Source organism: Sus scrofa, unplaced genomic scaffold (assembly GCF_000003025.6).
Source record: "Sus scrofa isolate TJ Tabasco breed Duroc unplaced genomic scaffold, Sscrofa11.1 Contig1660, whole genome shotgun sequence".
NCBI lineage: Eukaryota > Metazoa > Chordata > Mammalia > Artiodactyla > Suidae > Sus > Sus scrofa.
This window is the reverse complement of record NW_018084929.1, coordinates 86-61,450: the sequence shown is the minus strand read 5'-3', so window position 1 is coordinate 61,450 and position 61,365 is coordinate 86. Positions and strand designations below refer to the sequence as shown.

Here is a 61,365-nt window from a genome sequence, read left to right as displayed (position 1 = left end):
GTGTGACCTGAGTGAGTGACCGAGACCTCTTGGCCTCGGTTTTTATTTTTTTGATTTTAATTTTTTTTTTTTCTTTTGGCTGCACCGTGGCATGGTGGACGTTCCCGGGCCGGGGATCGAATCTGAGCCGCAGCTGTGATCTATACCACAGCTGCAGCAATGGCAGGTCCGAATCCCCTGCGCTGGCCGGGAACGAACTGACGCCTCCACAGAGACAAGCCAGAGCCTTCCTGAACCCAGTGCACTACAGTGGGGACCCCTGAGCCTCGGTTTTTTAATACCCTGGAAGAGAGGTAATAATACCTGCCTCCCAGAGGCTGGGACGCAGGTCCAATGAAGGGACAAAGTATGAGAAGCTCTCAGCCAGGCCTGGCCCCCAAAGCGCTCAGTGAACAAAAGGGGTGCAATCAGCCACTCTGAGTTGGGGGCTGGCCTGCCGAGGACCCCTGAACCCCAGAAGAAGTCCCCCGAGTCTGCCCGGGCTGTCTAGGCTGCATTCGCTGTTTGCAGAAGGGGAACGGCGGCAGCTCTCTCTCTCTCCCTGGCTGTAACCCCCGGCTCCATTTGGAAAGTTCTGGAGGATTTATGCTCCTCTCTGGCAGCCACGCCAGCCATTCATCAAGCCGCTGTTTCCCTGACAGTGGACTGAGCGGGGCCGCTGTTCCCCGGCTTACCCCCGATAGGTGTCCTCGGGAGATTTATTGTAGTTCCAGAAGCGCAGGCCTGCGATGCTTTCGGCTCTGTCGAAGCGGATGGTGACCACGTGGTCCAGCCCCGGCGAGAAGGGGATCAGCCACATGTGCTCGTCCTCCATGGTGATGTTGGCTCCGTCGATTAACCTGGGATGGGGGTGGGGGTGGTATGAGGAGCGGAGAGGTGAGGACAGCCCCGCTGCTGGGAGAACCACCTCGTGGGGTCTACACCCACTCCTCTCCCCACGGTGGCTCCTGCCTGGCAACGAGCGTGGCTGGATCAGGCTCATTACGGGGCGGCAAGACTAATTAAAGCAACGGAGGGAGTCATCTCTCGTTTGTGAAGTTAGACAAAGAGGAAAACGGCAGGGGCAGGGGGAAATAATAGTCCATGCTGCTAAAGATGCCCCGAAGCCATCATCAAGGTTTTTTTGGTGGTGTTTTTTGGGTTTTTTTTTTTTTTTTTTTTTTTTTTTTTTGCTTTTTAGGGCTGCACCTGCAGCACATGGAAGTTCTCAGACTAGGGGTCGAATCAGAGCTACAGCTGCCAGCCTACACCAGAGCCACAGCAAGCAGGAATCTGAGCCTTGTCTGTGACCTACACCACAGCTCACGGCAGCGCCGGATCCTTAACCCACTGAGCGGCGGCCAGGGATCGAACCTGCAACCTCATGGTTCCTAGTTGGATTCATTTCTTGCTGCGCCACAACGGGAATTCCCATCATCAAGGTTTTAAAACAGGGGGTGTGTGGGGGAATATGATTTTCCAGGATGCTTTAACCCATGGATCCCATTTCTAGAATTCTCTTCCTCCTAAGGAAAATTTATTCTCCAAACTGGAAAGCTGTCTACACCAAGATCTTACTTTTTTTTTTTTTTTAAATAAAGCATTTTTCTTTATTTGTTTGGTTTTTAGGGCTGCACCTGCAGCATAGGGAAGTTCCCGGGGTAGGGGTCGAATTGGAGCTGCAGCTGCCAGCCTACGCCATGGTCACAGCAACGCCAGATCCTTAACCCACTGAGCGAGGCCAGGGATGGAACCCACATCCTCACAGAGACAACGTCAGGTCCTTAACCCGTGGAGCCACAACTGGAACTCCCAAGATGTGGACTTATATTGGCAACAAACAAACCGTAAAAGGTCTCAAAATAGGGAACCATTCAGTAAATCTGTAGAGTAATTAAATGAAAATCACCCAGGATGATGTAAGAACAGGGAAAAGGCGGCCGCAGGATGGCAGGCGCTGATTTCAGTGGTGCAATATGAGGACAAGGACCGGGAGAGATGGATGCACAAGTTGAAAATACATTTCTGTCAGAGGGCATGGGAAGTGACTATTTCTATTTTCCTAACTTTCTCTAAAATGCTGAACTGAATGTACATTCTGAAGAAGTCTATTCCTTCTTTCTTATGCTGGGGGGAAAAGATACTAAGATTCAAGGATGAACTGGGCAGCTCCTGGTTGTGGGGCAAGGATGCAGGTGCCTCTGTGGGGAGCTGGTCTGGCCTGTGGTCACGTGGCCTGGGTGTTTCAGAGCAGCAACCCCCCTCTGCCCCCCAACTGAGAGGGAGCACCCTCATGCGCTTCTCAGCTAGTGTTTTTGTTTTTTTTGTTTTTGTTTTTTTGCTTTTTGCTTTTCAGGGCTGCACCGCTGCATGTGGAAGTTCCCAGGCTAGGGGTCAAATCAGAGCTGCAGCTGCCAGCCTACACCACAGCCAACAGCCAAGTGGAATCCGAGCTGCGTCTGTGACCTACATCGAAGCTCACGGTGTCACAGCTCATGGCAATCCTTAACCCACTGAGCGAGGCCAGGGATCAAACCTGCGTCCTCATGGATACTAATCAGTTTGGTACCACGGACCCGCAATGGGAACACCTCAGGCAGTGTTCTGAGAAGAACTCGCCCCGGACCACACTGCACTCCCATCCCAGAACAGTCTCTGGTTCTCCTGCCTCATCCTTCCCAAGGCTGCCCAGCACACCTCAGCCCCAGGCACCTGCTCTGATCTCACTACCACTGAGAGGCCTGGCCCCGGAGATAAGGGCTCAGCTCTCCGCCTTCCGGGCAACCCCCTCCTCTCACGCTCACATTTTCCTGGTGACTTTGAATCTGCTGTGCTAGGAGGGACACAGGCGGTTGCCACGTTCCTAGGTTTTAAAATAAACTTTATGTTTTCCTTTTACATTTTAAAGTTTTGGACTTGGAATAAATCTCACAATCGAAGCGTTCCTCCAAGGAGGTAATGCTTCTTTTTTCCTCTAAAAGGCCGTTATTAAATTGATGGATGATGTGTCTTACAATGGCTGGCATCTTAAAACTGAGGAAATTCAGCAATTTAACCCTGGGGTGTTTGTGGAATTAAGCTGACTGAGTCTACCACTAAGACAGAACCTTCTATTTCCTTCCAAAAGCAATTACCTCCCGTCCTACAGACACTGCCTCAAGTGAAAATTTACTTTCTTCAAGGAACAAACCTATTCCTTTTAGCTCGGTCCACAGAAAAACCTAGAATCAAGGACTAACCCAATAGCAATGAGCATCCCAGTGGTTAGATTATGGTTTCTAATACACTTCTCACCAGACGGAACCTGGCTTCTTGAGAAATGGCGAATCATACCTGGGACAATAACTAGACGAGAGGAACAGAATATCCGTCACATTAAAAGCAAGCACTTAAGAGACTAGTCTACAAAAGGATCCAGGAGCTCCCAGTGTCCACAAAGGGATCAATTTGAGCATCAATGGGATTACAACTATGGATTGAAACCCTTCAGACACAGTAGGTTTAAATCCATGAGTTTATGACAGTCCAAGCAAACAAGTGCCTTAAAGAATGCTAGAGAGGAGTTCCCATCATGGCTCAGTGTTAACGAATCCAACGGAACCATGAGGGGCAGGTTCGGTCCCTGGCTCCCTCAGTGGTTAAGGATCCGACGTTGCCGTGAGCTGTGGTGTAGGTTGCAGATGTGGCTCGGATCCCTGGTTGCTGTGCCTCTGGTGTAGGCTGGCAGCTACAGCTCTGATGAGACCCCTAGTCTAGGAACTTCCATGTACGCGGGTGCGGTCCTAGAAAAGACAAAAAAAAAAAAAGAGTGCTAGAGACACATTTGCAGTTTTGAAAAACTGCAAAATGAAGGGGAAACGAATTAAACTGTTAGATTATTGTTGAATTTTCCTACTCGAAGTATATCTAAACGTCACCAAATAATTGAGGGAAATTTTCTCTTTTACTGACCAAAAAAAAAGTGATAGGCTCCGTGTAATACCATTTCACCAACAAGCAATAGATCTAACCACTGGACAGTTGGCTGCCAACATCACAAGATGCCTGACAACTAGACATTCCGTGTGTCCTAAAAGCACCCACAGTGACACCCATCCCTGATGGGTGTGTCTTGCCCTAACGGTCAAACCTCAATCTGCTCGGGCCTCCAATCTAAGGAACAATTTTTAGGAAATAACAGGGGCCTGAAGAGCAGGTTAAACAATACTGCAGAGAGGCGAGTAGTAAAATCCAGACTCAGCAGGGCAAACAAAACAAAAACAAAACCCTGGTTTCTTGAACAGATAATTTATAAGAAAAAAAGGAAAAAGAAAGGAAAAAAGATGGGAGGGAGTTCCCATTGTGGCTCAGTGGTAACAAATCCAACTAGTATCCATGAGGACTCGAGTTCGATCCCTGGCCTCGCTCAGTGGCTTAAGGATCTGGTGTTGCCATGAGCTGTGGTGTAGGTCACAGATGCGGCTCAGATCCCAAGTGGCTGTGGCTGTGGTGTAGGCTGGCAGCTACAGCTCCAATCTGACCCCTTGCTTGGGAACTTCCATATGCCTCGGGTGCACCCTAAAAAGAAAAAAAAAAAAAATTGATGGAAGGGAACCTAGAATTACAAAAGCTTAAGAGACATATAAATCTGCAAATGAACTTATTGACAAATAAGTAGTCACAGAAAACAAGGACCTCCCGTACAGCACAGGGAACTCTGCTCAATGTTCTGTAATGACCTTGAGTAGATGGGAATATATTGGGAATATGTAGGAAAATAATCTGAAAAAGAACCCATATGTGTAGGAGTTCCTGTCGTGGCTCAGCGGAAACGAATCAGACGAGCATCCATGAGGACGTAGGTTCGATCCCTGGCCTCGCTCAGTGGGTTCAGGACCCGGCATTGCCGTGAGCTGTGGTGTAGGTTGCAGACGTGGCCCGTACGTATCTGGTGTGGCTGTGGCTGTGGCTGTGGCGTAGGCTGGCGGCTACAGCTCCGATGGATCCCTAGCCTGGGAACCTCCATATGCCTTGGGTTCAGCCTAAAAAGACAAAAAAAAAAAAAAAAAAGAATGGCTATGTGTATATGAGACTGAATCGCTTTGCAGTAACCTAAACGAACACAACCTTAAATCAATTATATTCCATAAAAAATTTCAAAATAAAAAATTATTTAAAAAGACATCAAATAATTACAATGTATGGCTTTATCTGGATGTCTATCAAGGAACAAACTGTTAGAAATAACAGGGAAAAAGTCAAAGAGATAGAAACATGCTGGTATCTAGTAATCTGAGGAATAATGATTAATTATTTAGGTGTAATCATGGAAATCAGATTATGTTACGTCTTATTCATTTATTTTTTTTTTTTAGGCCACACCTGCGCATATGGAAGTTCCCAGGCTAGAAAGTGCAGCTGCTGGTCCATGCCTCAGCCACAGCCACGCCAGATCCGTCCCACGCCAAGCACCGTGGAGAATCCACAAAGCACCCCTGGATCTGGAGACGGGAGAACCTGACTTCTGGTGCCCTGTGTCCCTTTCCTGGGCCTCCATGTCCCTTGACTGTAAATGGGCAGACCCTGAACCTCAAGGGGTGGCCGCAGAGAAGCTGGGATGCAGCTGATGTTTGAAATCTACAACGCGGATCAGGCCCTGAGCCGCCGCTGCTGTCAGGTGCCTCGCGCTTCTTACACTCACTTGTCCAGGGTCCGGGAGTCGTCCGTGTACTCCGGGAGCTCATTTAAGTCTCTGGGGCAGGCAGAGATCTGGTGCAGGTGGATGGGCAGTGCCTGGCCGTCCCTGCCCACCACTTCCAGGCCCGTGAGCCCCAGGTAATGCAGGTCTCCCCAGGAGGCGGTGAAATTCAGCTGCAGGCCTGCAACAGGAAGAAAAGTGACCCGTGAATGCTGTGGGTTCCAGAGGGGGCAGCCGACATGGAGCAAAGGCGTGGTCTTCAGTCTTTGCATTCGACCAACTGGAAACCCAGGCTGCAACGAAAGAGCCTTCCAAGAGGGCTTTGCACCCTTCCTCCTGGTGGCTCTTGGGCCTGGGACACTGCTGATGCTCAGAAATGTCTGTAGGATGAATGGGCCGGTGTGGTTTAAACCTACAACGCAGCCCTGGGTTCTTTCTCCCCGTATCAATCCCTTGTAAACACCCTGGTGTGGCTTCTCTTGCTGCTTGGCCAGCAGGCTTTTCCATCTGGCTTCTGCCTACCTTTCTAACCTCATCTTGGACCCAGGATTCCTGGCTCCAGCGAGACTGCCTTCCAGTCCCTCGTATTCACATGCCTCACTCTCACCACAGGGCCTTTGCACGTGCTGTCCCGGCCCTGGAGAACTCACATGGCCTAGGCTAGCTTGTGCTTAGATCCCAGCTTACTTCCTCAGGGAAGCCGTCCCAACGTCTTTAACCACATCAAACCTGTATTCACAGCCCACCACGTCACCATGAATGTCCCAGAGTGTCTCAGTCTGGTCAACACTGAGAGCTTGTGATCGATTGGTACATATCCCTCGGCCCTGCCAGTTAACTCACTGAGGGTAGAAATCCCATCTGTTTTGCTAGATCCCTGTGTCCCCCTGAGCCTGGCACGGCACCTGCCACACAGTAGGAGCTCAGTACAGACGGAACAATTAAGCAAGCAATCAAGTGGAGGCCACCGCATCACTAAGTCACAAGGTGGGAAAGGGACATTTTATGCAAATTGGCCGTGAGCGTGAGGACCCACGTGGGTTCAAGGAAAAGGAAGTGACCTACGGTGGCCCCTGTCCATCAGGGGGCATCAGGAGTGTACTGTGGTCCTGGGGAGACACTGCCCACTTTATGTCCCAGAAAGCTCAGGGCCAATGACTCTCTCTCTGGACATCTGGCTGGAGTTTCTCTTCTTTCCTCCTTGGTCTACCACTCCAGCCATGACCTCACCAAGCCCGGTGAGCTCTTGGAACCTGGGAGAATCGGGGGCCTGTGTCAGCTCTCTTTTGGGTAGATGTGCTACAAAGATCCACGCTTGATGCCACATCCACAGAACGCCAGCACCGTAGCACTGCAAGAAGGAAGCCTGGATTCATGTGGTCCCACCCATTTCAGCTCAGACGAGGAAGCAGAAACTCAGGGAGGTCACAGGACATCCATGGGGCTAGCAATGGAGGCCAAGCCACGCGACCTCCCTGGAGGGTGGCTTCCCTCTCCTATCGCCCTGTTATTTCTAACATACCTTTCATAATCTCTGTTCTCCATGGTGTCAAGGGAACTCTGAGCATCTTGGGGGTGGGGGGGTGGGCAGATGAAACAGATGGGTGACCAGCGTGGCCCCAGGGTGCATCATAGCCTGTCACGGCACCAGCAGCCTGCCAAACGGCCACAGGTTCCTCCTACGGAGTCCTTGCCTCTTTGCAGCGGCAGGGACTCCCATCCAGAAGTGGAGTCGGTTTCTCCACTCCTGAATCTGGGCCCCGTGCTTTGCTTTGGCCCATGGGACAGAAGCAAAAGTGAAGCAGGCAGAGGCTGTAAGGCGCATGTGCACAGGAGTTTGTCTTTTTCTGTTCTTGGAGTCTTGCCATGTGAGGAGCCAGACTAGCCCGGTGGCCCCATCACTCTGACCAACAGCCTCTCAATTGCCAGGTGAGTAGGTGCAGATGCCTAGGCCATTCAGCTGCCAGCCTGTCTGCCAGCTGACCAGACCCATGAGCTGGCCCGGCAGAGGCCAGCCAGGCTCAGATGAGAAGGAATGCCTAGCTAAGCCACTGCATTATGAAAAATTACAATTAATGTAATTGAGGTCCCTCAATCTAGGGCTGGTTTGTTCAGCAGCAGAAGCTCACGGATGCATTCCTTTTCATGATGAGTCTAGGTTCAATGGTCCTGTCCTCAGAGAGGCCCTGCCTATACCACCTGAGCTCAAGTAGCCCTCTCCCCCATCACTCCCTAAGCACTCACTCTGCTTTATCTGTTGTCACCTGCATTTATTTGCTTATTCTTTTTTTTTTTTTTGGTCTTTTGTCTTTTGTCTTTTTAGAGCCATACCTGCGGCATATGGAGGTTCCCAGGCTAGGGGTCTAATCGAAGCTGTAGCTGCCAGCCACAGCCACAGCATTGCCAGATCCAAGCTGCATCTGCGACCTACACCAAAGCTCACGGCAACGCCAGATCCTTAACCCGCTGAGCGAGGCCAGGGATTGAACCCATAACCTCATGGTTCCTAGTCGGATTCATTTCCACTGAGCCACGACGGGAACTCCTGCTTATTAGTTCTTATCAATCTTTTGCACGAAGATGGCAGCTCTCTGAAGGCAGAGGGTCTGTTAGCTGTGTTTATTGTTATATTCTCAGAGCCTAGAACAGTGCCTGAAAAACAGATGGTCAATTGAGGCTTAAAAAAAAAAAGATGGGTTTTGAGATCCCGTTGTGGTTCAGTGGGTTAAGAAGCCAGCGTAGTCTCAGGGAGGATGTGGGTTTGATCCCTGGCCTTGTTCAGTGGGTTAAGGATCTGGCGTTGCTGTGAGCTGCACAGTTCGAGGATGCAGCTTGGATCTGGTGTGGCTGTGGCTGTGGCGTAGGCTGGCAGCTGCAACTCCGATTTGACCCCTAGCCAGGAACTTCCAGATGCCACAGGTGTGGCAGTAAAAAGAAAAAAAAAAGATTGAAGAATACCTGTTTAGTAGATACCTGCAGTGAATGAATCGAAATGCCATCCTTTGAATATCACCAAAATCATAGTCAATGGTAACAGTGACAACGCTGCGTAGTTATGCTGTAGGCCACCCAGGAAGTCCCATGGTCAATGGTAGACAAATAATTTACCTGCTACTATATACCAAGTCCTGTTCTTGGCACTGGAGATTCGGGGTGAATACACAGCAAACTCTCTCTAGGAGCTTCCATTGCAGTGAATTCAGGCAATGAACACATAACAAACAAATAAATCGATGGTTCCATAGAATGATGTGTGGTTTGTTTGTTTGTTTGTTTTTGTCTTTTGTCTTTTTAGGGCTGCACCTGCAGCATATGGAGGTTCCCAGGCTAGGAGTCCAATCGGAGCTGTAGCTGCCGGCCTCCACCACAGCCACAGCAATGCCAGATCCAAGCCATGTCTGCGACCTTACACCACAGCTCACGGCAATGCCGGATCCTTAACCCACTGAGCAAGGCCAGGGATTGAACCCACAACCTCATGGTTCCTAGTTGGATTCATTTCTGCTGCGCCAAGACAGGAACTTCCATGAAAAAAATGAAAGAGATAGGATAGGGCTGGTCAGGGAGGGCCTCTCGGAGGAGGTGACATTTGAGCTGAGACCTGGATGATGAGGAGACCACCATTCGGTGGCATTTCCGGAAGGAAAACTTAGGCTGAGAAGACAGGAGGGGCAAAGACCCTGGGCTGGGAACACACCTGACAAGTGACGGGGGGGTGGGGGAATGGAGGAGGTGAGACAGGAGCTAGATCTGGACTTTCTTCTCTGCCGTGGGGTGCCAGGTGCCTTAGATTTGGAGGCAGGAGAGTGACATGATCTGACCAGGGTCTTGGGACCTGCACTTGCGTCGGACTCCCTAAAGAGGCCAGGGAGGAGGCTTCTGTGACACCCATGCCCTGGACGAGGGTAGGGGTGATGAAAACGGAGGCAGTGTGGACAGATTCAGGGTCTGATTGCAGACAGCACGGCCAGGACCCTTAGTGATCCGAATGGGACGGAGAGAAAGAGAAGTTTCTGACCCAAGGGACAGAGGGGCTGTGGGTACCACTCCGAGATGGAGAAGGCCTGGAGGTGGAGGAGGGAGCAGATTTAGATGGGGGCGAGGGGGACAAAAAAATAAAAAATAAAAAAATAAGAAAGGAGTTCCCCTCGTGGCGCAGTGGAAACAAACCCAACTAGGAACCATGAGGTTGCAGGTTTGATCCCTGGCCTCGCTCAGTGGGTTAAGGATCCGGTGTTGCCGTGAGCTGTGGTGTAGGTTGCCGATGCGGCTCAGATCTGGTGTTGCTGTGGCTGTGGTGTAGGCCGGTGGCTACAGCTCCGATTCGACCCCTAGCCTGGGAACCTCTATATGCCGCGGGTGCGGCCCTAAAAAGACAAAAAGACCAAAAAAAAAAAAAAAAATAGATGGGGGAGGGTCCCTGGGAGGGAGAAATGCCACTGCCCCCTCGAAACAAGAGGCAGCACCCCAGATTCTCCCAAGCCTGTCACCCCTTTGTGTGCCTGGCAAGATGCGCTGCGATGCCATCTCATCTAGTATGGCTCCGAAAGCAATTATTCTCCTTTCTGAGCTAATATCCGTGTTCCATATTCATTTTTCTCTGGTGTATCAATTAGTATTTATATAAATGGAAATTAATTTTGTTATTCCTCTCCCGTGTTTCAGCTCTCCCAGCTCCTTTCCTATTCATCACTGCTGATATTTGCAAAACTTCCAAAATTAGTGTCAACTGCAAATTGGCACGTCATAGATTCCCCTTTCAAAACAGTCGTAGGATTGGCCGTATTGACAAAAATCAGCTCCAACACGCCCCCCCAACACAACCCCCCTCCCCCGGCCCTTGGGTCCCTTTCTCCACGCTCTCTCCACTGGCACAGGCTGGGGAAGCGGGTTCAAGGATCTGGGATATCATGAGGAAAAAGCCAAAGAGTCAGAGAAGAGAGAGATTCAGAAACCACAGAGGGGTCCTTTGGTCAGGAGGTTCATCTGCCTTCTTGCTGCGTAGAGAAGCAGAGACATGATACTTGCATTGCAGCCAAAAGGGCTGTGCGCTCTACGCCAGGGCCAAACTCCCCAAGGTGTTGAAAGAACACTTCTGAGAAAGGTCAGAAGCCGGTTTGGCGGGAGCCATTTACAGAGAGCATCGTTTGGGGAAATTGTCAGGGGACAGGGGCTGCTTCTGGCCAGCCTGCCTTCCTCTTCCTGGGGACAGCGCTCTGGCCAGCTCTGAAGCCCTGTCTGGGTGGCTGACTCCTCAGCCTTGGCTCCAAAGACCGTCTCTGACCCAGGCTGGGCCAATCTGTGTTTTCCATCACAATCTCCCTCCCTCCCCGTCAGGGTGAACCACAGAGATTGGTGAAGGATGGACTCCTGACCCGGGCCACGTGGAGAGACTTAATTCCGGGACCCCTGTTGGTGGTATCAGGGAATGGAGGATTCTGGGCTTGCTGGGCAGAGCTTCCAGAGCGCCCCCGTGGACAGGGTCTGAATGGGAGACAGACGAGGAACGAGAAATGGGGCAGAGAGATGGAGGGAGACGCCAAGGCTTGACGGTGGCCTTTGTACGCCTGGATCTGGCACTGCAGGAAACTAGCAGTCCCTCCGCGTGAGGGCAGAAATTTCCTTTTTTGCTTAACTCAGTTTGAACTTCATTTCCGTCGTCTCCCCTCCCACCCCCTGCCCTGAATCCTGACCAGCCTAGGGGAGGTCACACTGAACGAGACACGACTGCTGTCCCCCGGGCTGGACACTCACTTCTCACTTTTTGGCCTTGTGGGAGCTGTGTGACCTTGGGTGGCTTACTCAACCTCTCGGAGCCTTGGTTCCCTAATCTGATCCGGGACATGGGGAGAATGAGAGCTGTGAGCCTGAACGGGAGACGCAACCAAGACTCAAACCAGGCTCCTGCCTATAGTAGGATGGCTTTTACATGTCTCTGTTGTCCCAAAGTAATTGAGAGTTCTGGCCACGAGGGGCTGTAATGGGAGTTCCCGCTGTGGCTAAGTAGTAATGAACCCGACTAATGTTCATGAGGACGCAGGTTGGATCCCTGGCCCCGCTTGGTGGGTTAAGGGTCTGGCGTTGTTGTGTGCTGTGGTGTAGGCTGCAGATGTGACTTGATCCGGCATGGCTGTGGCCGTGGTGCACAGAGGCTACAGCTCTGATTCGATCCCTTGCCTGGGAAATTCCATATGTGCAGCCCTAAAAAAAAAAGGTGGGGGTGGGGGGAAACGCTGCGAAGGTTTAAAGGCTTCTTCCTCTTTTCCATCCTTGTGGAGGGAGGTGGGGAGAGCTGAATTCTTACCGGGTGCCACGGAAGCCTTGCTGGGGAGGGTGTGGGGGTGCAGCAGGGCCTTAGGAAGGGCTTATGGGGGATGCTGTCGGGCACTGCCCAGATCCCATCTCCCTTCGCCAGGACTGAATGGCTCAGCCCTCCCGTGGCTGGAGTGCTGACAGCCGTCAGCTCATAGCTGAGCTCCCCAAACATGACTGCCCTTGGCCTTGACCCCTTCCCAGCCTGTATCCAGTGACATGTTAATACAGACATGTCAAGGCCCAGCCCCCTACTCGACTCAGGACAACGCCAAGGGGCCTTCGCAGCGCCAGAGCTCCCCGTGGAGCTGGCCTCTAGAGGCCCTGGTGTGGCTGCCCTGAGCCCTACTCTCCCTCTGGCCAGCCCTGCTCCCTGCCTTCCCTCAAGAACACGGCCCCGGAAACTCCGTCTCCAAGTCTGCTTCTTGGGAACCCCATGGGGGACAGTGGACATCCTTTCAACAGGCAGGGATGCGGGGTTGGGAGGGTGGGCACACCAGGCGGCGGCTGCAGGACTGGCCCAGAAGCCCCGGCACAGGGTCTCGGAGAGGAGGGTGGGGAGGTGGGTGGGATATGACCAGGGCGTGACAGGATGGGGGGAGGCAAGAAGGAGTGAGGGGGGGGAGGTGAGGCCGCGGGGAGCAAGTTTGCAGAGCCTGCTGTGACCCTGAGCCTGAGGATTCCCCGCGATGCACGTGGAGTAAGAGAGGAGCTGGCGAGACTGGAAGAGGAGAGACAACGGACCCAGTGACACCCAGCTGGGATCTGCTCAGAGGCCACCCACTGGCAGCTGGCTGGCCGACGACACAGGAGTTTTGTCTGGCTCACATGGTGTTTGAAAATATTGACGAATTAATCCCCAACATTAAAAAAATCTGATTTCATATAAAAATCCAGACGTTCGACTTGTCAGAGACCTGGTACCTGGGCTGCTCCTCCTGCACCCCCGCCCCCCCCATAGAGCTGCAAGGATGCAGGTCTTCCCTGCTCAAGCATCTGCTCTGTGGTCCAGGACGCGGGGGCAACTCGAGCCCCTGGACTCACGGATGCCTAGTCCCTTGTGGCTCCTCTGTCTCCTTGCTCTCCAGCTTCTGGGCTCTGACGGCAGCCTCCCGGGTCAGGGCTGCAGTGGACGCATAAGACGTCTGTATGTGAACTGCAGAGATCCCCCCAGCCTCCGGAGGGCACGAGGGGGGCCAGGCATCCTCTAAAGGCCTCCGCCTGGCCAGGGCCAGGGAGCCCAGTTCAGGCTGGGTTTGGCCCCTGCTTGTCCTACGGCCTCTGTGCAAGGTACCAGCTGTCCAAGTGTCCCCGGAAACCCCGTCCCAAGTGGCCATGGCCCTCCCCTCCCGCTCCCGCCCCTGCCCTAGGAGAGGGCACTCACAGATCCCATGGTAGACGCCCGGCTCTGGAGTGGTGACCTCTGGGACAGGGGGACTGGGTGGCATCTCTGGCTCCAGGACCTGCACATGGTTTCGGGGGAGAAGCAGAGGGAAAGCAGGTGATTGTAGCGACACCCAGACAGCTGGCTGGCTGTTTTCCCAGCTCCTGCTGCCCACCCTGTGCCCCAGGGAAAGCCCCATGTCCTTTTTTTTTTTTTTTTCTCTCTCTCTTTAGGGCCACATCCGCGGCATATGAAGTTCCCAGGCCAGGGGCTGAATCAGAGCTGCAGTTGCCGGCCCACACCACAGCCACCGTGGATCCAAGTCGCCTCTGTGACCTATGCTGCAGCTCACGGCAATGCTGGATACTTAACCCACTGCATGGGGCCAGGGATTGAACCCACAACCTCATGGATACTAGTCAGGTTCTTAACCTGCTGATCCACAGCGGGAACTCCTTTTGTTCCTCCCCCTGTGTCTTTTCTTCTGTTTCCTGCACTTGTGGGGCTCTGTGACTGGTAGTATGGGGGGAGGGCAGGAACCCTTGTGTCTCTGCTTCCTTAACAGAAGCTGTCATTGGCAGAGGAGGAGTTTGATGCTACCAGCTCAGGTGATTAGATTTTCCTGAAACAGAGAAGGACCCATCTAGTTAATCTAGTGAGCTGAAGGCTGGAGGGAGGGAAAGGGATTGGAAGAGACGGATGGAGGGAAGGAGGAGGGTGAATTCAGAGGGAGTGGTTCTCATCCCTGGGGCCTATGCATGCACATTTTTAAAGCTCTCCGGGGAGTTCCCGTCATGGAGCAGTGGAAATGAATCTGACTAGGAACCATGAGGTTGCGGCTTCAGTCCCTGGCCTCGCTCAGTGGGTTAAGGATCTGGCATTGCTGTGAGCGGTGGTGTAGGTTGCAGATGAGACTCAGATCTGGTGTTGCTGTGGCTGTGGCGTAGGCCAGCAGCTACAGCTCTGATTCGACCCCTAGCCTGGGAGCCTCCATATGCTGCAGATGTGGCCCTAAAAAAAACAGACAAAAAAAAAGCTCTCCAGGTGATCCACAGGCAGGCAGGTAAAGAGCTATTGGGCTATAGACAGAGTGGGCTGCCACACCCTACTTCTTGGGTCTCTGGGTACACTTTTCTCTCTTTTTTTTTTTTTTTGCTTTTTAGGGCAGCACCCGCAGCATATGGAGGTTTCCAGGCTAGGGTTCGAGCTGGAGCCATAGCCTCTGGCCTATGCCACAGCCACAGCAACGCCAGATCCGAGCCACATCTGCAACCCACACCATAGCTTGTGGCAATGCTGGATCCTTAAACCCCTGATCGAGGCCAGGGATTGAATCTGCGTCCTCATGGATCCTAGTCAGAGTCGTTTCCACTGAGCCACGGCGGGAACTCCAACACTTTTCTCGTTAGATTGCTGCACCATAAGTCAGGGTAGAAACGCTGGTCCTACATCACAGACAGGAAAACTGAGATGCAAAATGAGGTCTGGATCTTAGGAGTTTCACTGGGGATGGTGCTTCGTTACCCAATGATGCCCTGATGACTCCCTGGTCCAGCCCCACGGGACAGCCCCTCCAGGCCCCTGCCGGGTGATGGGAAGGAAGGGAGAGAAGCACTCTGCCAGAAGTCACCCATGCTCACAGCAGGCTCTGGCCCTGGCTGGTGCTGCTGTCCTGGAGCCTACATGTCTTCTCTCGCCTCCCCCAGCACCCTGCCCTCCTTGAGGCCCCTGGGACGCCCCCTGGTGGATGCACTGATGTGGACACCCAGGCAGGCGTGGTGCAGCTCCAGCCCAGACCGGCCCCTCACAGGACTAGATTCCGTCAGAGTCCCTGAGCAGGGACTTCATTTGGAAAAGGCTGGGGGAATGAAAGGCCTCAAGGCCGTCTCCCAGTTGGAGGCCCATGCAGTAAAGCCAGATCACAGACAAGTTTTGTAGCCCAGAGACGGTCTGAATTTGTTGCAAACAGTATTTGGGGGGAACGTGCCTGTGGCATGTGGAAGCTCCCAGGCCGGGGATGGAACCCGAGCCACAGCAGTGACAACACCAGATTCTTAACTTGCGGAGCCACCAGGGAGCTCCGCCAACATTTTTGTTTAATGGGGAGATGTGACATAAAAATCCAGACTTCTGGGTGTGGCTCAGCAGGTTAAGAACAAGGCATAGTGTCTGTGAGGATGCAGGTTCGATCCCTGGCCCCGCTCAGTGGGTTAAGGATGTGGGATTGCCATGAGCTGCAGTGTAGGTTGCAGATGCAGCTCGGATCCCGCGTTGCTGTGGCTGTGGTGTAGGTCGGCAGCTGTGGCTCTGGTTCGGCCCCTAGCCTGGGAGCCTCCATATGCCTCAGGGGTGGCCCTAAAAAGAAAAAAAAAAAAATCCAGACTTCTGGCTTTCTTTGAAAAAATCAGGACACCCATCAACAATGGCCTAGCCTGTCTGGGTGGAGGGACAGCTGCTTCCCTGCAAGGGGCAGGGTCTCACCTCCATATGCTGTAGGTGTGGCCCTAAAAGGACAAAACACACACACACACACACACACACACAAACACACACACACACACAAAAAAAAAACCCAAAAATGTGGAGTTCCTGTCTTGGCACAACGGTTAACGAATCCGACTAGGAACCATGAGGTTGCAGGTTCAATCCCTGGCCTTGCTCAGTGGGCTAAGGATCCGGCATTGCCGTGAGCTCTGGGGTAGGTCGCAGACGAGGCTCAGATCCCGTGTTGCTGTGGCTCTGGCATAGGCCGGTGGCTACAGCTCTGATTGAACCCCTAGCCTGGGAACGAACCTCCATGTGCTGTGGGAGCAGTCCTAGAAAAGGCAAAAAGACAAAAAACAAAAACAAAAACAAAAAACACACAAAAATGTGAGTTCCCATTGTGGCAGGCACAGTGGAAACAAACTCTACTGGTATCCATGAGGTTGCGGGTTCAATCCCTGGCCTCGCTCGGAGGGTTAAGGATCCAGTGTTGCCGTGAGCTGTGGTATAGGTCGCACATGCAGCTCAGCTCCCGAGTTGCTGTGGCTGTGTGGCTGTGGTGTAAGATGGCAACTGAAGCTCTGTTTTGACCCCTAGCCTGGAAACGTCCCTATGCTGCAAGTGAGGACCTAAAAGGGAAAAAAAGAAAAAAAAAAATACCCATAGACTTTGAAGTCCTGCGTTCAAGTTCCAGCCTTGTTACTCTCCCGCGAGGTCCCTCAGCCTGTCTGAGCCTTGGTTTCCTAAACGGGGGTGATCATGTCTTCACCCCAGTGGTTGTCAGGAGGGTTAAACACGGTAACAACCGGGTCGCGATGTGTGTCCACAAAATGACTGCCAGGATCATCATTATTTTAACTCTCCGTCGACTTATTAAAAGCCTTTCTAGCCCTTGCATCGAAAACAACAGCAGGTGCTCAAAACGCCACCCCAAGCAAAAACTCCCCGGAGACTGCCAACCTCTAAATGACAGAGATGACACGGAACTGATTTCCTCTCGCTTTGATTAAAATTTGAATAGTTTCTTCCCTTTGGTTTAAAAAAAAAAAAAAAAGCACAATAATTAGGGAATGAAATATGACATAGAGAACAAAACATGAACCAGAAAAATGGGAAGTGTCAAACCAGGGCACCAGCGGCTTCAAGGATATCCATCTTCATCCCTCCTGTTCTAGGCTGAGTCGGGAGAAGATGCCTCTTTGGGGTGGGGCGCCCCCGTCCCCCCAGTTCCAGTCCTACCTGGTCCTCAGCCCAGGAGCCGGCCTGGGTGTAGGGCCGCTCGTCGCCCTGGCCGTCGGCGGTGCTGGGCCTCCGCAGCGCCTCCTCGGCCTGCAGGCTGCACAGGCTCTCCACGTCCAAGTCCAACGTCTCATCGGAACAGAAGATGGCCTCGAGGATGTCATCATCGGTCGTGAATAAGATCGTGTCTCCAAAGTGCTCTGGAGCTGACGGCGTCCGGGAAGACAGAATTCAGCTCAGTCCACCTCTGGGGATTTGCAGAACCTAAACCCACCCAACCTGAGGACTAGACAATCCCAACCCCGTAACGGGTTCTTTTTTTTTTTTTTTTTTTTTCCTTCTTGCTTTTTAGGGTTGCACCTGCGGCATATGGGAGTTCTCGGGCTAGGTAGGGGTCGGCCTATACCACAGCCATGGCAATGCCAGATCTGAGCCACATCTGTGACCTACCCCGAAGCTTGTGGCAACGCTGGAAACTTAACCTACTGAGCAAAGCCAGGGATTGAACCTGCCTCCTCATGGATGAGTTCTTAACCCACTGAGCCACAATGGGAACTCCCCCTTAATAGGTCTTTTTTTTTTTTTGGTCTTTTTATCATTTCTTGTGCCACTCCTGCAGCATATGGAGGTTCCCAGGCTAGGGGTCCAATCGGAGCTGTAGCCACCGGCCTACACCAGAGCCACAGCAATGCGGGACCCGAGCCGCGTCTGCGACCTACCCCACAGCTCATGGCAACGCCAGATCCTTAACCCACTGAGCAAGGCCAGGGATCGAACCCGCAACCTCATGGTTCCTAGTTGGATTCATTAACCGCTGAGCCACGACAGGAACTCCCAACAGGTCTTGATTTGTGTCACTGAGCCTTATTTGCCAATGGAATTTAGGAACCGTAAAAACCACATAGATCTAATGAAGGCACCTAATCTCGAGAGAATCACTGTGACCGGTCATGAAAGTAGGGTCGTTTCTTAGGCATGGCTAAGGTACCATGGTGCCCCACAGGGATCCTTGCTGACCCTTGTAGGGGGAGCCTTGCCTGGAAGGGTGTGGGAATTACGTCCCCAACCATGGGAGCCTGGGCAGCCCAAAGCCCTGCTGCTCTGCCTTGAGGCACGACAGACCCTGAAAGTGATGCTTCCCTTGGGATCAGGTGGAGGCTGGGTTTCCCCTGAAACGGTGTCTTTACCTAGCTTCTCCCCCTTCCCTATCCTGCACCCCTCCCTACCCTAAGGGTCCTTCGGAGAGCACTCCCTCCATGGACCACGGGCCCACGGAGCCCTCATGTCAGGCTCAGGCCCTAGGGAAGCTGCGTGAGGCTGGTACCCAGGGCAGGCGTTTAAATGAGGTCAGCTCTCGCACACCCAGCCCCCAAGGGCGAAAGCCAGGCCAGGTCTGGGAAAGAAGAGACACCTGTCACTGGCTAGCCCGTAGGTATAGATTTTCCCCAGAGCCTCAGTGGGTAGCAGGAGGGAGACTTCAAGAACATTTTTTTTTTTTTTTGCCTTTTCTTGGGCCGCTCCCGCAGCATATGGGGGTTCCCAGGCTAGAGGTCCAATCGGAGCTGTAGCTGCCAGCCTACGCCAGAGCCACAGCAACGCGGGATCCGAGCCATGTCTGCGCCCTACCCCACAGCTCACGGCAACACCGGATCGTTAACCCGCTGAGCAAGGGCAGGGATCGAACCCGCAACCTCATGGTTCCTAGTTGGATTCGTTAACCACTGCGCCACGACGGGAACTCCCGACTTGGAGAACATTCTTAACAGAGATACGGTACCTCCGGTCAGGGTGCCTGAGGCCTTGGCGATTTCTCCCTTAAAGATGCACTGCCCGTCCAACAGCATCGTAATGTCCTTCACGCCGCGGAAGGAGTGTATCCGCGATTTGTTGTAATTCCAGACCCTGATCAGGGCGATCTGGCAAGGGTGCAGGAAGTCGATGGAGATGGAGTGGGGCTTGCCGGGCGTGAAGGGCGCCAGCCAGACGTGCATGTCGTCCTGCGTCCTGTTCACCCCGTCGATGAGGTTGGTGACCACGCGGGGGTCTTTCCCATAGGCCGGTAAGATATTGATGTCCGGGGGGTCGGCTTGAATGTTGGCGACGCGCACCGGCTCGCCCTTGGAACTGAATATTTCTATGCCGTTGAGGCCAACGTAGTGCCTGTCCCCCCACGTGGACTGGATGTCGATGACCAAGTGCTGTCCATAAGGCAGGACGGGGATTTTGAAGTCCCCGCTGTCGTCTGTCTCCGGGGAGCCGGGGTCCTGCTCGCTCACGGGCTCCGGCTTCTCCTCCTTCCACGGGGCCGGCTGGTCGCTGTGCCGGCTGCTTTTCTGCTGCTGCAGGAACTCATCCAGGATGTCCCCCTGGAACTCCACGTTGGAGATGCGGCCCCGCTGGGAGCGGTCAAAGGCCGTGAGGGAGTTCCAGGACTCCCACAAGCTGTGTTCCTGCTCGCTGTGCCACCGGGGCCGCGGCGGTGTCCCGGTGGACCAGGCGTGTTCTGGAAGGAAGGACACGAAGCCCCATTAGAGGAAGTGGGGACCCTGAGAGACCATCTCAGGCTCTCAGCGGGGGGTGGGGGGGGTGTCACCCTTAGCGGGACATTCTAGAAACCAGTGGGTGGTTTGCTGCTCTAGACTGTCCCAGGGCCCCTGTCGGCCCTACTGGCGCTCGAAGGGAGGGGCCAGGGAGGTGACCCATCCCGTGCTGCCTGGGGCGGGGGCGGGGGGGGGGTGTCCAGATCCAGAGCACGGTCTTCTGTCCTGCACCATCATTCAGGTTGCAAAGGAAATGATTACTGACCTGAGTCTGGAACCTCGTGGCTTTACAAAGAGCAAAGTATTTGGGGGGGGGGTTCCTTTGATTTTTCTAAGAATGCACCTACCCTGCAAATCAAGGGGACGCCCTTGGTTTGTGTGAGAATCTTTGCCGGAAGTCATTCTCCACTTCCGAAACCACATGACCCGGGGTGACGCTGCCGCCTGTGGCGTCTGAGTCAGCACCCCAAGGGTCTGCGCTGGACGCTGTCACGGCCACGTGACTCTAACGGGGTTTTTTTCAGCGACTGCCTGCTGGCAGGTGGAAGGCTTGCGAAAGGATGTGACAACGGGGCGGGGTGGGGGGAGCCAGATGTGCCATTTTGATGCGGCATCGCCCAGCAAGGGCAGCGCGTCCCAGCGTGTTAATATCATCACTTCCGGGCAGTGCATAGGAAACACTTGCATTTTCTTCTTGGACACCTTATTGTCTACGTTCCCTATGTGGATGAGTTTTCTCATCAGGGGAGATTCTAATAAAAAGCCAAATAACTCAGGTATAATACAAAGGAAGGAATTTACTTCTACATGTGGTTAATTTGGCTCCAAGACCTGAAACCTTGTCTGGATCACGCGGAGAACGAGGGGCATGACCTGGCCCTCGGGGTTGGGGGGAGGGATGAAGTGGCCCTGAAGGCCTGGCTCTCCTCCTCGTGCGATAGAAAAGCCCTGGCATGTGCCTCCAGCAGCGGCCTGTCCTCACAGCCACGCCACGGCTAACTGCCATCGAAGGGTGTCATTCTGGAAAAACAGCAGCTGATGACACTGACATTCTGTTTTTTCTCCTTTCATATCATCCTGCGCCCTGCACTCCATTTTCTGCCTGTCTCCTAGGGGGCCTGGCTCTATCAATTATCTCCTCTCTCCAGAATCTTCAATCACTCCTTCCCCACTGGTATCTTCCCTCTCCCTGCCTGCAGACATGCATAAATCTCTCGTACCTGAAAGAAAAAGAAAGCCGACCTGATCCTGTGGCTCCCTCCAACTGCCGTCTTAGTTTCTCCCTCCTTTCACTGCAGACACTACATTCTTGTCACCACCACTCCTGCTCAACCCCCTGCAACCTGGCTCCTCTGTGCAGAGCAGTCGCTTTGCCCCCCCAAATACCACTTCCCCTTCCCCCCGCCCCACTGCCACACACACACACACACACACACTTTTGGTTCATGCAGACCAGATGAATGCTGACAGCATCCTTGCAAGCTGGGCTCAAGAAAGGAACTACGGGGAGCGGGAGGGCCTCTCTTTAAACTGGCACTGCTGAGCTGGTAGGATGGCAGGGTGGATTGCCAGGGGCCATTTGCTACTCTGTATAGCGGAAGCCTGCCTGAGGATGAAGCCCGTGTGGGGAATGGGAGCTGAGAGACAAAGAGTCCTGATGACATCATTTGAACTCCTGGATCCAGCCATGCCTGAAGTCAGATCCCTGGTGGTTTTCTATCCCTCGCATCCATAAGAGACCTACAATTCCCACAACCCTCCACTGAAGCGGCTTTCTCCAAGCACACAGTGACTCCAAGTACACAATCTTTTCTTAATCCTCGTTCCACGCTTGACATCCCAGGCAAAGCACTTCCACTTGGCAGTCCCCCACCACCAGCTTAGGTGACATTATCCCTTCCTGATTCTCTAGTTGGCTGGCTGACAGCATCTCCCTGTGTATCACAGCATCCTCTTCTCCTCCCCAGGCTCTAAGTCTGGTTGCGCCTGAAAGCCTCAGCTCCAGCCCATCCTTTCGAGATAACTGCCATCCCTCTTTGCCTTCATCCAGCTCCTGGGCAGGCCCTGCTCACTGTCATGGGCTAAGCTCTGGCCTCTCTCCCTGGGGTACCATCTTCCACTTTCAATGACCCGTCCATTCGGTCACTTCAAACTCTGGGTACCTAGATGCAGTCTGTCATCAACCCTTCGAATTGGCATATCTCTCCTAGGCTGAGAATAAAGAAAATCAAACTCCTCACTGTGTCCCCAGGGCCCTGAGTGTGGGCCCCGCCGACTTCTCCTCCTTCACATCTGTCTCTCCACAGCCATCCTGCTCCAGCCATGCCAGGCTTTGTTCCATGGACACGAGCCTCTCCCTGCCTCAGAGCCTTTGCCCTCCCATGCCCGCTGCCAGGGACGCTCTTCCCCCAGAGCCCCATTTAACCAGCTCTTCCTGACACCCTCCTCCTTGGAGGAGCCTTCTCTGCCCTGTCCCTGCGGCATCCTAGGGCCCAGCACAAACCCGGTGCCTGGAAGTGCTCAATAAATGTGAGCCAGTAAAGGGACGGGTGGTTGGCATCACCATCGGGTACCCCCTGTGCTCAGGCCTGGAGGCTGGGGGACGCCCCCTCTACCTGTCGGGTCTTCCGCACCTCCTCTCCCCTCTCATCTGTCATCAACGAGACCCCAGGAGTTCCTCTCATCCTTCCTGCCAGGCACGAGGCTGAACATCTGGCAGAAGGAACTTCCCATAGGGATCATCACGACCTCGGTTTATTGCGATTTGATCGCCTCGGAATGAAATGAATAGGCCGGGCTGGTCTGCAAGGGCACCGAGGAGAAAGGACCAAAAGACACACGCGTCAGGGACTCAGCCTGCCTCTCTCTGCCCAGGTGTGCAAGAAAGGCAGGACTTGGCTTTCATCCTGAGTCTGCCTGCTGACCTATTCTCCCCGAGATGTGTGCTCTGGGTTTTGAAAGCAGAGAGGTGTGGACTTTGTCCTGGACCTCTCAGATGTGACAGCCGGCTGGGGCCCACGTGGCCCTGTTTGCAGGAGAACACACGACTCACTAGTCCTTGGGAGTCCAGCAACTGCTGGGATCACTGCTTTGTCCTGTCTGTCAACATTCCTGCCCACAAATCTGAATGGACACAGGAAAGCTATTGCTTTAATGTGCCGTCAACATGGTCTGGGAGGGACCAGTGATATGAGATGATGTGACTGAAGATTCAAAACTACTCCTTGGTGGAAATTGCAAAGTTCTGAACTTTATAAAAATCATGGGCACCACCAAGAGGTAGGTATTAATTGCTAATAAAATGGGAAGTAAAAGGCACATAGTGAGAGGCAACAGCGCCAGGTTTATTCTAAATGAATGGCCTTTCAGCCAGCGCTGATTGGACAAGGAGTGGACACCTGACCCAAGTCGGCCAATCAGCTTCTTCCCTGAGATTTTGGAATAGCATTCTGGAGCTAGAGCTGGGAAAGGATCAAATTTGGACTGTGAGGCCATTTCCTGCTACGTGCAGAGGAAGAGGGAGGGAAGATGGCCCTGCAGAGAAGCAGAGGCAGGGCCCAGCAGCCCTGGAGAGTCCAAGAGAAGCCTCCTTGGTGACTGCTGCCTTTCCTTTTTCTTTTCTCTTTTTTAGGGCCACACCAGTGGCATGGAAGTTTCTGAGCTCGGGGTTGAATCAGAGCTGTGGTTTACACCTCAGCCACAGCAATGCAGGATCTGAGCCACATCTATGATCTATGCTGCAGCTTGCAGCAACGCCAAATCCTTAGGCCACCAATCGAGGCCGGGGGTAGAAGACACATTCTAATAGACACTATGACGGGTTCTTAACATGCTGAGTGACAGTGACAACTCCCCTGCTGCCTTTCTGACCCCTGCTCTGAATTCCATGTGATGTGCAGCTATGGGCTTCCTGTCTTTGGGGGTCCAGGAGCTTCTCAGATAACATACCCTTTACTGTTCAAACCGGGCTGATGAGATTTTATTCACCTGTAGCTAACTGACCTCTAATAAAGACACAGCCAAAACACAGATGTCATTACAACGAGATACTCTGTTGGACACAAGGATTTCCAGGCTCTGCTTTATGGTGACAGCACAGTTCCAGTCCCAGGGAGGAACCTGAGCAGTCATTCATCCTACAAGAACCGTTGGAGGGCTTGGCCCACAGCTTTCCTGAAGGCCACAGCTATGGGATTTGGCTCTATGTAATGAGTAATTTAAAATTTCTAAGCAACTTTCCCTCTTAGCATGATCAGCTTAACAAGCATGAAATCTCGGGGGCTCAGTTCTTAATGTGTGTGGAGCCAAGCAGTGAAATGCCTGGAAAGAAATTAAAGTGAGACAAAGTCTTCTGAATATGGACAAGTTAGAAAAAGGCCCATCACCTCATAACTGCCAGAGGATCCTTGGGTCTGTTTACCAGGAAGGCTTGGGGCAGGCAGCTGACAACAGCTGGGCAACAACACCATAGGCTAGCAGTTTGAAGCACGGTTGATGGAGCAGGGCTGCCTGGGTTCAAATCCTGCTCTAACCGTTATAGGCTCTGTGACTGGAGGAAAGGTACTTAAGCCTCACATTTTCTTTCTTTTTCTTTCTTTTTTTCCTATTTATTGATTTATTTGTTTTCCATATGTACCCACGGCATATGGAGGTTCCCAGGCTAGGGGTCGAATCAGAGCTACAGCTGCCAGGCTACACTACAGCCACAGCAATGCCAGATCCAAGCCGCGTCTCTGACCTACACTCAGCTCACGGCAATGCCAGATCCTGAACCCACTGAGCGAGGCTAGGCATCAAACCCACAACCCCTTGGATACGCTAAGTGGGGTTCGTTACTACTGAGCTGCAATGGGAACTCCTCTCTTTTCTTTTTCAATCATATACCTGTCAGGTAGTTGAACGTCCATACACATGACCAAGTGGTCACCACCATAAATCGAGGTTCCATCCATCGCCCTACAGTTGACCCCCTTCATCCATGTCGCCCACACCCCAAATGCCTTCCCCTCTGATAACTACTAATCTCTTCTTTGTAACTATGAATTTTTGTTTTGTTTTGTTGGTTTTGTGTATTAGATTCCATATATGAGTGAGGTCATGGGTATTTGTCTTTCTCTGTTGGACTTATTTCACTTAGCATAATACCCCCAAAGTCCATCCACGTTTTGCAAATGGCAGGATTTGGTTCTTTTTTTATGGGTGAATCGTATTCCACTGCGCATGTATTATTCCATGTAGACACATATATAATACATATATATGCATATGTATGTAAAATATACATATGCGATACACATATATACGTATACTTACATATGTCTAGACACAGGTATACATGGAACATATGTGTATACACATACCACATCTTCTTCATCCATTCATCAATGGACACTTAGGTTGTCTCCACATTTGCCTCTTGTAAATAATGCTGCAATGAACATGGGGTGCATATATCTTTTTGAATTACTGTTTTCATGTTCTTCAGATAAATACCCAGACGTGGAATAACTGGGTCATACAGTAGTTCTATTCTGAATATCTTGAGGCGTCTCCATACTGTTTTCTGCAATAGCTGTACTAATTTACCATCCCCTCACCAGAGTACAAGAGTTCCCTTTTCTCCACAGCCTCTACACCATTTGTTATTTCTTGATCATAGCCATCCTAACAGGTGGGAGGTGATACTGTGATTTTGATTTGCATTTCCCTAATAATTAACAATATTTAACATCTTTTCACGTGCTTGTCGGTTAGCTGTATGTCTTCTTTGGAAAAAGTATCTATTCAGAGACCCTTCTGACTTTTAAATCTGGTTGTTTGCTTTTTTGTTGTTGAACTGAATGAGTTCTTTATATATGTTGGATATTAACCCCTTAAAAGATATATGATTTGCAAAGAAAGAAAGAAAGAAAGAAAGAGAGAGAGAGAGAGAGAGAGAGAGAGAAAGAAAGAAAGAAAGAAAGAAAGAAAGAAAGATATATGATTTGCAAATATCTTCTCCCATTCAGTAGGTTGCCTTTTCATTTTGATAATGGTTTCCGTTACTGTACAGAAGCTTTTTAGTTCAATGTAGTCCTATTTATTTATTTTTTCTTTTGTTTCTCTTGCCTTTGGAGGCAGATCCATAAAAACTTCACTAAGGCTGATGTCACTGAGATTAAACATATGCCTATGTTTTCTTCTAGGAATTTTACAGTTTCAGGTCTTATAGTCAAGTCCTTAATCCATTCTGAGTTAATTTTTGTGTATGGTGTAAGTTAGGGGTCTAGTTGCATGTAGCTGTCCAGTTTTCCCAACACCATTTATTGGAAAGACTGTCCTTTCTCTATCGTATGTCTTTACTCCTTTGGTGTTGGTTAATTGTCCACATATATGTGGGTTTATTTCTGGACTCTCAATTCTGTTCCATTAATCTGTGTGTCTGTTTGTGTGCCAGTATCAAACTCTTTTGATTACTACAGCTTTGCAGTATTGTTTAAAATCAGGGTGCGTGATAACTCCAGCTTTGTTCTTTCTCAAGATTGTTTTGTCTGTTTGGGGTCTTTTATGGTTCCATACACATTTGAAAATTATGTGTTCAAGTTCTGTGAAATATGCCATTAGAATTTTGATGAGGATTACCTTAAACCTATAGATTGCTTTGGATAATATGAACATTTTACCAATATTAATTCTTCTAACCGATGAGAAAGGAATATCTTTCATTTGCGTGTGTGTCCTCTTCAATTTCTTACATCAGTGTCTTCTAGTTTTCAGTGCACAAATATTTCACCTCCTTCATTAAGTTTATTTGTAGGTATGTTAGGAGTTCTGGTCATGGCACAGTGGAAACAAATCCGATTAGGAACCATGAGGTTGTGGGTTTGATCCCTGGCCTTGCTCAGTGGGTTAAGGATCCGGTGTTGCCGTGAGCTGGGGTGTAGTTCGCAGACATGGCTTGGATCTGGCATTGCTGTGGCTCTGGCGTAGGCTGGTGGCTACAGCTCTGATTCAACCCTTAGGCTGGGAACCTCCATATGCTGTGTGTGCGGCCCTAAAAGGACAAAAGACAAAAAAAAAAAAAAAAGAGTTTATTCCTAGGTATTTTATTCTTTTTGATGCAATTGTAAATGGGATTGTTTTCTTTATTTCTTTTTCTGATAGTTCGTTATTAGTATATAGAAAGGCCACATGTTTCTGTATATTGATTTTGTATCCTGCAATTTTACTTAATTCATTCATCAGGTATAAGGTTTTTAAAACTATTTTTAATTAATTAATTAATTATTTTTGTCTTTTTGCCTTTTCTAGGGCCGCTTCCCATGGCATATGGAGGTTCCCAAGCTAATTGGAGCTGTAGCCGCCAGCCTACACCAGAGCCACAGCAACACCAGATCCAAGCCTTGTCTGAGACCTACACCACAGCTCATGGCAACACCAGATCCTTAACCCACTGATCGAGGCCAGGGATCGAACTCGCAACCTTATGGTTCCTAGTCAGATTTGTTAACCAGTGAGCCACGATGGGAACTCCTAAACTATTTTTTAACATTAAAGACATCACCTGCCTCTCATTTTTTTTTTTTTTTTTTGGCTGTGCCTGTGGCATACAAAAGTTCCTGGATCAGGAAGTGAACCTGAGCCACAGCAGGGACAATACTGGGTCCTTAACCACTGGGCCACCAGGAACTCTAGTTATAAGTTTTTCTGATGGCATCTTGAGGGTTCTCCATATACATTATCATGTCATCTGCAAATAGTGACCGTTTTATGTCTTCTGATTTGGATGGCTTTTATTTCTTTTTCTTGCCTAATTGCTATAGGTCTTCCAATACCGTGTTGAATGAAAGTGGCAAGAGTGGGCATCCTTGTCTTATTCCTGATCTTAGAGGGAAAGCTTTCAGTTTTTCACCCCTGAATATGATGTTAGCTGTGGGTTTGTCATATATGCTCTTTATTATGTTGTTCCCTCTATATCAATCTTGTTGAGAATTTTTATAAGTAAATACTGAATATTGTCAAAAGTATTTTTTACATCAATTGAGAGACTCATGATTTGTATCCTTCATTTTGTTGTATCATGTATTGACACATGCAGCAACAGCAGCGACCTGAGCCACAGCAGTGACAAAGCTGGATCTTTAACCTGTTGAGCTATCAGGGAACTCCTCACATGTTTTCTTATTATTAATTAGTATCATTTCTTTTCAGCTTAAAGAAGTCACTGTAGCATTTCTTTTAGGGCTGGTTTGGTGGTGATGAACTCCTTTAGCTTTTGTTTATCTGGGTAACTCTTTTTTAAAAATTTTACGGAAGTATAGTTGATTTTTAATGGTGTATTATTTCTGCTATACAGCAAAGTGATTCCGTTACACGTATACACATATCCATTCCCAAAGAGGTTTATCAGAATATTGAGTAGATGTCCCTGTGCCATACAGTAGGTTCGCGTTGATCGTCCATTCCACATACTATACTGTGCATGTGCCATCCGAAGCGCTTATCTAGGAAACTTTTTTTTTTTTTTTTTGTCTTTTTGTCATTTCTTGGGCCGCTCCTGTGGCATATGGGGTCGAATTGGAGCTGCAGCCACCAGCCTACGCCAGAGCCACAGCAACATGGGATCCAAGCCGCATCTGCAACCTGCACCACAGCTCATGGCAACGCCAGATCCTTAACCCACTGAGCGAGGCCAGGGATCGAACCCGCAACCTCATGGTTCCTAGTTGGATTCGTTAACCACTGAGCCACAATGGGAACTCCAAAAACTCTTAACCTCTCCTTTAATTCTAAATTATAACCTTGCTGGGCAGAGAATTCTTATTGGAAGCTTCTTTTCCCTTTCAGCATTTTCAATATGTCAGGCCATCCTCTTCTGGTCTGTAAAGTTTCTCTCTCTCTCTCTTTTTATTTTTATTTTTTGGGTCTTTTTGTCTTTTTAGGGCCACCCCCCGTGGCATATGGAGGTTCCCAGGCTAGAGATCTAATCGGAGCTGTAGCCACTGGCCTACGCCACAACCACAGCAATGCCAAATCCAAGCCGAGTCTTCGACCTACACCACAGCTCACGGCAACACCGGATCTTTAACCCACTGAGCGAGACCAAGGATCAAACCCACAACCTCATGGTTCCTAGTCAGATTCGTTAACCACTGCGCCACAACGGGAACTCTGTGGTATGTAAAGTTTCTGCTGAAAAAATGCACTGACAGCCTTATAGGGTTTTCCTTGCACATCACAAGTTGTTTTTCTCTTGCTGCTTTTAAGATTCTCTTTACCATTTTAATTTATAATGTGCCTTAAAATGTGTCTCTTTGGGTTCATCTTATTTAGAAATCTCTGAGCTTCCTGCACCTGAATATCTTTTTCCTTCCTCAGATTAAGGAAGTTTTCATCTACTATCTTTTCAAATAATTTTGCTTGTTCTTTCTCTCTCTATTTTTCTGGGACCCAATACTGGGAATGTTATTCTGCTTGATGTCTCAAGGGTCCCTTAAAATACCTTTATTCTTTAAAACTCTTTGTTCATCTTGCTGCTCTGTCTGGGTGAGTTCCATTCCTTTGTCTTCCAGCTCATTGATCTGTTCTTCTACTTTATCCAATCTGCTGTCGAATCCCTTCAGTATATTTCTCAGTTTAGTTGTAATTTCTGTTTGATACTTTCCTATATCTTCTTTCTCTTTGTTGAAGTTCTCATTGTGTTCATCCATTCTTCTCCCAAGTTCTACGAGATCTTTTGACTATTATTTTGAACTCTTTTTTTTTTTTTTAATCTTTTTAGCTCCACACCTGAGACATATGGAGGCTCCCAGGCTAGAGGTCGAAGAGGAGCTGTAGCTGCCAGCCTACACCACAGCCACAGCAACTCAAGATCTGAGCCATGTCTGCGACCTACAGCACAGCTCACAGCAACGTCAGATCCTTAACCCACTGAGCGAGGCCAGGGTTTGAACCTGCATCCTCATGGATACTAGTTGGGTTCTTTAACTGCTGAGCCACAATGGGAACTCCTATTTTGAACTCTTAATCCAGTAGATTGCTTATCTCTGTTTATTTAGTACTTCTACTGTGGTTTTGTCTTATTCTTTCTATAGGACCATATTCCTCTGTTTCCTCATTTTGCCTAATTCTCTGTGTTTGTTTCTATATATTAGGTAAATCAAAGAGTGGCCTTATGCAGGTGTCCTGTGGAGCTCAGAAAGGCAATCCTGCCTGGCTGCCAGAGCCAAGTGCTCAAGGGGCATCCCCCACATGGGCTGTGTGCACCCTCTTGTTGTAGCAGGGTCACAGATGCTGCGGCCATGCACTGGTGGGAAGGGCTGGACACTGGAATGACTGCAGAGCTGGCCACAGTGGCTGCTGAGTGCTAGTGGGCAGGGTTATCAACCAATCAGCTGTGAGGCCTGGCCGAGGTACAGGGGTGAATGGAGCTCTAAGTGGGGTGTGCCTACTGGCACTAACAGGCTAGAGGGAGAATTCCAAAATGGTACCCACCAGCATTGGGCTCAGTAAGGTAGCCTGAGATTGCAAAACCGGTTCCCAGGGAGCATTCCAACTGGTTCCTGCCTCTCCAGCAGATGCTTCAAGATTAGTAGGTGGGTCCCCCTCACAGGTGGTCCATGTGCTTTTCAATACAGTGCTTTTGTGCTGGTTTTCAGGTTGAGTTAGCCTGTGAGCAAGCCCTTTAAAAGGGATTTTTCCATTCTCTGCAGTACCTTAGTCTTCCTGGGCATATTCCCTATTGGTTTTCAAAGCCAGATGTTTTGGGGCTCATTTCTCTTGTGCAGGATCCAAAGATTGGGTGTTTGATGTGGCACTTGAAGCCTTTATTCTCTGGGGAAGATAACTGGTACCTTGATAATCCCTCCCATCTGTGGATTGTTTTGGCTGGGGTGTGGTTTTTATTCCCTTGATGAGATCCTCTCTCTGCCTCTCCTACCCGCCTTGATCCTTGCGGTCCTTGCACTCTTCCTTGTGGAAACGGTCCATTTTTCAGGTCTTTTTCAGAAGGAATTATCCCATAATTAGTTGTGGATTTGTTGTGTCCATGGGAGGTGTGTTCAGGGCCTTCCTGTGATGCCATCTTGAACTTCCCATCTTATCCTGCTTCCTTCCTTCCTTCCTTCCCTCCCTTTCTTTCTTTCTTTCTTTCTTTCTTTCTTTCTTTCTTTCTTTCTTTCTTTCTTTCTTGTCACACCTGTGGCATATGGAAGTTCCTGGGCCAGGGGATGAATTGGAGCCACAGCTGCTGGCCTACAGCACAGCCACAGCAACGCTGGATCTGAGCCACATCGGCAACCTGGTGTGTGCAGCTTGTGATCTATGCCAGATCCTTAACCCACTGAGCGAGGCCAGGAATCGAACCCACATCCTCATAGATACTAGTCGGGTTCTTAACCTGCTGAGCCACAATGGGAATTCCTTACCCTGTTTATTATATCACATTTTCATTGCCTGAAAAATGAGGCTGGTGTGAGGATTAAATGATCTCATTTGAGTAATGCGCCCAGATGAGAGCCTGGCTTACTGCAAACATGCGGTGCATCCAGCCTTTGCAGTCCTTCTTTCCGTCATTCTTCCTGCACTGCCGAAGACTTGCCAGGAGTCAGGCGTGGGTACCCCAACACAGGTAAGACACAGTCCCTGCCCTCAAAAGGCTTTGGTTCTTGTCTTCCACTTTGCTCTCCTCTCCAGTGCTCAGTCTCAGGGTTAAATCTTGGTGGCGGGTGGGCAGCAGAATCTGTAAGGCTGAGGAACCAGTAGGGGAAGCTCTACCTGGGAGAAGGGAGCCAGCCACTCACCATGGAGAGGCCCTCAGTGTCAGAGGGACCTCTCTCTCTGGTGCCCTAAGTGACATCAAGGGTCTGGAAGAGGGCACAAACTCTCCATTTTTCTTTTTCTTTTTCTTTTTTTTTTTTTTTTTTTTTTTTGCTTTTTAAGGCCATACCCACGGCATATGGAAGTTCCCAGGCTAGGGGTGGAATCAGAGCTGTAGCTGCCCACCTATGTCACAGTCACAGCAACATAGGATCTGAGTCGAGTCTTCAACCTACACCACAGCTCATGGCAATGCTGGATCCGGACCCAATGAGCAAGGCCAGGGATTGAACCTGCATCCTCATGGATACTAGTTGGATTTGTTTCTGCTGTGCCACAACGGGAACTCCCCTCTCCATGTTTCTAAGTGTAGACTTTGCAAGACCTTTGGGGACTGCTCACTAGTCAATAATAGAGCAGATGCTAGAGACATGCAAATCAAAGCTATTATGAGGTACCCCCTTACACCAGCCAGAATGGCCATCATCAAAAAGTCTACAAACAATAAATGCTGGGGAGGGTGTGGTGAAAAGGGAATCCTCTTACACTGATGGTGGGAATGTAAGTTGGTGCAAGCACTATGGAAAACAGTACAGAGAGTTCCTCAAAAAAATAAAACTAGAATTACCATGTGATCCAGCAGTCCCACTCTTGGGCCTCTCTCTGAAGAAAACCATGACTTGAAAAGATACATGTGGAGTTCCCAACATGGCTCAGCGGAAACGAGTCTGACCAGTATCCAGGAGGATGCAGGTTTGATCCCTGGCCTCGCTCAGTGGGTTAAGGATCCAGTGTTGCTGTGAGCTATGGTGAAGGTGTAGCTATGGTGCAATGGCTCGTATCTGGCGTTGCTGTGTCTATGTAGCTCTGATTAGACCCCGAGCCTGGGAACCTCCATATCTGTGGGTGCAGCCCTAAAAGGACAAAAAAAAAAAAAGAAAAGAAAAGGTACATGTACCCCAGTGTTCATTGTAGCACTATATACAGTAGTCCAAACATGGAAGCAACCTAAATGTCCATCAACAGAGGAGTGGATAAAGAAGACGTGGTGCATATCCACAATGGAATACTACTCAGCCATAAAAAAGAATGAAATAATGGCATTTGCAAGAACATGGATGGATCTAGAAATCATCATGCCAAGTGAAGTTAGTCAGACCATGAGACACAGATGTCACATGCTCTCACTTATATGTGGAATCTAAAAAAAAGGATACAACGAACTTCTTTGCAGGACAGAAGCAGACTCATGGACTTTGAAAAACTTATGGGCACCAAAGGAGACAGGTTGTGGGGGAGATATGGTTGGGGGCGGGGTGGGATGGAAATGTTCTAAAATTAGGTTGTGATGATGGTTGTACAGCTATAAACATAATAAAATCCATTGAATTAAAAAATAATAGAGCAGATGCTAATGGAGTAAACACTAAAAATATAAACACTGCTAAATATATAAGCACTGGCTTTGCAGACAGATACACCAAGAAGTAGTCATAGAGTGGGGGTGATGATGATGATGATGATGATGATGATGGTGATAACAATGAATGTGATGATGATGGTGCTGATGAGGATGGTGATGATGATGCAGATGATGATGATGATTGATGATGGTGATGATAATGATGGTGATGATGGTGATTGATGATGATGGTTATAATGATGGTGATGGTGATCATGGTGATGATGCTGATGATGAAGATGGTAATGATAATGGTGATGATGATGGTGATGGTGCTGATGGTGATGATGATGATGGTGCTGATGATGATGATGATGGTAATAATGATGGTGATGGTGCTGATGATGGTGCTGATTGTGATGATGATGATGATGGTGGTGATGATGATGGTGATGATGATGATGGTGATGAAGATGATGATGAAGATGGTAATGATTATGGTGATGATGGTGCTGATGATGATGGTGATGATGGTGGTGATGATGATGGTGATAGTGCTGCTGCTGATGGTGATGATGGTGATGATGATGCTGATGAAGACGGTGATGTTGAAGATGGTGAATAGCAGCAGCTAACATCTGCTGGATGCTCTTATGCGCCAAGCACCAAGCCAAATGCTGCACAGGTATGATCTCATTTGATCCTCCCAGTACCCCATGGGTTGGGTATTACTGATGTCCTTATAAAGGAGGAAACTAAGGTTCAGGGGGGTTTCAGACCTTGCCCACGGTGTCAGTTGGTGGTGGGGAACCAGGCTACATGCCCAGGTGGCTTGGTTCCAGGACTTGTGCCCCTATGTGGTAAGGGGTGGGGTTAAATTCAAGGGATCTGGAGGTGAGCCCTGCCTTGGTAGGCCCAGGTACTCTGTGGACAGTAGAGGATCTAGAAACTAGTGTTGAAATGACAGCCACCACTTCTGGAGCACTTTCCACATGCCAGGCTCTGGGCACTCGTTTTGGAATCCATCATCTCATTCATTTCTTACCGCACCCCCGGGGGATGGGGCTTCATTCCCACTTCACAGATGAGGATGCTGAGACTCAGAAAAGGAAAGTGCCCAGCTCTAGAAGTCTCAGATCTATACATAGCAGAGTTGGAATTCAAATGGTTTGACTCCTAGTTGCTAGGCTACACTGTCCCAGTGGCCAAATCTGAGTGCAAACACTGAGAAACCCAGCCATTGGCACCTCCTTTCAGTTCTCGTGGAGATAATCTACTGCAAAGTTCACAAAGCAGGTGAATCCCGCTAGCAGATGTGCGTTTTTTTTTTTTTTTTGACCCACAGAGCGGTTTAAAAATAATCTCCATCAGTTGCCAATGTTGAAAAATAAGAAGAGTCTACATTTCTGATTTCTCTCGGTAAAAGGAAAAGGGAGATCTGGCCCATTGGCCTTGAATTCCTGAATGCCCCCATGCCCCCTTCAGATGTGTTTGTGCTCTCCAGTCTGCCACAGTCCCCACCGCACCCTAGAGTGTTTCCGACCCCCAGGCAAGAATCGATTGCTATTTTTTATGTTTTGTTTTGTTTTCTTTTCAGCACCACACCCACAACATATGGAAGTTCCCAGGCTAGGAGTCACATTGGAGGTACAGCCCCCAGCCTAGGTCACAGCCACAGCGACGCCAGATCCTAGCCACATCTGCAACCTATACGGCAACTCATGGCAAAGCTGGATACGTAACCCACTGAGCAGGGCCAGGGATCGAACCAGCATCCTCATGGATACTCGTCGGGTTCTTAACCTGCTAAAGTACAACAGGAACTCCTCGATTGCTACTTATCATCACATTTGCCCTAATTTTCTAACATACAGTTAAGAGTAAAGAGAAGTAATTAGAGACCAACTTCTCTATCAGAGGTGGAATAACAGTCTGAATTGGAAAAGCCAGGCTTTGCAAGCACGGAAGCAAGGACAAACTTATCTATGAGTTTCACATGCGAAGTGTGCCCTGCCCATTTCACGCACGGCTGCCACCCCTGTGGCCCGAGACAGTGGATTGGTGACCCTTGGTTGAGAAGAACCCTCCTCACTTTGCAGATGAGGAGCCTGAGGTCCAGGGAGCAAAACGCCTTCATGCCCATCAGCGGCCCCAGCTCAGGTGAGACGGCTGCCAAGATCGCTTTTTTAAAAATCTTTTTTAGGGCTGCGCCTGCAGCATATGGAGATTCCCAGGCTAGGGGCCAATTCGGAGCTGTAGCCTCTGGCCTACGCCACAGCCACAGCAACACCAGATCCAAGCCACCTCTGCGACCTATACCACAGCTCATGGCAACACCTGATCCTTAACCCACTGAGCGAGGCCAGGGATCAAACCTGCGTCCCCATGGATATCAATTGGACGTTGTTACCACTAAACCACAGTGGAACTCCCCAAGACTGCTTTTCGAGCTTGCTTACCTCTGCCGGCTGGCTGCCCATCACCCTGGCTGTTGCTGCGGGGGTCCTTCCTCAGGCCCCTCCTCCCACTAGCGGGGTGCTCCCTGTTGGCGGGCTGGCTAAAGATGTCATCAACGCAGACTTTGGGGGTCGCCCTCTGGACTCGCTCCCCGGCGATGACATTCCAGCTGCTTGGCCGCCCTGGCTCACGCCTGGGGCCCTTGGCCTCCGTCTCCCCAGGCCCCTCCCGGATGACAGCATCCGATGGGAGCCTGCCCCTCCAGTCCAGTGGCTTCTCCGGGCTCAGCCAGAGGGGTTTTGACTTCGGGCCTCCCTGCTTTCTGCCTCTCCCCGCGGGAGCAGGTTGTAACCAAGATGGGGTTTTCCCTGGCGGCTCAGAGATTTTTCTGCCTGTGAGGTTTTCCAGCTGTTGGATCAGCGACAGCTCCTGGTCAAGAAAAGGAGGGCGTTCGGCAGCGGGGGAGTGGGGAGGGCCTGTGGGTGCGCCACCCGTCGAGGATGGGGCGGCTGAGCAGCTGACCTCTTCCTCTGCCTTGGCCAAGCTGTCTTTCGTGCAATCAGGGGAACTCATCCTTTCGCCAAATGCATTTCCTTGCGAAGCAACTTTCACATCCTCTGCTTTTTCTGCGGGCTGCGAATAACTGACACCAAGCTCCTCGTCCCCATCTGTGCCAGCCATCTTGCGGGCGTCTTTGCTGTCATCCGAGGGGGCAGAAACGCTGTTCTCCATGCTCTCGTGGGACAGGCCCATCAGGATGCTCTGGCCAGCCGGGGCCTCGCCACCTCCTCTGTCTAAAGTGCCATCAAAGATGAGCTTCTTGTTGACATAAAGCTTCACATCCTTGGCCCCGATGTCGAGATCCTGAAAACACACAATTGCACAAAATGAAGATGCGTGGCCTCGAACGGATGTCTCAGATTTGGAAAGCGGCAGACGAGAAAAGAGAAATGTGGACTGCCAGAAACGCGAGCTTTCGGAAACGACAGCACTGGGGCTGGTAAATCAGGCTCTGAGTCATTTCGGTGCAAAATGGTACATACGCTATAAATCAAAGGACTTTCGCAAAGAGGCGGCCTCCATCGCCATCTTCGTCATCATTACCTCCTGCTGGGACATTTGTAATAGCCTGCTAATTGGTCTCCCTGCTTCCTGCCTCTTGCTCCTTCAACCCCAACTTCACATCGCTCCCAGAGTTAATTTTCTACAAGAGCAGCTCTGGCCCAGTCACATCCCTTTGTGAAATCCGTCATTTTTTTTTTTTTTTTTCCCACTGCCTAGAGCAGCATCCTTTAAAGTATGGTTCCTGGGCCTTTTGTGTCAGAAAAGGCACAAGAAATGCTGACTCCCTAGGTTCCATGGGTGCCCCGTTTAGGGGGGGACCCTGAAAGCAGAGCCTGAGACAAGGATTTGAGTGCAGGAAGCTGACTAGCAGGTGCTTCTAAGAGGGAAAGTCAGGGCAGGAGAAAACCCCAAATGGGTTTTAAGAAGGTCACTGCTGGAGTTCCCTGGTGGCCTAGTGGTTTAAGGATTTGGTGTTGTCACTGCTGTGGCTCAGGTTTGATCTTGGCCTGGGAAATTCCATATGCCATGGGCATGGCCAACAAAAAAGGAGGAGGAGGAGGGAGGGGAGGAGGAGAAGGTCACTGCTGTGGGCAACTGGGGCTTCCTCGGGGTGGGACACCCACAGAAGGCATCTCAGAAGTGTCCTTGCAAAGGCAGGAAGCTGGGCGTTCATTGCTGTTTCTCTTCCCTGCTATTGACAACCGCCCTGGGGGCGCTGACTCCCCGCCACGTGCACAGGCTGAGACTTCTGTCAGTTTTGGGAAGAAGGAGGACGCAAGCAGAAAGGCTTAGAGCCTAGAAGCACTGGAGGCGGAGCCAGGTCAGGTCCCAAATGGGATCATTAATCCACTTTCCCAAACCTCATCTTCTCCCACCTTAACAGTGGTTCCACCAGTCAACCAGCTGCCCCAAACCTAGGAGGCCCCGGGTCCTCTTGTTCTCTCACTCACATAGGCCATCCATCCAAAGTCCCTCGGCTCTATCTCCAAAACCCCTCCCGAATCTGACCTCCTCTCCCGAAGAGCTGCTGCCTCCTAGCCCAGTGGGGCTGCCGTCATCTCTCCTGGAGACAAACACCACAGCCTCCTAGCTCTGTCTCCACTCTGCACCCCCTGCCCCACTTCATCTTCTACACAGCAGCCAGTCTCTCTGTCCTTCTTTCTTTTTGTCTTTTTAGGGCTGCACCTGCAGCATATGGAAGTTCCCAGGCTAAGGGCTGAATCGGAGCTGCAGCTGTCAGCCTATGTCACAGCCACAGCAATGCGGGATCCAAGCCACACCTGCGACCTATACCACAACTCATGGCAACACCAGATCCTTAGCCCACTGAGCGAGGCCAGGGATTGAACCCACATTCCACACAGACGCTATGTTGGGTTCTTAACCCACAGAGCCACAACGGGAACGCCAAAGCCAGCCTTTCTTAAAAAGCAACTTGGGTCATGGCAGCCCTGCTTAAAGCCACCCACTAACTTCCTACTACCTGCATTTGGGGTTGTCACCAAAATAGGATAAATGCCAGCTCCCTTCAGCAGCCAACGAGGCTTAAGGGACCTGATCCTGCAGTGACCTCTCTCCCCTCCTGTTTCTGCTCTCAGCACACGGCTCTGATGGCAGTTCCCTGAGCCTGCCCAGCTCATGCCCACCTCAGCACCTGGGCACTGGCCTGGACTATCTGGTCCCGGTGACCTGCAAGGCTGGCTCTTTTTGTCTTCAGAGAGCAGCCCCTGCCCCATCCAGTTCTCTCTCCAGCCCATGACCCTGTTTTGTTTCCTTCTGGTCTCTGAAATGGTCTTGCCCATCAGCTTTCTAACTTACTTGTTGTCTTCCTCATTCAAAGTTAAGCTCCAACCCAGCAGAGACCCAACCAATCACGTCCAAGGGCCCAGCAAATACCTGGCACAGAATGGCTGCTTTACGATCCCTCTGGAATTACAAGGCAATAAACAAGGTATTTTTCTCACCAGGCAGCCCTGCTCTCTAAGAATCTTCAGAGAACAAACCTGATCAGAAAAACGGTAGCCTGCTGGGTTCAACCCCGGATCGTTTTCCATCTAGCTTTGGCTTCAGATCTGCTCTTGGACTATGGGATCTGAGACCCCCACAGGGGTCCATCAATACCTATCTTCGCCCCCCAACCCCTAAGATTCCCTGAGGGCCAGGAGACGAAGCCCTAACTCAATGCCTAATTCCCTGAGTGACCGCTATGAAGGATTCCGGAGCAATTTAGAATGAGAACCATCAAGGGTGGGTTACACAGCAGGAACCCAGCTTCAATCGTCCAATTGCAGCATGGCAGGCTACTATTTGCTGCCTGTCAGAAAAGTCGATTCTCCAAGCACTCCTTTCCATGTTTATATGGATGTGTTCTCTGTTGAGCGGAGGCGCAGAGCAAGCGCGTGCTGTGAATTAATCAGGAAATAGCTATTTGAGAAGGACGGCCTGGGCAGCTTTCAATGACTAGTTCCGCAAAAGTAGCGCCATGGAAACATCTGGAGAGACAGACACGTACTCGTGGAAAGAGGGGGCGGGGTGGGAAGGAGGCTTTTCAGGCCAGGGCAGACATGAGGCACGCTTCTGCTCTCCATCAAGAGATGCCTGGTTTTGGCCTTCCCATCGTGGCGCAGTGGAAAGGAATCCGACTAGGAGCCATGAGGTTGCAGGTTCGATCCCCGGCCTTGCTCAGCAGGTTAAGGATCTGGCGCTGCTGTGAGCTGTGGTGCAGTTTGCAGATGTGGTTTGGATCCCACGTTGCTGTAGCTGTGGTGTAGGCCAGCAGCTGTAGCTGTGTATTTGTCTTTTTTAGGACCATACCCGTGGCATATGGAGGTTTCCAGGCTAGGGGTCAAATTGGAGCTGCAGCTGCTGGCCTATACCACAGCCACAGCAATAAGGGATCCAAGCTGCATCTGTGACCTACACCACAGTTCATGGCAATGCCAGACCCTTAACCCACTGAGCGAGGCCAAGGACCGAACCTGCATCCTCCTGGATCCTAGTCGGGTTTGCTAACCCCTGAGCCACGAAGGGAACGCCGGATTTTCTTTTCTTCTTTTGAGGGCTGTACCCGAGGCATAGGGAAGTTCCTAGGGGGTTGTTAGGGGTTGAATTGCAGCTGCATCTGCGACCTACACCACAGGTCATGGCAATGCCAGATCCTTAATACTAAGCGAGGCCGGGGATTGAACCCGAGTCGTCACGGACACTAAGTCGGGTTCTTAACCCACTGAGCCACAAGGGGAACTCCCTGCAAAGGCTTTTCAAAAGGGCACTTTGAAACTCTGTGGCTGGTCTGTGGTGGATGGGAACACCTTTCCTAGTCCATATCTTGACTTCATCCTCCCTTCTGGTTACAAAAATCCATCACGTCGAGGCTGTAATGCATTTTAACACAATAAAATTAATATTATTTTGCTCTCAGTAATTGAATTGACTCGGTAAGGCCACTCTCCTCGCTGGCCCTGGGGTCGAATGATGCATCATTTGCAAAGAGCACATGATGGTGGCTTGCTTCCATCATCACAGCAGCCCAAGCAGAGGCGGCAGTGGGGTGGGGGGCACGGGGGGGGTGTGGGCTCCTGTGCGCCCAAAGCATTTTCCCCAGAGACAAACACCTGCCCTCAGCACAGGTGACAAAGCCTGAAGGAAATCACTTGGAGCAAAGCACGAGCCAGGCCCAGGTGCCAGGTGCCAGGTGCCAGATGCCAGATGCCAGGGAGAGCAAACCCTCTCTCGGCCTGGGTGCACAGCTGGAAAGGAACCAGATGTGCACCGCTGGACCCCGATCACGCACAGCCTGTGGCAGGGGAGGCCCCCACTCTAGGGGTTCTCTCCTCTTGTGGGAGGGCGCACACACTGGTCCGGCGACACCCCAAGAACACGGGCTGCTGTCCTATCCCACTCTCTTGGCCTGGAAGTGTTGGGTCCAGAACAGGAGAGACCTAGGGTCCTGTAGGCTGACTGGGAGGCTTATCAGGGACAAGGGACTTCGGGGAGTGAGCTGCTGACCCCCGGAGAGCCATCTCGTAGGCTTTGGGACCTGGCTCAGGAACTGCCCCTCCCCACCCCACCTCGGCCCTCCCCCCTCTGCCCCTCGATGCCTCCTTGGGTTGAGTTGAGGGTCCTTCGCTGGACTCTGAGCCTGGGCTTGCAACCAGATCCCTGCTCCTAGGACCTCACGGCCCCAGTGCACACCTGTTCTTGCCCGGATGGAGACCTTCGGAAAAACAGGGAAGGGGCCCGGTCCCATCTGTCTTGAAGCCTGACTCTGGGAACTAAACCTGCTCCTTCCTGGAGCACCTGAACTTGAGGAGATCTCAATGACCTTTTGTATGTCCCTGGGGAGGAAGGCCAATGAAAACCTCTTTCTTTTGTCTTTTTAGAGCCACACTGGCGGCATGTGGAAGTTCCCAGGCTAAGAGTCGAATCTGTGCGGCACCTGCCGGCCCACACCACAGCCACAGCAACACGGGATCCAAGCTGTGTCTGCGACCTACACCACAGCCTGTGGCAATGCCAGATCCTTAACCCACTGGGCAAGGCCTGGGATCGAACTGGCATCCTCATGGATACTAGTCAGGTCCGTTACCACTGAGCCACGACGGGAACTCCCAAACCATTTGTTGTGATGTAGCAGCTTGAAGATGGTGGGACATGTGACATTTAACCTACTACATGCCACCTTGGGGATGGGGGGTGATGACTCGGATGCCTCAACGTCACAGACTCGGATGACAGACAGGGATGGGGCTTGACAGATTGGGTCACTCACTGGTGGCCCTCCAGCTGGATCTGGGCCAGTTCGGCCCACAGAGCAGTTCAAATTTTCAGAACCGGCTGATAATATCTAAAAACAGAGGGCTTTTGCATAACAATGTGCAATTCTGGCCTCTCTTGAAAGTTTAGGCCAGCTGGTGTGACAGGGCATGGGCAGAGGAATGGCAGCTGCCCTAGGCAGGGCCCGGCTCACCAGGGACCACAGCGTCCCTCTCTATTGAAAGGCAGGGCCGGGTGGTGGGGCCGAGACTGCCTGGTAGTCATGTGATCACCAGCAAGTTGATCTGCTTCTCTGTGCCTCAGTTTCCCCATCTGGAAGATGGAGCTGATCACCAGAGGTCTGCTTGCATAGGCCTGCGGTGTGGAATAAAGGAGCTGATACACGTACAGTGCTTTGAATATGTAATATGCTCAAGACACACGAGCTGCCATCACTGTCTTGTACCCAATCCACGGCCTGGAGAGATACACCCACTGGGGCTGGCTGCTGAGAGCTATGAGGCTGGAGCCTCCCTGCCCTGCTGCAGTAATCCTGCTCCTGACCGAGGCTGGCAGCAGGCATAGGAGAACCCCATCTCCCCCAGGATGGGGCCTAAAATGACTCTCACTAACTTAAGATTAAGCGCTTCATCTGGGCTCAGGCCCCAGCAGGCAAGTCTTCTAATTTCATTTCACCCAACACATGCCACACGGGGGCCTTTCAGGATCCTGGCCTGGGTGAGACACAAAAGATGAAAGCCGGGCTCTCCTTAAGGAGTTCACAAAAGCCTAAGTAATTAGGGGGTCACAGGAGTTCCCTTGGTGGCTCAGGGGAAACAAATCTGACTAGTATCCATGAGGACGCAGGTTCGATCCCTGGCCTCGCTCAGTAGATTACAGATCCGGCATTGCCATGAGCTGTGGTGTAGGTGGCAGATGTGGCTCGGATCCGATGTTGCTGTGGCTGTGGTTAGGCCGGCAGCCGCAGCTCCAATTTGACCCCTAGCCTGGGAACCTCCCCATGCTGCTGGAGCAGCCCTAAAAAGACACAGACACACAAAAAATTAGGGGTCGCAGACTCCAGCGCCTACAGCACCACACTCGTGGGAGGTCCCCAAGTCAGAGGCTATGGGGGTCCCTGGGCTCCAGCCGGCTGGTGCAGCAGAGGGAATGATGGCAGCTGATCAAAAGCCAATTTTCCAGTGTTGTCAAAAGTTTCACGAGCTGTACAACACCATAAGGGCCAAACAGAATCTGCATGTGGGACTTATCTGGCTGGGGGCACCTGTTTGGGACACTTGAGGCTCAGGAAACTGAGGGATGCCCTAGGGACACATGTGACTTGAGGCCTGGAAGGTATGGCTGAGACCATCAGGAGGCGTCTGGGGCAGGCTAGGGGCAGGCAGGAAGCTGGCAGGGAAAGAGAGATTTACACAGAACATTCCAAAGGCAGGGTTTGTCATAAGACCAGCGAGGCATTCCAGGGGCTGAGAAGGGCAGGAGCAAAGGCTCAGAGGACAGAGAGCTTCCCAGGGACCAGAGGGGATAAGAGTTGCCTAAGGATGGAGGAGTCAGGGAGCCATTTTTGGGGTCCGAGCGTTGGAGGAAGTCACCAGCATGTACACACGTGGAGCCTGGGCGAACATGGCAAATGGGAGAAGTGAGGTGGTGTCAGGACAACGGTGCCACTGTGCCGGGGACACAAGTGGGAGTGGTGGGGACTGCGGCGCCATGACTCAGCTCCACCAAAGCTTCCAGGCGTGGATGTGACCCAGTGCGGCCAACCTTCCCGTTTCTCAATAAAAGTCAAAAATCCCTATGTTTCACGGAAGACCTTCTGATTTTTCCAAGTTGGTGATTAATTCAAAGAAATCTGAGAACACGGGTGTGAGCCAGCGGCACTCGGTCTGTGAGCGGCCTTTGGTCAGTTGGGGCACAGCCTCTGAGTCACGGTCCTTTTCTCGGGATGCCCTGGACAGCACGTGCTGGCCGGGGACTGTGGCCACTCCCCTGAGGCATTCTGCAGCGGCGAGGCCCTCAGCTCATCCCCCACCACTGTCCTGGCCCCAGTGAACTGTGGTTTGCTGTCACTCCCCTGGGCCCTCCTGCCTGGGAGAGAGCTCGCGGGGGCAGACAGCGTGTCTGATTTCCGGCCCCAGCGCATGGCCCAAGTGTGCGGCGATCGATACAGCTCTGCTGATGAGATGGAGGGACAGAGCAGATGAGTGAGCAGAGTGGGGAGACAGAGGAGCCGGCAGGCAGCGGGGGAAGGAGGAGTTGGACGTGGAATGAGGCAGGTTTGAGCAGTGGAAATGGTAGGACTTAGGACTGGCAGCGAGGGGCAAAGGGAGGAGCACAGGATGGATTCAAAAGGTGGGAGTCAGGTGCAAAAGGATGCGGAGCCTGGAGTGGGGCCGAGGGACCTGGGGTTCAGGGTACCGACGTGGGGTGTCAGGGCATTGCCAGGTGGAAAGGCCAAAGAAAAGTATTTCATGGCCAGGGGCAAAGCTTGATTCAGAAACTAAGCCTTGGAGAAGGTTGGGAGCTGATGAATAAATTCAACAGCATCTAACATCTGTGTTCTTAGGGAAAATGCAAAAGGACCTAGTTTGGGTATCATTGCCCACTTTCCCTCGTGATTTTCTCTTCTTTTGGAGACAGCCCCTCGGTTTTCCATTCCCTCAAACTCACTTCATGTGGCCAAGGTGGGCCCCACCCTAGGTTGCAACCCAGACCTGGCCAGTGGGCCCTAGATCTGGGGCTCTCCCAAGGACAGTCTCTTTGTGCAAGGACAGCTAAAATCAAGAGTGAGTCTGATGGCATCAGGGACCACCACTTGGAACTGGAGGATGATGTCAACACAGAAGAAAGCAGACATCTGCCCCCCCTCTGATGGAGAGGGGCAGATTGGTGATGACATCATGTGAACTCCTGGATCTGGCCATGCCTGAAGCCGGACACCTCATACTCTCCTATAACTTGAGCCAAAGAACACCTTTGTGTCCTTAAGCCGGATTTAATTAGGTTTTCTGTTCTCTGCTACCAAGAGGATCCTGGCTGATATTCCAGCCCTGGGACTGAGAACTTCAATCAACAGATTCAGCTACTAAATCTCTGGCCAAGGCAGGCAGGAGGTGTGGGAAGGGAGGGGGTTGCTTTGCTGTCCTAGGCTGGCCCCTCATATGCGTGAGAAGCCCTTGCTGCTTAGACATCTGTCCAGCCCCAGATGCAGCCTGTCCCCTGGTCTGCACAGTACAGGACACGGGACTCAGCTTCTACCCTGGTTCTGCATCTGTATTCTTTTTTTTTTTTTTTTTTTTTTTTTTTTTTTTTTTTTTTTTGGCTTTTGAGGGCCGCACCCATGGCATATGGAGATTCCCAGGCTAGAGGTCTAATCAGAGCTGTTGCTGCTGGCCTACACCACAGCCACAGCAACACCAGATCCAAGCCACATCTGCAACCTACACAACAGCTCATGGCAATGCCCGATCTTCCACCCACTGTACGAGGCCAGGGATCAAACCTGCAACTTCATGGTTCCTAGTCAGATTCGTTTCTGCTATGCCACAACGGGAACTCCTGCATCTGTGTTCTTCCTTCCTGCTGGGAGTAGTCTGGCTCTGAATCCCAACCTTCCCGTTGGCATCTGAACACCACGTTGGCCCCTATCTTTTTTTGGGGGGGGGTGCCCACACCTGCCACATATGGAAGTTCCCAGGCTAGGGGTCAATTTGGAGCTATAGCTGCCAGCCTACACCACAGCCACAGGAATGTGGGATCTGAGCCGGGTCTGTGACCTACACCACGGCTCACAGCAACACCATATCCTAACCCACTGATCAAGGCCAGGGATTGAACACACATCCTCATGGATCCTAGTTGGGTTCATTACCACTGAGCCACGGAGGCCACTCCAGGGCCCCTATGTGAAGGCAGAATTCTCTGCTCACCTCTTGCTCCCCTGCTGGTTGAGGGCTTGCTGCCAACCTGAGCCTCCTGGGACTTTCAAGGTGGCCATGCCTGTATCTTCCCAAGCATAGTTTCTGCACCCAGATTCCAGATGCGGCAGCCCACCCACCAGAGAACACCCTCCAGCATTGACAATGACCTGGACTAAGCCCGAGATCAACACCCAAGGAAGTCTCTCAGGCACTTGAGTCAGTGCCCTCCACACCCGCCACCCTAGTAAGATGCCATCATGCTCCCCAGGCCTGAGGCTGCCCCAACCCCACCATGCGGCAGAGCCATCAGGCTGCACTGACTCGGCTGCCCAAATGAAGGCCACGTCTTTGACTGCAAAGTCATTGCCATGTTCAGCCTTGGTCTGTACCCTGATCCAAACAAATCAACTGTACAAAAATCAGAGCTGACAATAATTAATTATTATGCTCTAATACCCCACCTGTAATCATATACCCCACCCGTAATCAAATATCCCTAATTTTGAGGCAATTAGGGATATTTGAATATGGTATTAGAGCATAATAATTAATTATTGTCAGGTACGATGTTGGCATTGGGGTTATATAAAAACAAACTCCTTATCTGTTAGAGATGCATATGAAAAATTTATGAGTGAAATGATATGATAGCTACAATTTATTTTTAAATGTTAGGGAAAGAGATGAAACAAAAATGGCAGAATGCTGATAATTTTTGAAGCTGGTGAAGGGTACATAGGTTGTTACTGAACTCATCTCTTCCTATTTTTTTTTTTTTCTTTTTTGATCTTTTTGTCCTTTTAGGGCCTCACCCTCGGCATATAGAGATCCCCAGGCTAGGGGTCGAATCGGAGCTGTAGCTGCCGGCCTACGCCCAAGCCACAGCAACGCCAGATCCGAGCCGCATCTGCAACCTACACCACAGCTCATGGCAATGCCGGATCCTTAACCCACTGATCGAGGCCAGGGATCGAACCTGCAACCTCATGGTTCCTAGTCAGAGTCGTTTCTGCTGCACCACGACAGGAACTCCTCATCTCTTCATTTTTGCACTCATTTGAGGCTCCCCCACCCTCTTGCAAAAAAAAAAAAAAAAAAAGCCCTTTCTCATTGCTCTGGGATGAACTGAGTCTACATGGTACACTTCAGAAGCACCACAACCCTCATTCAAGCTGCCAAGCTGGACTATGCTAAGAGCCTCCTCTCTGGGCTCCTGCTTTCCTTTGGACCCTTCTCCAAACAGCAGCCAGAGTGATCCTTTCAACTCTGCAATCAGATTGTGTCACCCCTTGTCCAAAATCCCTCCAATAATACTAATACTGAGAGCTGACCTTTGTCAGGAAACATTCTGAGCACTTCATATTGTATTAACTGAACAAGAATTATCCCATCTCATGCCCATCAACAGATGAATGCGTTAAGAAGATGTGGTACATATACATAATGGAATACTATGCAGCCATAAAAAAGAATGAAATAATGCCATTTACAGCAACATGGATGCAACTAGAGACTCTCATACTGAGCGAAGTCAGAGAAAGACAAAGACCTTATGATATCATTTATGTGGAATCTAAAATATGGCACAAATGAACCTGCCTACAGAACAGAAACAGACTCACAGACAGGGAGAACAGACTTGTGGTTGCCAAGGGGGGTGAGAGAGGGAGTGGGATGGATGGGGAGTTTGGGGTTAGTAGACACCAACTATTACATTTAGAGGAGATCGGGTGCATTTGGGGTGGTATGGCCGTAGACAAACCATCACATTTAGAATGGATAGACAACAAGGTCCTACTTTACAGCACAGGGAACTATATCCAGTCTCTTGGGATAGAAGATGATGGAAGATAACATGAGAAAATGAATGTATGTAAATGTATGATTGGGTCCCCTTGCTGTGCAGCAGAAATTGGCACAACATTGTAAATCAACTATACTTCTTTTTTTTTTTTGTCTTTTTGCCATTTCTTGGGCTGCTCCCGCGGCATATGGAGATTCCCAGGCTAGGGGTCAAATCAGAGCTGTAGCCACTGGCCTACACCAGAGCCACAGCAATGCGGGATCGGAGCTGTGTCTGTGACCTACACCACAGCTCACAGCAACGCTGGATCCTTAATCCACTGAGCAAGGCCAGGGATCGAACCCGCAACCTCATGGTTCCTAGTTGGATTTGTTAACCACTGAGCTACGATGGGAATTCCCAACCAACTATACTTCTGAACAAGAATTATCCCGTCTTATAAACAAACTATACTTCAATTTAAAAAAATTATCCCATTTCACAGATGAGAAAACGGAGGCATGGAGGCAGAGTGTAACATGCTCAAAGTCACTCAGGGTCGCAGGGCTGGGAAAGAGGAGGAGCCAGGGTTTGCCCCAGGTGGGCTGGCTCTGACCATGCCCCATTCTGCCGCTCTTGGAATTCGAACCAGTAAAGCCCTCAAGACCTGGCTCCCACCTCCTGCTGGGACCTCCCCTTCCACGCCCCTCTGTTCACCGCACAGCCTTTGCTCCTGCTGTGCCCCTTGCCTGGAACTCGCTTCCTGCTGCTGTTCCCAGGGCTGCTCCTTCTCAACATTCAGGTCAGGGGAAGCCTTTGATCCCCTCTGCTGAGCAGCCTAGCCTTCTCCTCCCCTGCTTCTCTCCCCTTGCCCGATTTGATCATCTCCAGAACACTTCGCATTACCTAAAGGGACACCATTGTTGACTGTCCCTTCCTCATGAGAGGGGACAAGGCTGCATGAACAGGGCCTTGCCTATTTGGTTACCATGGTTCCCTGAGCACCAAGACCTGTGTGGTCCTTTATGTAGTTGCCAGCCATATGTGGATAATTACATTAATATTAAGGTGAAATAAACTGTAAAATACAGTCTTTCAGCCACAATTCAGGTTCTCAGTGTCTGCCTGTGGCTAGTGGCTCCTGTACTGGATGGGGCTGATAGAGCCTGTTAATATCATTGCAGAAAATCCTTTTTTTTTTTTTCTTGCTTTTTAGGGATGCCCCTGCGGCATATGGAGGTTGCCAGGCTAGGGGTCGAATCGGATCTGCAGCCACCAGCCTATGCCACAGCCACAGCAATGCGGGATCTGAGCTGCATCTTCGACCTACACCAGAGCTCACGGCAATGCTGGGTCCTTAACCCACTGAGCGAGGCCAGGGATCGAACCTGCGCAACCTCATGGTTCCTAGTCAGATTCGGTGCCCATGCGCCATGACTGGAACTCCAATTGCAGAAAGTTCTTTGGGGCCGTACTGGCCCAGATCAACATGACAAGTCACAAAAATGTAACACTGGGGAAATGTAACATTCATTCATTCATTTATTCAGAAACTACTTCGTCAGCACCATTTCTATGCATGAAATATGAGTCCGGGCCACTTGCTGTTGTGACCAGGCTGCAGGTGGCATCTGCAACAGGGATGTGTAGGTGGAAACGGGGAAGGCGTGCCTGCTTTTACTGAATGGTGGAACCTCGTAGCAGATAAATGTGCCTTCTATAAAGGCAAACAGATGGACTGTGGGGAGCTGCTGAGAGCCCACTTTTTGGATGGGTTATTACATCCCAGGGAAGGGAGACATCGATTTCCTCCTCCTAACAGATGCCACTCTGCGGGGGAAGCGGGGTCAAGAAAGCTGCAGCTAGAGTTCCCGTCGTGGCGCAGTGGTTAACGAATCTGACCAGGAACCATGAGGTTGCGCAGGTTCGATCCCTGGCCTCGCTCAGTGGGTGAAGGATCCAGCGTTGCCGTGAGCTGTGGTGTAGGTTGCAGATGCGGCTCGGGATCTGGCACTGCTGTGGCTCTGGCATAGGCTGGTGGCTATGGCTCCGATTCGACCCCTAGCCTGGGAATCTCCATATGCAGTGGGCGCGGCCCTAGAAAAGGCAAAAAGACAAAAAAAGAAAGAAAGTAAAAAGAAAACTGCAGTAAAACCCACACACCCCATGTGCCCTTCCCACTTCTGTCCCACTCTGCACTAGCTGGGCAAGTCATTCGATCCGGGGAAACATGAAACAATGCGACAAGCATATCATCGCATCCTCCTCCTGAGCCCAAGAGAGATATCACTGATCAATCACACACCTTTCCTGGACGGACCAGAAAGAAAATTCTAGATCCTTCTCAAGACGGCACAGCGGGCAGAGTGGGCCAAAGAGACACAGTCCATCTGGCCTGTAGGACCTCTTTAGTCTAAACCCTGGCTTCTTCACCTGCAAGGCGCGAGCCTGACAGCATCCACCTTGTAGGATGGGAGGGGGGGGCATTGATTGAGATGATTCATTTGTTCCATTCTTTGTTCTGGCCTCACATGTTCCCCGAGTGCCTCCCCGGGGGCCTCAGGCCTGCCTGATGCATGCAGCCCCGGGTCAACGGCAGCCGCTGTGACAAATACCGCAACTCCTGCCTGCCGCCCTGTGCACCCGCACGGACAGACTCCAGCCTCCGTGTCCTGACTCTGTCCTGAAGTCCCTCTCCTCAGGGCCGGTGGGCACTCAGGGCATTGCCTGATGAGCGGGTAGGGAGCCCATCCAAGTTAGCCCGAGGATTCAATGGGCAGCGTATTTTCCAATAAGAGAGACTCCCCCTTCTTCTAGCACCTTCTTTTCTCAGATTCTAAACAAGCCTTGGTTGGATGAGCGCCTCACATTTAGCTTTTCTTCCTTGGGTTCGCAGACACAAAACACTCTATTAACAAGCCGTGTCTACCAGGCTGCACTATATTTCCTATAAACTCTCATTTTATCTCCTTTAAAAACACACAGTAATGGCATTCTCTGGAGAATATTAAATCAAACCAACCTGCAGCTGCATTTGTGTGGCGCTTTCTGCCCCCGGAAAATTCTGGCAACAGATGGGTGCGCGTGACATAAGTGATGCCCCCGCCAGGGACTGCGGTCCTGCACGCTCTCCTCTGTGTAGAAACACCGCGGCCGGCCGCTCCCCAAAGCACCTGCCACGATACCCCGACGTCTGGCCCCTCTTTTCTATTCCCAGCACACAGGGAAGGCCAAGTGCAGGTTAACGGAAAAAGGCAAGGCCTCAGCCGAGAAGAAGGGATGAAGCTTATCTTCTTTGTAATCCAGCGCATAAAATCCGCTTTTCTTGGCCTGAGCTATACAGTCAATGACAGGGCTGAGCTCCAGGGCACGGGCACAAGCAGCCAGGGCTGTTCCGTTACCCATTCCAGAAGATGCTGATGACCGCCTGCCAGGAAGTGTCGGGCAGACTGGACAATGAGAGGACCCAGCCCTAGAGGCTGGCAGAGGCTGGGAGTGGCTGCTGCGGCTACACGGGCCTGAGCCGCACCGGGGCCTGGAGGAGAGCCCCCCCTGTATACACGGGCCAGGGCTGGCCCCAGGCTAGGGATTGGGGGGGGGGGCAGGGGAGGCTGACATGCCCATGAAAACCTCTGCATTTATTCCAGTGGTTTGGACTTGTTCTCAAATTTAAACTTTAAGGATTTTCTTTCTGGGGCCGCACCCACGCCATATGGGAGTCCCAGGCGAGGCGCTGAATCGGAGCTGTAGCTGCCTGCCTACACCACAGCCACAGCAACACCAGATCTGAGCCACATCTGCGACCTACACCACAGCTGACGGCAAACCTGGCTCCTTAACCCACTGAGCGAGGCCAGGGATCAAACCCGCATCCTCATGGATACTAGTTGGGTTCGTTACCCCTGAGCCATGATGGGAACTCCTAGGTATCTGGGTTTTTTTTTTTGTTTTTTGTTTTTTGTTTTTTTTTAAAAAAAGAAAGAAAAGAAAACCTCAAAAAGAGAGAAATCAGAGAAAGTTTTTTGTTCCCTCTCTCAAGCGGCTCTGTGTGTGAACAGAGGCGGCTGAGACTGTGTCTGCCACATTAGCCTCCAGATCCCCAGAACCTAGCAGATGTTTATTCAGTGCTGGGTGAGCAGGGGGAGGGTGGGATGGAGAATCAGCAGGAAGAGGCACATGGGAAGGGAGGCCAGGAAGGAGGGAGGAGGCAGGTTAGTCTCCCCTAATCTGTGCTCGGGCCCCGGGGCAAGCATCCTAACCCCTCCTGCTCTCAGTCTCTCGTCTGGATCCCAACGGCTTCTGGCCCCTGGGGAATGAGCTCATTCAGTCATTCGACAACCGTGTGTTCCTACTTGGATAGAGCGGTGGTGGAGACAACTGGAGCCTTGCTCCCCAGAGGCCCACGTGGGATGGGGAGGCAGCTGTCGCCCCTGGTACAGGGGAGATGGAACAGGTTCGTGAGGGCCCGAAGGGCACAGGGGTCGGAGGGGCAGGCCAGCATCCCAGAAAGGGATGTCTGGGTTTTCCAGGAATCTGAGGCAGAGGCGGGCATTTCGAGTTGAGTGAGATGGGAGGGGCTGGGGGGGGCAGGGACCATGAGCAGCTGGTACTGTGGAGGGTGGCATGAGCCAGGGGCAGGTGCTGAGGGAGAGGCAGGCTTGACACGCAGGGATTAGGGGGCTCTTATGTCGCATGCAGAGATCTGACCTGGATTATCTGGGTCAAGGGGAGCCCTTGAGGGTTTGAACCCATAGAGTCATGCTCAGGCCTCCCATGGCTACTGGAGACAGACTGGAGGCTTGGGCTGGGGTCAGGGAGAGGGATTAGGAGGCTGGACTCTTCGTATGTCTCTGCCTTGGCCCAGGTACCTCCTTCCACCAGAAATCCGCTCCCTTATCTGCCTTGCTCAGTGCCTCTCTGTCCACTAGAGTTCAGGTATGTGCATCTTCAAGAACCTCCCCGGGCCTCTCCCAGCCTGAGGCGGGCTCCCTCCTCCTGGCTCCAGGGGGCACAAGCTGGGAAGGCCAGCTCCAGCCCAAAGATGAATTTTGGTTTGGACTGTAGGGTGATTTCAAAAGAATTTAAAGTAGCTATTGGAGTTCCCATCTTGGCACAGCAGAAACAAATCCGACTAGGAACCATGAGGTTGCGGGTTCGATCCCTCGCCTTGCTCAGGGGGTTAAGGATCCGGTGTTGCCATGAGCTGTGGTGTGGGTCGCAGATGCAGCTCGGATCCTGCGTTGCTGTGGCTGTGGCATAAGCCGGCAGCTGTAGCTCCAATGGGACCCCTAGCCTGGGAACTTCCATATGCCATGAGTGTGGCCCTAAAAAGCAAATCAAATTAAATTAAATTAAACAAAAAGAAAGTAGCTACGGACATGTGCAAACAGAACAACTCATCTCAAAATCCGGATTCCCAGCTTCTTGGGCATGTTCAGGAGATCCAGTAACACTGGCTGGTAGTGCTCTGTAGTGGCCATTAGTTAAAGGTGAAAAATGACCCACTTTTACCTGGGCCGTGTGCTTGCCAGTCTGCCACACTCCCCACCAGGCCCTAGTGTCTCTCTAATAACATTGAGGCTGAGGATCGGTTCCCATTTATCATCTCATTGTATTACTGTTTCCCTTTTAGCAGATTAGAAGGTAGAACAATTCTTGCCCCCCCTTTTCTATCATAAGAGGGGAAACCAGGATAGGCTGAGGGGGTCCTCTCCCTCCTCACTCACTGAGTTCCCTGCTGAGTCCCTGGGGCTTCTGTTTGAAATCCTGGGCACTCTGGGTTTAGCTTTATCAAGGCTTTCATCCCTCAGTATCAATATTTCTACTTTTACTTGTCTGCTAGTTTTTATTTTACTTTATTTTACTGGCCGCCACGTGCAGTGGCTTCATGTGGGATCTCATTCCCCTGACCAGGGATTGAACCAGGGCCTCATCCATGAAAGTGCTGAATCCTAACCCCTAGACCACCAGGGAACTCCCAGGTCTGCTGGCTTTTAGATGAGGAGTACCTCCAAGGCATAGGCTGTCTTTACATCAGTGTCCTCAGAATCAGTCACAAAGCCTGATAGCACCTAGGATGTGCTCAATAATTGATGTTGATTGAAGGAATAACTACAAAGGAATACATGAAAAACAGCTCAGAGAAGAAAGCAAGGACGCAAGGGTGAGGGCTTGGGTGTGGGTAAGGGTGTGAGGGTAGGAAGGAGGGGAGGGGTTCTGAAACCAGAGAGACCAAAGGGCACAGAGCTTTAAGAGCCTGGCTGTTAAGAGTGGGGTCCACACCCCAGGAGCACTGGGCCGCCTGGAGCTCGTTAGACACGCAGAACCGTGGGCCCCGCCCTAGACCTGCTACATTAGAACCTGCACTTTATCCAGATTCCAGGTGAGTCACTGCGGATCATAGTTTGAGAAACGCTGACTAAGTGAATGGTCCTGGAGTCTGACTTCAAGGGTTCAAATCCTCACTCTGACGCTTACTGGCTGTGTGACTTGAGCCATATTGCCTAACCGCTCTGTGTGTCTGTTTCCATATCTGCTAAAGCTGAACCTCCGTTTATATCTCTTCAGTTCCCTCCAAGGGTGACTGGATTTGCACTTCCCAAACCTTCAGTGGAGGCTCGGCTCCTGGTGGCTCTGATGATGCCAGGGGAGATTCCCCCCAGGGGGCCCTTGCTACACCCAGGTACCCATTCTGCAACTTCAGGAATTGGGCTCTTAGATGGTGCTAAGTGCGTCCATCAGCCAAATGCCCAGCGAGGAACTGGAGTTAGTCACTTACGCCATCAGCCGTCCAGTAATTCCAAACCTTGACCTTGGATAGACCAAAGTCACGCAGCTGCCTCGTGTTGCGGATAATGAAAAAGAGCTGGAGCGGCGGGTGGAAGGGGCACATCCACAAGGAAGGGTCTTTCTTGCTCTGAAACATCAGCAAGAGAAGGAGGTGGTTAGCACATCTCTGCCTCATCCCAAAGTAAACAGGCGGTGACTATGGCAACTGGGGGAGGGTGAGAGCAGGGATTCAGCCGCCGTCTCTACCTCTTCCAGGGTGGGGTTTCAGGACTCACCCCATCGGGACCGTACTTTGGGGGCAGGGCTACTGACCCTCATCCCCAGCACAAAGCTGTCACACGAACCCCTCTGCTCTGCCATCCAGACGGAACTTAAAATGCAGCGGGCTTTATTTTCATCATCTTAATCGGCTTTGTGGGGCGAGAGACTGTGGGGTGGGGGGAAGGATGGGAAAAGAGCCACGACTTGAGCCATTTGATTAACCTGGCAAACAGAGTCTTTGATTTTCTTTTGTAAAACCCTGTAGAATTTGAAAAATTTAAAAATAGCAAAGAAAGAAACTGGCTCGGGTGTTTGCTGGGACGGGGCCATGGCACCGAGCCTTGGGATTTATTCTGTTCCCTTTCAGGGTTTCCAAGCCCCGGGACCCCTGTGTGCATTTCCGCCTGCCAGCGAGGCTGCCAAGGCCACTCTCAAGGCCAAAGAGGCAGAAGAGCAGGGAAGCTGCGCTGTCGTTTGCATTTGCACCAACAAAATTTCATATCACGAGTGCTTTGGATGCAGATGGAGAAAGCAAGATTGGGGGCGGTGGTGGTGGTGGGGGGCCTCTTCTCAGCTCCGGTCACCTCCTCTCCTGTCTGTTTTGTCTGCTGTCTGTCTGGACAAAACTCAGCTACTCCCAAGCATCTGCATGCTGGCTCAGCCTCTGTGCCTTGGCCCGGGTTGGACCCCTGCACGCACTGTTCTCCTGCCCTTCTCACCCTGGGAAGTGCAGCTCAAATGTGCTGAGGTCCTCCCTGTCACCTTGTCCCTTGACACAACCACTGCTTCCTCCGGTACCCATGGCCCCTTGCAGTTATCAAGTCCTTGCCTGAGGTTCTCACTTATTCAGTGGCCCACAATGACTTGTTTTCATGTCCGTGTTCCCCCCCGCCCCCAGTCAATACAGACACACACACACACACACACAACCACGCTCAGCTGGGAACTCTTCTGAGTCATTCCAGCACCCTGAGCCTTCCAGAATCCCTGGCCCATGATACATCTTTTGAATCAATGTTTTGAAAAAATAGTTGAATAAAGCAATGTATAGACAAGTGAAATGTACCTCCTAACAGCGGTACTCTCACGAAAACTTTGGAGAAGAGACTTAAACTGATCTGGCAGGCAGAGCTGTTTTGTTTAGCTCATGAAGTGTTATTTTTTTTTTTTTTAAGGCAAATTCGTTGCCAACGCTTAAAGACAGAAGACGTCCCCTCCCCCTCGGAGCTAGATGTCTGGCTTGTCTGTAGATTTAGAAGACAGGGTAACATAGGGTCGCTGACGGCTGCTTGCCGGAGCTGAGTGCGCTGCTTTGGTGATCAGGGCGGGTGCTCTTGATGCCCCAGTCTCCACCGCTCCCTACTGTTTTCCACTCACAACACCTCCCTGGTTATGCCGCTGCCTGGCGGCTGTAGGCATTTGAGTTTAGGGTCTCTGCTTAGGAGCTGAAGGGTCATAAGTCCCATCCATCCGCCAATAAGCAACCTGCATCTCTGACACTGGCTGCAATTCCCCTCTTAATGTAAAAGGAGCATTGCCTGGTATCTGAGAATGGCTCCATGGGCTCCCATCCCCAGGACCGTGCCTGCTACTTGACGGCACGGGGAAGGAGGACACTGGGCTGCCTCTGGGGTTCCGCCGGCCCCCAGGGGACACGAGGCACAGGCTCCAGCTGCGGGGAGGACAGAGGTGGCTTGTCCCAGTGACAATGGTGCCTTTCAGGAGGGAGGAGGCTGCTTTGTTAAGGGGGAGAGATGAGTTCAAGGGGTTCGGACTTATTTTGGCAGGTTTCTCGAGCTCGGCAAGAACTTTTAGTGCTCAGGGCAGCTGCGAGGGGTCAAGGGAGCACGTTGCCGAACCCAGCGGGGGAGTCTCCTTCCTTCTCCGAGTTGGGACCTAAAATGGGTCGCTGTGGCTGCTTGACAAAGGCAGAGACTGAAGGCAGACCCTTAGACGCGGGCGAGGGGAGTGTAACTGATGCCACAGCACATTTCTGTCTGCGGGGGAGGGGGGATAACGGGGGAGCTCACTGGGAAACGTGGTCGTCAATGACAAAACGTTAACCTGCAGGTGATGCTGGGCTTTCCTAGCAACCAAGCCTCCTACTGTTTCCTTTCCACAGACAGAGCCCCCGGGAGGAAGGCGGACAGGAAGCTGCCGAGGGCTGATCCGAGGTGCACTGGGCAAACCTCCAGGTGCCAGGCCCTCTGGCCGCGCGTCTGCTGCACCTGCCCATTGAAGGTGGCGATAAAGAGGGCAGGACAAGAATCAGAGCACCTGGCACTGCCACCATGATCCCTCTGGATTCTCTCTAAGCCCTGCGGGTGAGAACTGTGTCACCCATGTCACTGAAGGAAGAAAAGTCCAGCAAAGGTGTGGTTTGCCCAAGAGGTGGAGTGAGGATTTAAGCCTGGGCTTTTCATTCCTTCATTCCTTCATTCATTCTTCATTTGGATTCCCCCAGAAGCAGACCCTGAGGCAAGGATTTGAGTATAAGGTGTTGATTTAGGCAGCTAGAGACACACCCTTCGGGGCATGCAGTATGGAGAAGCGAGAAGGGGGAAAGGCCTTCTACAAAGAGCGTGTTACCAAGCTAGAGCTCCTGCGAGCTCCACTCCGTGCCCTCAGGCAACCTGGGAGCCAGTGCGGGACACCTCCAAGTGATTCCACTTGCAGGATGAGGGGGCTGGGGTAGTCATACCCCAGTTCCCATCACCGTGGGTTCAGGGCTGCTCCTGGGGGCCAGTTTGGGTCTGCTGCAGGGGAGGCAAAGTGGGCCCCAGAGGCCATAAAAAAAAATCCTCCAGGGGAGTCCCCTGATGGGTCTAGTGGTTAGGATAAGGTGCTTGAACCGCTGTGGCCAGGGTTCGACCCCTGGTCTGGAAACAGATCCCACATCAAGCTGCTACATGCCACAGTCAAAAAAAAAAAAAAACAAAAAAAACCCAAAAAAAACTGGTGCTGGCCATGGGCAGTGCAGTCAGCCTGGACCACTGTGGGAAGGGCAGCGCAAGTCAGCCTGGACCACTGTGGGAAGCCTGGACTGGGGGAGGCGTTAAGGCCATCTATCACTCGCTCGCTCAACAAATACTGAGCGCCTCCTGTGGGGCAGATGCTTCGCTGGATGCTGGTGTGGGCAGGGAGCCTGGCTTACCAGGTCCTGGCTCTGCGCTGGTAGGGAAGGCAAAGAAGTAACATTGCCAAGAAAAGAAAAAAAAAAAGAAAAAATCAAGCACGGGGATAAATCCGATGAAGAAAATATGAGAAGAATTATTAATGGCCACAGAAAGGACCATTTCAGAAGGGATGGTCACAGGCCTTTCTCGGGGGGGGGGGGGTTGTTTTGGCTTTTTAGGGCCACACCCACGGCATATGGAGGTTCCCAGGCTAGGGGTTGAATCAGAGCTGCAGGTGCCGGCCTGCACCACCGCCACAGCAATGCTCAGAATTGACCCCTAGCTTGCGAACCTCCATATGTGGCGGGTGTGACCCTAAAAAGACAAAAGACAAAAATCAAATCAAATCAAATCAAATCGCCACTCAAGTGTGCAAGTCAGTGGCTTTTTAGTGTATTCCCAAGGCTGCGCAACCATCTCCACTTTTTCCAGACGATTCTTCATCAGCCCCAAAGAAAACCTGTATACCTTTCGGGCTCACTCCCTATTCCCACCTTCCCCAGCCCCTGGCAACCACTTGTCCATGTTCTGTCTCTATGGATTCACCTATTCTGGACATTTTTCTGACGCTTCTACCTAGATGGTCATAAATATGTGGTCTTCGGTCTGACTTCCATCATTCGGCATAGTGCTTTCAGTTTGTCCATGTCGTACCATGTGTCAGTACTTCGCTCCTTTTTATGGCTTATCTCCTTTACCACAGACGTGGCTCGGATCTGGTGTGGCTGTGGCTGTGTGTAGGCCAGTGGCTACAGCTCCCATTTGATCCCTAGCCGGGGAACCTCCATATGCCGCAGGTGCGACCCTAAGAAGACCAAAAAAAATTTTTTTGTTTCATGATATTCCTGTAATCCTTTCTATTTCTGTAAGTTTGGTAGTAGTGCCTCCTTTTTCATTCTGATTTATAATTTGAATAGTTTCCTTTTTTTTTTTTTTTTTTTTTTCTTGCTTGGTCTGCTGAAGGTTTGTTCATTTTGTTGATTCTTTCAAAAAACAACTTTTGGCTTTGTCGATTTTTCTCTAGCATTCCTTTCTTCCTGTACATTGTTTTCCTTACAGTTACCTATTGGTCTATAAATATTTCCCAAAGATGTTCAAAATGTATTGTATACTTTATGTGCTGGGTATATAGTGTGAATAGGACAGGCAAGAACTTACACGGTGATGGGAGATGTTTTTGGTGTATGTCTTTTGTTTTTTAGGCCCACTCACAGCATGGAGGTTCCCAGGCTAGGGGTCAAATCGGAGCTACAGCTGTCGCCACACCAAGCCACAGAACGCCAGATCCAACCTGGTCTGCACCTACCCACGGCTCATGCAACGCCAATCCTCACCCACTGAGGAGGCCAGGGATCGAACCTCAACCTCATGGTTCTTAGTCGATTTTTTCTGCTGTGCCACGACAGGAACTCCTATAATTTCTTAGGAGTGAAAGATGCTTTGAGGAAAATGAAAAAGGCTGATGTCATAGAGGCTGGCGGGGGAGGGAACAGGACGCCTCCAGACTGGAAAGTCAGGGAGGTCTGGCTAAGAAAGTGCTATCTGGCTGAAATCTGACTGAGGAGAAAGAAGTAGCCACATGAACATCTGGAAAAGGGATGTTCTGGCAGAGGGGCAGCAATGGCCAATCCCAGAGGTGCGAATGAGCTTGGCAGGTCAGAGGAGCAGAAGGGAGCCTGTGGCTGCTGGAGCCCACGTGTGAAGCAGGCAGAGAGGGGGCTGCAGGCCTGTTCCCAGGCAGCCTCTCAGGCCATGGAGAGGCATCTGATTCTCCCCAGAAAGTCATGGCAGGGGCTTTAAGCAGCGGAGGGCTGCAAGCTGATCCCTTTGGAAAAGTGGGAAACGGGGTGGATGGGGCAAGAGGAAAGGAATGAGACAGGAGGCTGTTTAATGGTTCCAGGGAGAGGAACCAGCTGATCGGACCTGGGAGGAACCCATGGAAATGGGAGGAACCAATGGACATTGATCTAGGCTCCATGTTGGAGGAGGAATCAATAGGACTTGCTGGTGTGCTGGGAATGGGGTGGGGGGAATCAAGGAAGACTCGTAAGGGGTGGGCTTGGCAGCTAAGCAGGTGGGGCTGCGGTTTACGGAGCAAAGGATCACTGCAGGAGGAAGAGCTGTGCGCCTGGGTGGGGATCCACACTCGGGTTGCAGGTTTCAAGTCTGAGATGCCAAGCGGAAGCTGACATTCCAGTCAGGACCTCAAAGAAGCAGGCAGGGTTGGGCACGCCCGTCGTGGATCAGCGGAAACACATCTGACTAGCATCCGTGAGGATGCAGGTTCGATCCCTGGCCCCGCTCCACTCCCTGGGTTAAAGATCCCACGTTGCTGTGGCTGTGGTGTAGGCCAGCAGCTACAGCTCTGATTCAACCCCTAGCCTGGGAACCTCCATATGCTGCAGGTGCAGCCCTAAAAAGACCAAAAACAACCCCCCCCCAAAAAAAAAACAAAAAGAAGGAGAAGCGGGCAGAGGTGGGTGTATAAATCTGGAGCCATCTGGAAGTCACGGGCCTGGAGGAGGCTGATGAGAGAGATGGGTGAGCAGGGCAGGGAGGAGGGTTGCACCAAACCTGAGCTACTCACCCAGTCCCCGCCCGCCCGCTGCCAATTCGCCTCCACTGAAGCAACTGCTCTTTCGAACCCAGGCTCTGTTTCAAATACCTTCTGTTCAGCTTTCAGAACAACTCCACACCACAGCAGTGTGGCCTGGGCCAAGTCACTCATCCGCTCTGAGACTTGGTTTTCTCCTTTATCAAATGCGGAGAGTAATCCGGAGATTCAAGTGAGGATTCAGTCAGGGATGTCTGAGGTCCTGGCTGGCACACTGTGGGTCTTTAATAAACCCCAGTGAAATTAGATGGCTCAGAGTTCCCGTCATGGCTCAGGGCCAATGAATCTGACTAGCATCCATGAGGACGCAAGTTTGATCCTGGCCTTGCTCAGCGGGTTAAGGATCCAGCGCTGCCGTGAGCTGTGGTATAAGTCGAAGATGCGGCTTGGATCTGGCATTGCTGTGGCTGTGGCATAGGCCAGTGGCTACTCGCTGATTCAACCCCTAGCCTGGGAACTTCCATATGCTGCAGGTGCAGCCCTAAAAAGACCAAAAAAAACAAACAAACAAAAACAAAAACAAAAACCATTGGATGATTCTGAGAGGGAGTGTGTTCTGGTGGCTCAGCCTGGCACAGAGGACAGCCATCAGGAGACTCCAGCCAAGGCGGCAAGGGAATCCAGTCCCCCACAGCTGACCCAGAGATCCCAGCCCATGGTGAGACAGTGCCTCATGTCCCAACTCGGGCTCCCAATTTTTTTTTTTTTTTTAGGCCGCACCTACAGCATATGGAATCCCAGGCCAGGGTCAAATCGGAGCGAAGCTGCCACCTATGCCACAGCCACAGCAACATCAAATCCAGCTATACCGCAGCTTGTAGCAACAGCAGATCCTTAACCCGTGAGCGAGCCAGAGATTAGCCTGAATCCTCACAGAGACAACGTCAGGTCCTTAACTTGCTGAGCGCAGCGGAACTCCAGGCCAAAAGTTTTAAAGGAGACCCACCAAAACCTGGGTCCCACGCTATCACACGCGCTTATCGACTGCAGAGCAGAGAGGAGAGGAATCATCAGAGTTGGTCCCCAACAAATCCAATGATGCTTTTTATCGCCTGGGTATGCTCTGTTCTGTACAGCAGGCTTCAAAATGCCATTGCTTGTGCCACAACGGGGACGGGAGAGGCTGGTGAGGGCCAGGCCCAAGCCCAGCAGCAATGCGGGGAGCCTAAGACCGAGGCAGGAAGCAGAACAGGGAATGCAAGGCCAGAGCATCCAAGTGGCCGTGACCTACAGGACCTGTTTCTTTCAAGGTCACAAAGCGGCTGACCTTCAAGCAGGCTCAGACACCACCCAGCCCAACCTGTGGACGGGATCCTGGCTATGTAGACTCTTCTCCTGCCTTTCTTTCAGCAACAACTGTGAATTCTGGGCGAATTCTCTCCCTGCCCCTCTGGGCCATCTTGGTGGAACTGACATCGAAGTGCCTGGCCCTCCTAGCCAAGTTGGTCCATCAGTCTTCCCTGTCCCGGGACTGGCTATCTCTAACAGAGGGACACAATGACAAAAAAAACTAACTGAGCAATCGACAGACAGACACAGCACCCCCACCCCCCAAAGAGGAGACCAAGTCCACGGTGTTCCTCGTGCATCCTGAGATGCTACCCAGAAACCCCAACGTGCCCACGGGCGGGACCTGGCTCTGCTGCCCTGGGTGACAGCGAATACGCAGCTACTCAAAAGACTTGCAAACAAATTTTTTTCTAAACTACTG

At 51.3% G+C, this 61,365-nt stretch overlaps 1 protein-coding gene across 1 annotated transcript; it reads right to left on the bottom strand.

Moving 5' to 3' along the window:
• Positions 1 to 674: 674 nt before the first annotated feature.
• Positions 675 to 53,931, bottom strand: LOC110258246 (protein KIAA0556-like; the record flags this gene model as incomplete). The annotated part of the gene is made up of 7 exons (XM_021081434.1): positions 53,593 to 53,931; positions 35,273 to 36,134; positions 18,853 to 19,578; positions 17,076 to 17,281; positions 13,353 to 13,431; positions 5,660 to 5,837; positions 675 to 839 (listed from the first exon to the last, which is right to left on the bottom strand). Coding segments are annotated over exons 1-7 (2,402 nt in total), but the record flags the coding sequence as incomplete, so codon positions are not given.
• Positions 53,932 to 61,365: the final 7,434 nt, after the last annotated feature.